The sequence below is a fragment of the Pelophylax lessonae genome (genome assembly GCF_965119305.1).
Source record: "Pelophylax lessonae genome assembly, chromosome: 1".
Lineage (NCBI taxonomy): Eukaryota > Metazoa > Chordata > Amphibia > Anura > Ranidae > Pelophylax > Pelophylax lessonae.
The window spans coordinates 136296266-136368354 of record NC_138768.1 but is presented as its reverse complement, the minus strand read 5'-3'; the positions used below and the strand labels follow the sequence as shown (position 1 = coordinate 136368354).

Here is a 72089-nt window from a genome sequence, read left to right as displayed (position 1 = left end):
TACCACGCAACTAACTTGGAGGCAAAGTCAAGGGGTGTATCCATCCTGATATCAGGGAGTCTGCCCTGGAAATGTAAACAAATCTTGAATGACCCAAATGGTCGTTATTTATTTATAAAAGGGACTATACGGGAGACCGTAGTCACATTAGTCAACATGTATGTCCCAAACACAAAACAGGATGGATTCCTTGGTAGAGGGATGGATATGCTCAATGAGTTTAGGGAAGGACAAGTAATAATAGGGGGAGATTTGAATATTCCCCTGATTCCAACAGAGGATACATCACGGGGAGTATCCTCAATCCCTGTTAGGGTACAAAAAAAGTTTGCCAAAATATTACAGGAAGGGCAATTAATAGACGCATGGCGTCTTAGACATCCAGGAGAAAGAGACTACTCATTTTATTCCTCCCTGCATCAACAATACTCCCGTATAGATTATTTTCTAATTCCACACAGTCAACTACACGCTATAAAAGATATAAAGATAGGTTCAGTGACTTGGTCCGACCATGCCCCAATTATATTAACTTATGAGCTACCAAACAAAAGAGAAAGGAGAGAAACAACTTGGAGATTGAACGAAAGTCTTCTACAGGACCGTGAGACCATGGCAGAGGTAGAATCAGAAATAGAATTTTTTTTTCTGACTAATACCACGGAAGACTCAGATCCAGGTATAATATGGGAAACCCACAAAGCAGTTATACGTGGGATATTAATTAAACATGGGTCTAGGATCAAAAAACAACGAAATAAACAATTAAACCATTTACTCCAATCCTTACATAAAGCAGAAGCAAAACACAAGCACGCACCGACAACAGAGGGAAAGGCAGAACTTTTAAAAATAAGAAGGGATATTAATGAACTCCTATCTTTCAGAGCCAAAGCTGCAATTCAGAAAACTAAAAAAAATATCTATGAATCAGGGGACAAATGTGGAAGGCTTTTGGCAAGATCGCTTAGAGACCAAAACCTGACATCTTATATACCACATATAGTAAATGATGCAGGACAGAGATTCACCTATCCTAAACAGATAACCCAAGAATTCAAAAAGTATTATGAAACCCTATATAACTTGAAAACCCCGATAGTTCCACATACGCAGTTGGAGGAATATGTACAAACTTCACAAATGTCCCAATTGTCAGAAGAGGAGAGCAAGATTCTTGAATCTCCAATTACAGCAGCGGAGATAATGGAAACTATTAAAAATATCAAAGTAGGGAAGGCACCTGGTCCCGACGGATTTACTATACACTATTATAAAAAGTTAATCCCATACCTGAAAGAATTCATGAGAGATATGTTTAACTCATGGGGGGCAGGGAATAGTATCCCCAAAGAAACCATACATGCTCATATAACGGTAATCCCCAAAGAAGGGAAAGACCCTTCCTCCTGTAAAAGCTACAGACCAATTTCATTGTTGAATACTGATTTCAAAATTTTTACAAAGATTATAGCAGTAAGATTACAGAAATACCTGACAAAATTTATCCATTTAGATCAGGTTGGATTTGTCCCAACCCGAGAGGCAAGGGACAACACGACCAAGTTACTGAACCTAATACACATAATACATCAGAATAAGATACCAACGGTCCTGTTAAACACTGACGCAGAGAAAGCGTTCGACAGGGTTAGGTGGGAGTATATGTTTGTTGTCCTACGCTACATAGGAATAGGAGAGAAAATGTTAAAATGGATAAAACAGAGTTACTCAATTCCATCGGCTAGAGTAAAGGTAAATGGAGTTCTCTCCTCAGAATTCTTAATCACAAATGGTACAAGACAGGGCTGTCCCCTGTCTCCACTCCTGTTCGTATTGTCACTGGAGCCCTTTCTCTGTAAAATTCGTATGAATCCTGATATCTCGGGTATCAAAGCGGGGAAGGACCAATATAAAATATCAGCGTACGCGGATGACGTCTTATTCTCGATTACAAATCCAACTATATCACTTCCCAATTTGTTATATGAATTGGAGAGATACGGTATTCAATCGAATATGAAGATAAACTTTATTAAGTCCGAAACAATGGGAATAGAACTGTCAGAGGCACTTCAACAACAATTACATGTAAATTTTAAGTTGAATTGGACAAAGAAGGCCCTAAAATATCTTGGGACACGGATTACACCAAAAATAACGCAACTATTTAGCTTAAATTTCAACCCGTTACTAAAATCAATAAATCTATTATTGCAAAAATGGAAAGGGGGAATGCATTCATGGATCGGCAGGTGCAATATAGTCAAAATGAGTGTACTACCAAAATTTCTATACATGTTCCAGGCACTTCCCATCCATATCCCATCTCGATTCCTGTCACAGATCGAAACCATGATAATGAATTTCATCTGGAAATCAAAACGTCCGAGAATAGGGAAAAAATATCTATTTAAATCAAAATCAGAGGGGGGTCTGGCAGTTCCGAACATGAGGAAATACTACCAAGCTATTCAACTGGGAAGAGTGATTGACTGGTGCCGTCATGGGAAATATAAGACATGGCCAAACTTAGAGCAGGCACAATGTGAGATCTTACTGAAAAGAGCTCCATGGTGCTATAAAACTATACCAGCATCCATGAAGAACCATCCTATTATAGGAAACACAATTAAAATATGCGCGAAAACATTCAAACAGGAAAAACTTATACGGGAGAATTCCATCCTGTATCCAGTCTTGGGTAATCCCCACTTCGAGACGGGATATCGGGATAAGAAATTTAAGATATTATCAGAGAGAGGAATATTCCAGATATCAGATTTTATTTCAGAGACAGGATGGGTAACCATGGAAGAACTAACAAGTGTCTCAGGCCATTTTGGCCTAGATTTATGGAGAGCATTTCAATTACGCCATTTTCTAGGGACGTTGCAGATGCCATCTCAGGGAGACAAAACTGTATTACCTTTTGAAAAAATATGTATCCAGAATGGGATTTTGGAACATACTATATCAAAATTGTATTCCCTGATAATGACATCAGCAGAACGACGAAAACTTCCGTTCCTGAGGGAATGGGAAAGGGAAATGGGTACCATATTTTCAATAGAACAAGAAAATCAAATAATTAAGTCAGTATTTTCAACTTCAACGTGTGTGAGAATTCAAGAACTGAATTATAAGATCTTTACCAGATGGTATTATACCCCAGTTAAGTTGAACAAAATTTCTGTAGCAAACACCGACCGTTGCTGGAGATGTGGAACGGGGAGAGGGACAATGCTTCATGTATTCTGGACATGTCCTGAACTAGAGGTGTTTTGGGAACAGATCTGGAGGACAATACAGAAGATTACGAAATGTAACTTCCCTAAAGAACCATCTCTCTTTCTGCTCCACGCCCCCAGTAAACCGGTGCAAAATTATAGAAAATCTATTATGCCCCATTTAGTAAACGCAGCAAAGATATGCATACCCCTTAGATGGAGAGAGACTGAGCCACCTAATATAAACATGTGGATGAGGAAAGTGGAGGAGATAAGCAGCTTGGAGAAACTGGTTCTATCAGCCCGCCAACAAACGGATAAATATGAGAAGAAATGGAAACAGTGGATAGATTATACTAACTCAGAGGAAGGCCAATCTGTAATCATAGAGCAAGAATCAGCCCATTAGCATACAGAAAATAGATAAATTAGAATAACAGAGTATTAACTATCCTTTTTCTTTTTTTTTTTTTTTTTTTTCTTTCTTTGTTACTTGTCTGTTGTTAGGACCTCGGAGGTGAGGGGGGAAGGGGAAAGAGGGAAAAGATAAGGAAAAATGGGAGATTTGGGTTCAGTTATAGAATATTATGAAAGATATTTGCCCCGAATGTGGGACATAGATGTTTTGTATATTATAATTTTGGAAGTCAAAATGTATTAAATGTTTATGTAACTGAATTTAAAGAAATAAAGATATAATTTGAAAAAAAAGAACTGCAAATTGTTATTCGGGCCGATCCTAGATTCAGTCCTAGATAGGAACGCAGACAGGAAAAAAAGGCTTTCTCTTACGTCCTCCGACAGTCGCCGCCCACTCACACAGTCTTCACTTATGGGGCATTGACTTCATCTCCACAGGAGTTTCTAGGCATAAGACTTGTAAAAGAACAATAAATCTACATAGTCACACCCATGGGGGCTGTCCTTCTAGTCCAATACCCCCCTGCAATAACCATCCCACTTCAGTTTGTCTTATGCCTAGCTTCAGGAGTGGATAGGCTTCCCTGTGCTGAGGCTACAGTCTCAGCCTTTTCTCTTTTTCTCTTATGATTTATTTTCAAAAGATGTCATTTTTTCTTTACATTGCTAGCTGTTTATTTTACCAGCACTAGTTAGTGGATCTTCGGATGAAGACAGCGTCTGCGGAGCTGGGAATCGGACTGACCGTCCTGGTTCTCCAGGACAGAAGGTCAGATGGAACCACAGCCCGCCATCGAGCGTTTCGCAGGCTATGTGTTCACCCTGGCCTCACGAACGACCCATCCCTGTCCATCTGGGATGCAGCCGAGTGAGGTGGCTACCACACTGGACACAGCATAGGTTCGTCCGTGCACTGATAGTGTCCTGCGTTTTTGGCTGGCGGCACTCCCCTGCCATCTGAAGGTGGGCAGTTTCCCACTTGATATGAGGCACCCAGGTACAGGTAAGTACATTCTATGTGGGGCCTCTGTCTGGGGTTGGCAGTCCTGTGTGTCTGTGGTGTCCCCCTGTGTCTGTGCGTTTTGGGCTCCCTGGTCCCTGCGGGGGCTTTTGGTTCTCTCACAGCAGCGCTGTGTGGGGGTTTTGGGGGTCCCTCTCCCAATGTCACTTTATGGTGCTTGAGGATGCAGACACATGCGGCGACCGCTGCGGGGTTACACACCGCCGGTCCGCCATTTTGGGTGTGAGCAGCATGTCTGGCTTCACTGTGGGCGCTCATACAGCATGTTATGTAGTGTAGTGTATTTTCACGCCTTACGGCGCCATCTTGTGTGTGGCAAACGATCGTTTCGAGCACATGTCAGCGGCCATCTTGCCGAAGCCTCCCATTCGTTTACATAGGCATCCATTTTCCCTTGGCCTGCAGCTTAGTTCAGCCTCTGGCGGTGACATCACTTCCTCCCTTCTCACAGAGACGACCGAAGGAGCTGGTAACACTTTGTGGGGTTCTGTCCTGCTGTTTCTTTTCCTGTCCTTCCTGGTCAGTTTTGTCCCTGCGGGGGGTCTGTGTCTCACAGCTTTTATAGCGGTGTGCTGTGGGGGTACAGCGGCGCACTTAAAGGGCCAGTTTCAGAAAAAAAAAACTTTTCTTTTCTTTTATGGAATCCCAGGACAGAAAATTCCCGCCAGCTTTGGTGGGGGATTCAGGGTCCTCTGAGTCCTCCGCAGTCACTAATTTGGCTGCTGTTGTGGCAACTTTGGTGTCAAAAATGGATGTGCTGATGTCTGAACGTGCTGCTAGGAAAAGGCCTAGAATCTCCCTTTCTTCTGATTCTGAGTTTGATATGGTTGCTGTAGGTAGCGTGGCCCTGTCGGGGTCTCGCTCTTCTCAGGACCCACAAGAATCTGAGGGGGAGGCGGAGGTTGCAGGGGTGGATGATTCCCCCACTGGGTCACCCGAGGAACGCGCAGCTATGGATGAGGTGATCCCAGTAGTAAAGGAAACACTACATCTGGAGAATGAGCCCACTCCTCCGGGCGTGGTGTCCTCTTTTGGTACACACAGGACCCGCAAAATGGCGCAGGTTTTTCATTGCCCCGCAGAGTTTCACCATATGGTGAACGAGCTATGGCGTAATTTAAAACACACCTTCGTGGTGCCTAAGAAGTTTCAACTTCTCTACCCTTTTAGGGCTACTACTATGGCGCGCTGGTGTGTGCCTCCTCAAGTGGATTACACGGTGGCCAGATTGAACAAAGCTACCCTGCTCCCTGCCGAGGACTCTCCGGTGTTTAGGGACCCTACGGATAGGAGGCTGGAATCTCTTGCCCGCCACTCATACATGGTGGCGGGTTCCATGCTCAAGCCTATTTTTGCCTCTGTAATGGTGGCTCAGGATGTGGCGGATTGGACCAAGGTGCTCAAACGCACCCTCGTGACCGACTCTGCCCCTCCCACTACGGTGGAGATGGTGGCTCAGATCTATCGTGGGGTCATGTATTTGTGCGATGCGGCTCTGCATGAGGCCCCTTTGGTGATTCGCTTGTCCAGTGTCGCTGTGATTAACCGTCGCTTAATATGGTTGAAATGTTGGTCAGCTGACCAAGAAAATCAAGGAAAACGACTGGCTGATATTCCCTATGCGGGGTCTTGCCTTTTTGGGGAATCCCTGGATGAATTGGTTAAAGGAGTCACTGGGGGTAAGAGCACTTTACTGCCCCAGAACCCTAAGGGTAAATCCTTCCGCGGTAAGCGGGCCCCCTCCTTTAAACCTACTCAGGGGTCCTTTCGTGCCTTCAAGGCACAGAGCAAGGGAAAACCCTTCAAGGGCCAAGGTGGCCAGAAGAAGCCCTGGTTTGGCAAAAAAAAAATCTGGCCAGGCTGGGTCGGCGGCTCTGTCCGCCTCTGCCTGAAGGGGCGCCCTCACCCGTTTCAGGGGTGGGGGGACATTTGTGCGGTTTCCTCCAACCTTGGCTGCTCCGATTCACGGACAGGTGGGTTCAGGAAATCATTCGGTCAGGGTACAAGATCGAATTTCATTCACGGCTGGCGAATAGATTCTTTCCCTCAAATCTTCATTTGACCCCAGGGTGGTTGCAGGATCTGCATCAGGCGAAACAGGACCTCCTCGCCCACGGGGTGATCGTCCCGGTGCCTTCTGTGGGTTTTTATTCAAATCTGTTCACTGTGCCCAGAAAGGAGGGCAAAGTGCGTCCGATCCTGGACTTGAAAGCGCTGCAACGCTTCGTGCGCGTTCGAAAATTCCGTATGGAATCACTCCGATCGGTGGTGGCCTCCCTGAATCCCGGGGAGTTCCTGGCCTCTATAGACCTAAAGGATGCGTATCTGCACATCCCCATTTTCGAGGGTCATCAGAGGTATCTCCGATTCGCCATTGCGGAAGATCATTACCAGTTTGTGGCGTTACCTTTCGGTCTCGCTTCGGCTCCAAGGGTCTTTACCAAAGTGTTGGCACCTGTTCTGGGCCTGTTGCGGGCACAGGGCATTGCGGTCTTGGGTTATCTGGACGATCTCCTGTTAAGGTCGAGTGCCAGTCAGAGCCTGTTGCGCGATCTGTCCACTACGGTCCAGACGCTCCAAGAGTTCGGTTGGACGATCAACTTTCAGAAGTCGACCTTGTCGCCTTCGGTTCGTTTCCAGTATCTGGGCATGGTGCTGGACTCTGCTCAAGTAAAGGTGTTCTTGCCGGAGGACAAGCTCCGGACCCTATATAACAAGGTCAGGTCCTTCAGGGACTACGAATCCTCGTCACTCAGGACCTGTATGCGGTCCCTGGGGTTGATGGTGTCAGCCTTCGAGGCGATACCGTTTGCACAGTTTCACACGCGATCTCTTCAAGCGGAGATCCTCGCCAGGTGGGACAGACTGCCTCAGTCCTTGGACCTGAGAGTGTCTCTGAGTCACCAGAATGGACCTCTTGTGGTGGCTTCAGTCCCCGGCGGTGTCAGACGGAAAATCTTTCCGGCCGATTCTGTGAACGGTGATAACCACGGATGCCAGCCCGTTGGGCTGGGGTGGCGTTCTGGGCAACCTGTCTGCCCTAGGCGCTTGGTCGAGAGAGGAATCTTCCCTCCCGATCAACATTCTAGAGTTGAGAGCGATCAGACTGTGCTTGATCCATTGGTCGGATCATCTTCAGGGCCGCCCTGTACGGGTGCAGACGGACAATGCCACTGCTGTGGCGTACATCAATCCCCAAGGGGGCACCAGGAGTGCCCGGGCGGCCCAGGAAGTGACCAGCATTTTGTCTTGGGCCGAGACTCATGTCCCGGCAATCTCGGCAGTTCACATTCCGGGTGTGGAGAATTGGCAGGCAGATTATCTGAGCCGCCAGACCCTGGACCAGGGGGAATGGTCCTTACACCCGGAGGTATTTCAACTGTTGTGCGCGAAGTGGGGATCCCCGGATATGGATCTGTTCGCGTCTCGGCTAAACCACAAGGTGGAAAGGTTCGTGGCAAGAACGCGCGATTCCTCGGACGCGCTGGTGGTGCCTTGGCCTCAGTATCATCTGATATATGCCTTTCCTCCGATTCAGTTGTTGTCCTGACACTGGTGATTCTGGTAGAGCCGGACTGGCCTCGCCGGTTCTGGTACGCGGACATCGTTCACCTGGCCGTAGAGTCTCCGTGGCGGCTGCCAATGTGGGAAGATCTGCTGTCTCAGGGACCGATCTTCCATCCTGCTTTACAGTGGCTGGCTTTAACGGCATGGCTGTTGAAAGCCAGGTCCTGAGAGACAGGGGTCTCTCCTCAGAGGTCATTTCTACTTTGATCAAGGCTAGAAAAGCCTCGTCTGGTAAGGTTTATTACCGTACATGGAAAGCTTATTTTGCCTGGTGTCCAGGGGTTTTTCTCCTCGTTCCTACTCGGTGGCGAGGGTGTTAGCTTTCCTCCAAACTGGTGTGGACCAGCGCCTGGAGTTCGCCACGATTAAGGGCCAGGTCTCTGCCTTGGCTGTTCTTTTTCAGCGCCCTGTGGCGTCTAATTCCTTGATTCGCACCTTTATTCAAGGTGTGTGTCACTTGGTCCCTCCCAGAAGGGAGCCCTTACCTCCATGGGACTTGAACTTGGTTCTGTCCGTGTTGCAGTGTTCCCCTTTTGAAAACATCAGGGAACTTTCGTTACCCATGCTATCTAAGAAGGTTGCGTTCCTGGTGGCGATCACTTCTGCTCGCAGGGTGTCAGAGTTGGCGGCGTTGTCTTGCCGCTCCCCTTACCTGGTGGTTCATAGGGTTAAGGTGGTCTTGCGACCCAATCCGTCCTTTTTGCCAAAGGTGGTTTCGGAATTCCACCTGAATGAGGACATTGTTTTGCCTTCACTTTGTGCGAATCCTAAACATCCAAAAGAGGTTGCCTTGCATTCCTTGGATGTTGTCGGGGCAATCAGGGTGTACCTGTCGTCGACTGAATCCTTTCGAAAATTGGATTCTCTCTTTTTCCTTCCTGAGGGACCTTGGAAGGGTATGGCTGCGTCTGCAGCAACCATTGCCAAATGGATCAGACAGACCATTGTACAGGCCTATTCGTTGCGGGAACGGGCTCACCCCTTCCCTGTCAAGGCGCACTCTACCAGGGCGGTGAGTACGTCCTGGGCCTATCGGTATCAGGCTTCGGTGGCCCAGGTGTGCAAGGCTGCGACTTGGTCGTCGGTGCACACTTTCCCAAAATTCTACAAAATTGATGTTCTGGCATCAGCTGATGCATCCTTTGGCCGCAAAGTTCTTTGTGCGGCTGTTTTATAGGGAACCCTGGTTTGTACGGGTCCCTGGCTGTTGGGGTTATTTATCCCCTTGGTTTTTTGTTTTCCTGGGTTGTTGCTCATGTTGAGCCCTGTTTCGTTACCCAGAAGGTTACCTTCTTGTACATGTAAAGTTCCTTTCTCTGATGTGGGTACTGCGTTGCTTTTCTGGCGGTTGCGTTGCCCACCCCTCATGTCAACACTGCTTTGGGACGTCCCCATAAGAGAAGACTGTGTGAGTGGGCGGCGACTGTCGGAGGACGTAAGAGAAAACTGAATTTTTGTAAAATCTTACCGTAAAATTCCTTTCTCTGAGTCCTCCGACAGTCCCCGCCCCTCTTTTTGGGGTCTTTTGTTATACACTTTCACTGCTTGTGACCAAACTGAAGTGGGATGGTTATTGCAGGGGGGTATTGGACTAGAAGGACAGCCCCCATGGGTGTGACTATGTAGATTTTTTGTTCTTTTACAAGTCTTATACCTAGAAACTCCTGTGGAGATGAAGTCAATACCCCATGTGTGAGTGGGCAGCGACTGTCGGAGGACTCAGAGAAAGGAATTTTACGGTAAGATTTAACAAAAATTCAGTTTTCCACAAGGTAGGAAGAAGCCAGGGAAGGTGCCTTTTCGTCAGCCCAGGAGATTTAATAAAAGAGGAGCTAAAAAGCGCTGGGCATATCAAAAGAGGAAGGGCAAGGAAGACTTCATACTCAAGCCTTCTTACTCCAGAAACAAGAAACAATGAAGGTGTCCAGGTGGGGGGTAGACTGGCATCCTTCACACTACAGTGGCGAAATACAGCGGAAAACAGATTTGTCCTCCGCACTATAGAAGCAGGATACTCAATAGAGTTTTCTAGCAACCTCCAACCAGATATCTAGTGACCACACTTCTGAGGAACAAAGACCATGCGGAGTGTCTTCTATCCTCTATGGAAAATTTATTGACTCAAAAGGTAATCTGTCAAGTCCCGCCGGGAGAAGAAGGAACAGGCTTCTGCTCACACATATTTACAACCCTACAGATGGGGCAACAGTAGACTTACAAGACGCCTACCTTCATGTGCCAATAAAAAGAAGCCATCAAAGATACCTGAGACTTGTGGTCCAGGGCCCAAAAGCCACCTTACACCTGTAATACACGTCCTTACCCTTTAATATTTATTTTGCACCCAGGTTTTTTCCCGAAAATTGTGGCAGAAACCCTGAAAATTTTAAGACAACTGGACATAGAAATGATTCTGTATTTTGACGACCTTCTAATTTTTGCAGACTCACCAGAGAGCCTGACAGTCAATCTGCAGACTCAATGACCATCAGGCGGGGCATGACAGTTCTGGGACTAATGACGTCCTTGGTTCCGGCCATCACGTGGGCTCAGCTACATGCACGATCTCTGCAGAATTGTCTTCTAGCCCAGTGGGATGGGAGCAACAACTCTGGATACAACCACATCCGTCCTGTATTTAGTCAAGAAAACTCTTCGTTTATGGCTCAACCCACTTCACTACATCACAGGACGCAGATGGACACAGGCCAACCCGGTGCGTATCACCACAGAGGCCAGCACCTTGGGGCGGGGAGCGCACATGATAGATCTCTGCACGCAAGGCAAATGGAATCCCCACTGGTCACGATCTTCCTTGAAAATGAGGGGATTAAAAGCAGTAGAGCATGCCCTAAGGTCATTTCAAGCATCAATTCAGGGCAAGGATGTCTAAATCCAGTCAGACAACACCACAACTGTGGCATAACAGACAAGGAGGAATGAAATCGCTTCACCTAATGGGCCTGACCAACACAATATTGTCATGGGCAGCACCTTTGCAGACTTTCTGAGCCAAAAGCCAGTAAAACAGACAGAGTGGTCTCTAAATAAATCGACCTTCTCCTGGATCACTCAAACCTGGGGAATGCCTGAGGTGGACCTATATGCATCAAGAATCAAAGCGAAAGTCCCAAAAAAAATTTCACTGCACCCTACAGACAGCAATCTAGGATTAAAAGCATTCAATCAAAACTGGTCACACTATCTATGTTATGCCTTCCCACTCGACTGCCCTATTACCAAAAGGAATTCAAAAGATCAAGGAAAAGAAAACGACAGTGATCCTCAATCGCACCTTACTGGCCTCAAAAAGCGTAGTTCGGCCATCTGGAAAACATGAGTGTTCAGTCATACTTAAGATTGTCAGATATATACCAAATCTCATGTAACAGAGACCGATCAACCAACCGAACATCAAGGTGATGAAACTTTCAGCCTGGTTACTGAGAGGGTGATGTTGTAGAGGAAGGGATTGTCGGAAAAAGTAATCAATACCATTCTGGCCAGCACAAAAAAAAATGTTACCAGGGCCATTTATGAAAAAGTTTGGAAAAAAGTCCTGGAACAAAAATAAAGGAGCTTCGAACAAAAGAATCATTCCTACAGTGTTGGAATTCCTTTAGAAAGGGGCAGACAAAAAACTCTCGCACAACACTCATAAGGTCGAAGTGGTGGCTCTATCTTCCTTCCTGGACATCAGACTGGCAGAAGACCCACTCATCAAAAGATTCCTTCTCTCGTTAAGAAGGTCTATTCCTATGAAGCTCAGTAAAGCCCCAATATTTGACCTCTCAACAGATCTTACAGGGTTTCTCCCCCCCCCCCCCCCCCATTTAAACCATTGGAAGAATGTTCGGTTAAATACCTTATTTTGAAGACAGTACTCCTAGTGGCTTTAGTATCAGCCAGGAGGGCAAGCGAAATACAGGCACTATCCATGATAGAGCTCTACTGTTCAATCCAGCTGGATTAAATAATTCTTTATCCAGACCCGGCTTTCCTACCTAGAATCTTTTCAACTTTCCACAGAATGCTGATTATCATTATCCCCTCCCTTCCAGCTTCAATGCACAACAGGAAAAAGGAAACATATGCCAAATAGGATTTCAGGAATATACTCATAGCTTACCTCGAAAGAACAAAGGACGGGTGAAAATCTATTGCTCATTCTCCATTTAGGGGCCAACAAGGGGAAACAAGCTTTGAAAATACGATAGCCAGATGAATCAAGCTTGCTACATAGTTGGCCTATCAAGCACAAAACCTTGCTACCCCAAGCGGGATCAAAGCTCACTTGACCAGGTCTTGGGCTTCCTCCTTGCAGAAAGAGCAGGGGCAACACCGGAGCAGATCTGTAGGGCAGCGACATGGTCGAGCTTCAAAACCTTCATTAGGCATTGCCGTATTACTGCCTGTCCAACCAGGATCAGACTTTTGGTCACAAAGTGCTGCTGGCCTTATCCCCATCCTAGCAAATATTGTTTGCTACATCCTCTCAGGTGCTGACCTGGAAGACGATTGGAGAAAACAGAGTTAGGTACCTGGTAACTCTTTTTCTAAGAAGTCTTCCAGGGCAGCACTCGTTCCCACCCTAAATGCTAGTACAAATCATCAGTCAAAGCATAAAGGGTTATTGGAAGTTCCTTCAGTGCTTTATTACTACTGAGACACACAGGTATGAGTAACACATTTCAAATGGTGGACATTTATGTTTCCTGTTACAGGTGGGAGGAGCCTATCTCTCAGATGCTGCCCTAGAAGACTTCTTAGAAAAAGAGGTACCAGGTACCTTAATTTGTTTTCAGGTCTCGGGTACCCCCTAGTAAATTATTATATCTCTAGCTCATGGCACCTATGTGTGGTCAGTAAGTTGTAAATATAATAATAAATACAAGAATAAAGAATGTTGTTTGTTTGACACCCAGTGAAGATATATATTTTTTTTTTATACATTCCCCTGCTCTAAAAAAAAAAAAAAATGTTTCAGTAGCACTCGTGAAACAAATAATGGCCAGAAAAGAATCACCAAGGCTGAAAATTGTAGTGCGCCTTACATTGGTAGTCCATCGAAAAGTGCCTTCTTATATTGGCAGTTGGTGTAGTGGTCCCATGCATTGGTGGCCAGTGGTAGAAGAACCCTTTATATTAATGGTGAGTGGGAAAGGGACACTCTCACATTGTCAACTAGTGGGAAATCTGCACCCCCCCCCCCCAACAACCAGCTAAAAAAAAATGATTGATTTTAGTGGTTACTGGGAGTCAGAAGCTCTTCATTACTCAGGGAACCCCAAGCAACCTGATTGAAAAACCATGCCTTAGATCTGTTGGAATGTACTTCCTGAAATTATATTATGTAAACTTCTCTTTACTTTCTGTATCGCCAAGTAGTTTAACTGGTGGCTAAGAAATAACACTACATTTATTGCATCAGGCTTTCTGTATGAGACAGCAAGGAGCCTGCAAATAGGTACATTGGGAAACATCTTTCTAGAGCTTTGCAAATCGGTGGATTGTTGACAATAGGTAAATTGTGTTTATGTATGCATCTTGACACTCAATTTCTAATTTTCACATTGTAATAGAGTACTTGGAGTAATGGAGTCCAAAATCCCACTGCCCTAGTACAAAACTGTTCTTAGTACTGGGCTATGTTTGGAGAAGCAACCATTGACCTCGTCTTCTCCCCATTGATTGGGGGTTGCAGATACCTTCTGCAGATTCTACTTAGGTTCGATATCATCTGCAGGATATTTCATCACTCCAGTCTATGCAGTCCTGGACAGTGTCATTGCAACGTGTTTTTGTAATACAGTCGCAGTCAGCAAAGAATACAGTAGCACATCTCCATCCTGGACAAGCAGGGCAGCGAAGAGCTGAAAATACATTTATAATTATATATAAGATAAAATGATTAGTAACAGAAAAAATTGGTTAATTATTTTTAAAAAGACTATTACGCCAGTAAACAATAGTGACCCAATTATTACACGTTGGCGTATGAGAGTCTTATTTAAAAGAGTTCCAGGGTATATAAGGAAGAAAAACACAAAAGTGTGAATTGGGGGATATGTATGTATGGAAATAAAACTTTAAATGTGAGCACATACTGTATAAAATTATTTATTACAGTCCATTAGTATTGAACATACTACACTATATTGTGTCCTTTTTTTCCCATCACGGGTGGGGAGGAGGACTAACCCGTCACCAAATGTATATTGAATTTCTTTTATGGTTTATTATTCAAGAGAATAAGACATATTAATGATTGGGGCACTTGCGTTTTACCTAATACATTGGATGAATTGTTTTTGGGGCTACTGCCTCTACTAAGCACTGTTTTTTGTTCAATTTTATTCTTCATTGCAAATAGATAAAGGCTTGCTGGATGTTTTTTTTTTAGCTCCATGCCTACCAAACATATCTGATAAAATATTGCATGATTGCTGACCATCTGAAATTAAAAGTGGTCCAGTGCTTCACAAGTATATAAGTACACAGACACATACAGTATATGTAAAATGCAAATCCATCAAGTGTGTAACAAATTAAATATACAATCCCGCTTTGTCTGGGGGACAAAATTATTAGCCCAGCAATAAAGTGAAAAAAAAAACTGTAAAATAACAAAAAAACATGTGAATGTGCTGTTCAATTAACAATTGTAATCTGCTAAACCTTGCCTATCCTTAAGAGATCTTGACACCATGTGTAACCACCACCATTGCCTGCTCACCTATATTGACCCATGGTTAGTAGGTCTTAAGCGCTTGTCCCTTTGTGGGCAATATCTGGATAGCATCTGATCCTCCTCTTGTCTCCTCCTGGTCTATTTTCTCCCAATGACGCTCAGCAGATATCACAATTGGAAGCTCAGAAATAAAATATATATAGACCATCATAGCGTTGACCAAAAAAAAAACAACCGCATTTAATTAAAAACTTCATACAATAAACTAAAATTTTGGTGCTAGTGCACAACAGACAAGTAACATAGAAAACCTCCCCGCGGTACTACTGCTGGAGGCTGCAGCTTGTGGATGGATAGTCGGAACCTGTCACCATAAGGCTGTAGGCTACTTCTCCGTGTGATGTCAAGTTCTTTCCTTGTTCTATTGCTGTGACGTAGTGGAACATCCTACATCGCTGGCTCTGCCCCTTACGCATCGTACCATGAGTGTGGCTTCTTCAGAGGGAAAATACTTTTCCATTTTTTCACTTCATTTCTGGACTAATAATTTTTTCCCCCCGACTTAGGGGGATTGCATATTACATTTTTTACACACTTGATGGATTTGCATTTTAAATAAACTATATTGCCAAAAGTATTGGGACGCCTGCCTTTACACGCACATGAACTTTAATGGCATTCCCAGTCTTAGTCCATAGGGTTCAATATTGAGCTGGCCCACCCTTTGCAGCTATAACAGCTTCAACTCTACTGGGAAGGCTGTCCATAAAGTTTAGGAGTGTGTCTATGGGAATGTTTGACCATTCTTCCAGAAGAGCATTTGTGAGGTCAGGCACTGATGTTGAACGTGAAAACCTGGCTCCCAGTCTCTGCTCTAATTCATGCCAAAGGTGTTCTATCAGGTCGAGGTCAGGACTCTGTGCAGGCCAGTCAATTTCCACCATCCCAAACTCGTTCATCCATGTCTTTATGGACCTTGCTTTGTGCGCTGGTCCAAATCATTTGGTGGAGGGGGGATTATGATGTGTTTTTTTTTTTTTTTTTTCCAGGGGTTGGGCTTGGCCCCTTAGTTTCAGTGAAGGGAACTCTTAAGATGTAAGCATACCAAGACATTTTGGACAATTTCATGCTCCCAACTGTGTAGGAACAGTTTGGGGATGGCCCCTTCCTGTTCCATAATGACTGTGCACCATTGCACAAAGCAAGGTCCATAAAGACATGAATGAGCGAGTTTGGGGTGGGGGAATTTGACTGGCCTGCACGTAGTCCTGACCACAACCCGACAGGACACCTTTGGAAATAATTAGAGTGGAGACTGCGAGCCAGGCCTTCTTGTCCAACATCAGTGCCTGACCTCACAAATGCGATTCTGGAAGAATGGTCACATATTCCCATAGGCACACTCCTAAACCTTGTGGACAGCCTTCCCAGAGAAGTTGAAGCTGTTATAGCTGCAAAGGGTGGGCCAACTTAATACTGAACCCAACGAACTAAGACTGGGATGCCATTAAACTTTGTGTGCATGTAAAGGCAGGTGTCCCAAAACTTTTGGTAATAGTATATATAAGTGTCAGTGTACAGGTGTAGCACTGGAGTACTTTTAATTTTATAACAATTTAGCATGTGGGAGTAAGTGGCCTGCTCCTCGATTTCAGCAGCAGCACTTTATTTGGTTTATTACACTGGCGGGTGCAGGAGTATTTGTTTTCTATTGCTGACCTTTTTATGCTTATTCTTGGAATCCTGCTTATTCTCGGGAAACTAGGATTTTTGTGAAGGAGGCTATTAATGGCAGTTATTATTATTATTATTATTATTGTGACACCAGCATCACCCAGTATTAAATGTTTATTAAAAAAAAAAAGAAAAAGTTTTTATTTAAAAAGTAAAATAAATGTAACATTTTCTATGTGTATTTTTTTATGATGAATTAAGGAAGTAGATGTCAGCTCAGCATATATTTTTATGTGATCTCTTCCATCAAATGAGCACCAGGAATCCAATTTAGGCTAATATACCCATGAACATTATAATATAACTAAAGGCAAAACCTTTTTTTTTTATTTTTTTTTTTATTTTTTTTAGCTTTGAAGACCACAGGAAATGCTGATGAACAGTACTTTGTCCTCTACATGCCTTTTTTTAGGCACATCTTTCCGAGTTCAGCACCTCGTTAAGGTGTCCAGTCTAGTCTAAACACTCTATTTAACCTTACTCAGCACAAAAAATATAATTTAAGTTTAATTTACTTTGCTCTACTTTGTCAATGAGTGATTTACTCAGTGTATGCTGTACCTGATTCATCGGAACAATCCCCACAGTCATTTTTGTTGTCACACAGTTTGTCAGTATATGTCCACATTTTACGGTTTGCACATCTGAATACCAATCCTTCTGGAAGGTTGTTAGGTAAATTGCCTGTGAGGTTTAGAAAACTAGATTAAATAATAAAGGAAGTAATCATTTGATATTAATAAAGAAGGTGTTTAAGTATAATAATATTGATAACAAGTATACAAATTTACATTGTCTATATTTTTCTTAGTCATGTAAATATAACATATAGCATGTTAGTATTGCATAGTCTTCTATCCTGCCAGTAGATAGAGCTCTAGTCTGTTTTTTACATATTCAGCTATTTCAGTAGTTTACAGAACTCAGCTGTAACTCGTCCCGTTTCAGAGAGCTCAGTGAAAGGGTCAAAACAGACAAAGTGAGATGCAAAGCAAGCTTCCTGATTGTGGGATTCCTACTGGTCTGTGATCATGGGCTTCAGTTTGCTTCAAATGGGTTTTGCATTCCCATACAAGTCTATGAAAATGCAAAATGCACTTAACCAATTGCCTACAGTGCACTCTCACCCCCTTCCTGCCCAGGCCAATTTTCAGCTTTCAGCACTCTCACAATGCACAATGTATGACAATTGCACAATCATGCTACACTGTACCCATATGAAATTTTTATCATTTTTTTCACACAAATAGAGCTTTCTTTTGGTAGTATTTAATCACCTCTGGGTTTTTTATTTCTTACCAAAAAAAAAAGAGAAAAAAGACAGAAAATTTTAAATTTTGAAAATAAATAAAATTTTCCCCTTAACTGATGTGCGCTGATGAGGCGGCACTGATAGGCAGGAACTGATGAGGTGGCACTTATGGGCACTGATGAGGGGGTACTAATATGCCGCACTGATAGGCGGCACTGATGAGCACTGATAGGCGGCACTGAGAGGTGGCACTGATGGGCACTGAGAGGCAGCACTGACAGATGGCACTGATGGGCACTGACAGGTGGCACTGATGGACACTGATGGCTGGCACTCATGGGCACTGACGGGTGGCACTGATGAGCACTGATGGGCGGCACTGATGGGCAGCACCATCAGTGCCCACAATCAATGCCCATAGTGCTGCCAGTCAGTGCCAAGAGGAGCAGGCACTGATGGGCACTGACTAGCAGTACTATGGGCACTGATTGCGGGCACTGATGGTAGGCAGTAATTGCCACTTTATTTACATTTTGTGTAATCAGGGCACTGATGATCAGTGCCCTGATTACTTGTATTTGTCTCCCCTATGAGGAGGAGCCACTGATCGGCTCTCCTCGCCTCACACTCTGACAGTGTGAGGTGAGGAGAGCCCAATAATGGCACTTCCTCATTTACATGTGACCGTCTGTGATTGGAGACAGTCAATCACATGGGTAAAGAGTCATGTCATTGACTTTTTACAGAGATCGGGATTGCGTCATGTCCTAGTAACACGGCTCGGTCACGATCACCGCTCCGCGCGCCCCTGAGGGTGCGCGAGAGAGGCTGTTTTGGTGCGCCGTCAACCGTTCTGGTACGCCCTGGAAGAGGTCAACCTATGACGAAACTAGTCGGGTGGTTCCAGACACAAAGTAGTCACGCCCCCAATGCCGGCCAGAAACCTTTCCTGATACATGCGGGACGCCACAGCTTTTGAATGTAATGGGATACAGTGTTTTGTCTGCTCTTTGTCTACTTAACTGAGTAAGTGCAGTATTTTTTAAATAAATACATTTTTATTGCGGTATTGCGCTATGTGCCCTCTTTCCTTCTTGGAATAATCTCCATGGGCTCCACCCATCTTTATGTGAGGATTACTTCTTGATCTCTGCTCAAGCCACCTCTGGATTTGCCACTCTGGAAAATATCCTGTGTGACCCCTGTGATTGGCTTCCATTGCTAAGCGAATTGTGGTCTATCTATTAAATTAGATGACCATATGAGTCTGGTAAGCAGCCATATTTACATCTCCTTTGATCATGGGGGCCCTCTAGTAGATGCTCCATTGGACAGCTTATCATTTGTTGGGAGATGTGGTTCCTCTCCACTGGGATTCACTATTTCCTCCTTTTTTTTTCCATTTAAGGACGTTTATATATATATATTTTATTTTTGTGGGAATGTTTTTTTTTCACTGAAGGACACTTCTTATGCACATTATTTCACATGCTGTTTGGTTTATTAGTGCTTACATTTATAGGGTGCTCATATCACCCGCATATTAATTTTAGTATATGAATCTTCAATATTAGATGTTTCTTTTCACATGGTTATTATGCACTCTTTAGCGCAACACATAGTGGTTTTTGTATTGTTTTGGACTTTGTTCTTTGAGTCTGTGTATGCTGCTTGGTATTACTTTTCACTGGTTTTTGACTTAATCAATTAATCACTTATTCTATCAATTGACTTGATTTTTTTTCAGATTTATATGTGTCTTATGGACAAGCAGAGTCTCAGGAGTAGGCTCACAAGAATGCCCCCATAGCAAGTGACTTGCTATGGGGGCGCTCAACAAAGTGGAGGAGGAGGGGCCAGGAGCACCGGCAGGGGACCCGAGTAGAGGAGGATCAGGGGTGCTCTGTGCAAAACCACTGCACAGAGCAGGTAAGTATAACATGTATATTATATCTCGTTGTATATATGAAGAAAGAAGCTGGTGCACTTTGGTGGGGCCATTGATAGTTTCTCAATAACGGCCATCTATATCAATGTGGGCACTGTGCCTTCTTTTATAAAGTTTTAAATTGCTCATGTGAAAAGCACTGTGGTACATCTATACAAAAATATTATCAATGCCATAGTTTCCCTTCTGTATTCTACACACAGTTTTTAACAGTATTTATTAGAAATGATCGTTCATCATCAAAGTTTCTTTGACAGGCTTTCTAGCTTGACTTGAATCCAATTCCTTCCAACGTATCAGCGCACATAATATTGCATTTTATTACATGCCCTAGATCTGCTTTCTTCACTCAATCACACAAGATTAGTACATAGATCAGTACATAGTCAGCATGTCATTATTGAAAATGGAATCTCTAAAACATACTACAATATGTTCTAGATTCATCTTCTCCATTGGCGCAGTCCACCTGCCCATCACAAAGTGCTGATGGTCCTATACAAGTTCTCCGGTCATCACACAGGAAGCCAGCCTTACTAAGGGAGGTTCTGCACTCTCGAGTATATACATCTGAAAAAAGATGAAATGTGATTGTCATAAACCAGTAATCATATACACACATATCTATTATTATTATAATTATTATCAATACTACTGTTACATAATGCTATACCACCGAAACATCGGTTTGCAGAATTTAGTACAGCTAGATATCAGGTTCGACCTGCATTTGGTCAATCCATTATCACATGAATATCTAAGCTTATATTATTTTTATCTTTCTATTTGCCTTCCTTCATTTTAATGTTTTTTTCGCAACAGAATAATGTTTCTCCTTGAAGCACTAAAGGCCTGTACTATAAGCTCTTACTTTGCCTTGGGCCTCTAGTCTCTCTTATTCTATCTCTAACCTTCTCCTCCTCACATCTGAGCTTCCTGTCACAAAATTTTTGGATTTCTCACTCTGAACAAGAATTACAGCATACCTATGAGAATCAACAATAAGCTAATTAGCTAATGATAGTGTAAAAATGATGTCTACCACCTGTATGAAGGGAAAGCTTCCTGCTCTTTTATAGTATGAACCCTGGTGTGGGACTGTTATGGTACTGATTGGATCTTATATCATCTTTCTTGAAATACTTAGACGAAGTTTGAGAATTCAGCTTTTAGTTTCAATAGATTTTTATTGAGTTTGACAAGTAAACAAGGGTAAACAGCCAAGTGAACAAAATAAAGCAGTACATATGGGTCACAGTGTAACTGGCATGGCAGAAAGATAAATCAACTACACATAACATCATAACATAGCAGACTAATACAGGTGAGTGAACGTCCACAAGAAGTCTGCCATCGCTCCCCGGGCACCCCAAGGGGAACAAACTGTGCCCCGGGAGGATGACATAAGACAGATCAATACAGGTTCACAGACCTCCGATGCGTACAATCGTACAACCAATGAATTAACCAACATGCTCAGATTGCATAACCAGGATCATAAAGGCAACCCAAACGCTTGATTAGAACCCTTGGGTGAGATATAGGCTGGAAAGGCAAACTGGTGGGAAAGATAGAGAAAGGGGAGCAGGAATGAGGGTGAGGGAGAGCAGGGTAGGAAGAGAAGGGCTAAGGAACAGGACAGGGAAAGGTCCAGCTAGATCCTTATAATAAATGCATAGTATCACATCAGTCTAAAACCGTACACTTGGGGTGAGATAGCCAAACTTCCCACCTCCTTCGGAACGAGGAAGTGGCAAGGTTGACAACCGCAAGCGTTCTTTCCATCAGACAATGGTGGTTAAGTGCTAGGATGACTTCACTACAGGAAGGGGGTACAGGAGATTTCCAGTGCGTGGCTACAGCTGTTTTTGCTGCAAGAAGCAAGTGTATAATAACCGCTCTGTGGCAAGGCTTAAACTCATGAATATTGAGATGCAGGATAGCTAACTCTGGAGATGGGGAGACTCTATCGTGTGTTATATCCGAAATTAATACAAATAATTTATTCAATACAAATAATTTATTCCAGAAGGACCGTAGTGAAACACAAGACCACATGGTGTGGTCCCAGAGTGGGATGGGTAAAACTTTGACAGCTTGAATGGGGTGAGGTACCAGGAGTGGAGCACCTTCTGGTACTGTTCCCAATGTGTAACACATTTCGTGGCCGCATAGGTGTAGGCAAAAGCTTTCAGCCAAGTGTTATCAGGGAATGAGGATACCAGGGTGCTTTCCCATTTGGAGACTGACGGGGGCTTAGAGAAAAAATTATGATTATTATAGATGGCGTAGAACAGCGTGATACCTTTCATATGAGGAGCTGTGTTCTGAAGGAAAATGTGTACCAAATTAGGGATTTCTACGCAAGTTGGAATTGGGTGTTTGTGGAGGAAGGATTTGATCTGGAGGTAAGAGAAGACTTAAACTATCAAACTAGCTCAGGTGGGGTCCGTGACATAGGTCGCTAAGGAGCAATATTCCCTTGCGCATCCACAATTTTATATCTAGGTGTGGGAGAAAGTGGCACAACACCTCCAATGGGACCTGTATTTTGTACATGGAAGATGCAGGTGGTTGTAAACGAAAAAATTCCCTCCACACAGAGAGGGAGGCTTGAACAATCGGGTTCTTGGAAGTCCCAGGTCGGTCTCCTAGTATAGTAGCTATGAGATTCAACTTTAAATCATGCCCAGGGACCTCAAAGGACTCAATGGAAGTCCACGTCTTGTGCGCAGACGGCGCCCACCAAAACCTAAGTTGGTCTAGAATACATGCCTTGTAGTAGGCGGTCAAATTAGGGAGACCCATACCTCCATGTCTTCTGTGTAAGACCATGGTTTTAAGGGGGCACCTCGGAGGCCTGGCATTCCATACAAAACGGGTCAACTGTTTTTAGAGAGCAGAGAAGAAAGACACCGGCAAGGGTAAGGCTAGAGTTTGAAATAGGTAAAGTAGCTTCGGGAGGATAAGCATTTTAAAGGAAGCTATCTGACCCATAGTGGACAATTCTTGCGTATGTAATTGTTGTAAAAGTGAGGGCAGGGAGTCCAAAAAGGGTTTAAAATTGTGGGCATACAGTTGTGACGTATGGGGTGTGAGGTGAGTTCCGAGAAAGGGGATAGAATGTGAGTTCCAGATAAAAGGAAACCTCCCGGCTAGGGAACGCTGTAATGTGGGCGGTATATTAAGGCTCAGTATTTGTGATTTATTGGCATTTAGTTTATAGTAAGACACCCTACTGAACTCAGTCAAGAGGGCATACGATTCTGGCAGGGAGGTGGCAGGGTCCGTTAGTATAAGCATAACATCATCGGCAAAAAGGCTTATCTTGTGTTCCAATTCGGCCACTGACATACCTTTGATGCGGGGGTGAGAACGAAACCTTTCTGCCAGGGGCTCCATGAGGAGGGCAAATATGATGGGGGACAAGGGGCAGCCCTGCCTAGTGCCATTCGTGATCTGGATAGGCTTCGATTTCATCCCTTATGTGAGGACAGTCGCAGACGGGTTGGAATACAGAGACAGGACTGCTGACTGTATCCATCCTCCAATCCCGAAGGCATCGAGGACTGCCCATAGATAGCCCCAGTGGACCCGGTCGAACGCCTTCTCCGCATCCAGAGAGAGAAGCAGAGAAGGCGTCCGAGCGGCCCCCACTCTGGAGATCAAGCCGACAAGCCGTCTCGTCCCGTCCGGAGCTTGACGGCCCGGGACAAAGCCAACCTGATCCAGATGAACCAGAATAGGTAGAATTTTTTGAATCCTAAGGGCCAGCAGTTTAGCAAATACTTTAACATCGTTATTTAGAAGCGATATCGGCCTATAATTGGCCGTAGCCACAGGGTCCTTGCCTGGCTTAGGAAGGGTCACTATCACAGCCCTCAACATTTCCGGGGGGAACGTCGATGAGGAGGAAGCAAGTTCAAAAACAGGTTGCAAGTGTGGAGTGATAATATCAACCAAAGCCTTATAATACTCATTGGGGAGACCATCTTCCCCCGGGGATTTATGGTTGGGGAGCCTGCGGATGGCTGAGCTTATTTCGAGGGAGGTAAAGGGTTGAGAAATAGACTGGAGTTGTTTGGTCGTGAAAACAGGGAGCTTGACCTTGTTAAGAAAATCCGCAATCAGTTCAGGACAGGGCTGAGGAGTGGCAGGGTCCGATCGCAGATCATAAAGTGATTGATAATAATCCGCAAATGCGTCGGCTATATCTTTTGGATTAGTCATAGAGACTTTAGTATTAGGATGCATTACGGAAGCAATTTTACGTCTAGCTTGTAGCGTTTTGACCCGCCTGGCTAGCCACGCCCCGGCCCTGTCCCGGAGACCATAGAATTTGGCCTTAGTGTATTTCAGGTGATTCTCATATTTATAAAGAAGTAGGGATCTCAATTTTTGCCTGCCAGCTAACAATTCCTGGGTAAGAGTAGGACTCGGGTTCGACTTATTGGTCGCCTCCTTGGTTTCTATAGTAGCCAGAAGTTCTTCAACTTGCTTTCTCCTACGGTTTTTAAGACCTGAAGCCATTTGGATTAAAATACCCCTCATATACACCTTATACGTGAGCCACAGGGTGAATCGTGAAACATCAGCCTTATCATTGAACTCAAAAAAATCATTGTGAGCCTGCACGATCTTTTGGTAGAGACCGTTTATCAGTCAGAAAATAGTCTATACGGGAGTAGGATGAGTGAGCAGCTGATAAAAAGGTGAAGTCTCTCTCGTTCCCATGGAAGCACCTCCATACGTCGTATAGATTGTTTTTCTGCAGTAGGGAGGAGAGAGAGCAGGATGGTCTCCTAGCCTGGGCAGTAGAGTCCATAGCCGGTTGTGCGACAGTATTAAAGTCCCCTCCAATAATAAGCGTGCCCTGCACATTACCTTCCAGTAATTTAAAGAGGTGGGTGAGAAATTTCCTCTGCCTGGTATTGGGGGCATATAGATTCACCAGGGTGAAAAGTGAACCGTTGATTTCACATACAAGAACAATATACCTTCCCATTGGATCTGCAATGGTGCATTTATGCAGGAAGGAAACAGAGGCGTTAACTGCGATAAAGACCCCACAGGACTTTTTGGGAGAGTTAGCCATATACAGATGAGGGAAGTTAGAGAAGGAAAATTTCAGGCACCTATCCTTGGCAAAATGGGATTCCTGCACATATAGAACATCAGCTCGCAGAGACTTTGCTTCTCTTAATAACGAGGCCCTTTTAGCGGGACAGTTCAGGCCCTTGGTGTTCAGTGACATGAACTTCAGTGGCATGGCAGCATGGGGGGATTACTGGGCAGAGTGGCAATGAGATAGAGCAATAAAAGATGCAATGCAGCAACCGGCCGGTAGAAGCGCCTGTACCAGAGCGGGTTACATGTCAGGAAGTCTAAACATCCAGGAGAACAGCCGTCACTATGGATGCGGAGCAGCAGTGCACGTTGGTAGCAGAGCAGGAAGGTGATGACGAGCATAACAAACCACTGTGGGTGCTGGACCAAAAGGAAGAGAGCATAGAAGGGGGTATGCAGGGAGAAAAAAAGTAGACCAAAATAAAACATCAGTACATATAAAAAAAAGCCTGAACATGCAGGCACAATGGGCGGCCGTGGCCGCTAAGGCACATCGGGGGAGATGGTGGAGAAGCATCACTGAGATCCAAGCGCCCGGTCAAAACACATGACCGGCGGGCATCCGAAGATAAAAAAAAGGAGCAAGAGAAGAAAAGGATGCAGTAGAGGGTTCCCTGTCTCATCCATCCCATGGTAGCTTAAGGGAACGAAGGAGCGGAGCATTTCAGGTGTCCATTCCAGATCCGGCTTGGCTCGGGCGCTCGGGGGTAGACCTCCCGGGAGGCACAGGGTCCTCTGGCAGCAGGCGCCATTGTTTAAACAGTTGAATGCCCTTGTCCACACTATGAACAGGATACATTTTACCATTCCATGTGACAAGCAATTTGGTGGGGAATCCCCATTTGTAGACCACGCTGTTACGAAGAATTTTCGTGAGCGGGGACAACTTCTTCCTGTTGAGAGCCGTTTGTTGGGATATATCGGTATAGAGGGATATACCCGCAAATTCATCCGGCACCACCGGGTCGTGCTTGGCCGCCGCCATAACCCTCTCCTTAACGTGATAGTAGTGAATACGGGCTAAGGTGCAGTATCAGGCAGAAAGTTAGGCTTGGGGATGCGGTGAGCCCTATCCACACATAGCTCTATGTCAGTGAGAGTTGGTATAAGGGATTTCATAAGGCGCTGAACGAAGTTAGTCAAGTCCTTGTGTGGTACCGAGTCAGGGATGCCCCGAAACTTGATGTTATTGCGCCTAGTGCGGTCTTCCAAGTCCGCAAGCTTGTACTGGAGGCGCCGCATCTCGCTTTCTTGGTCAGCATAGGCGTCAACAAGATCATTATGAGCAGTGTACAGATCCGCCATTTTAGTCTCCAGATGCTGTATCCTGTCATCATGTATTTGCACAGTATCATGAAGTGGAGAAAACATGGTGGCGAGCTCATTAAACAGTGTGCTTTTCATAGACAGGAGCATTTTTTTCATACTGGCCTCTGAAAGAGCCTGGTCTGTGACTGGGAAAGCCTCTATTGACACTCCTGGCTTAGTCTGGAGTAAGGCTTGATAGGCCGCATTATAAGCTCCAGAAGGGGCTACCCCCTCATGTCTGCGGTATTTGGTTTTGGTGGGGCTACTAGTAGTAGGTGACAGAGGGGGAGAAGTCTCATCCAGGGCTCTCCGGGGGGGTCCCAGGTCACTGGTAGTCAGGGCATTGTCAGAGGTGGTACCTGCAGAGGAGCGCGGTAAGCCGATCCCGGGGCCGGCGCCATCTTGTCTTCCCCTGTGAGGAGCCGCCGGGAAGAAGTCCGTGAGCCGCTGCGGCGGCTTGTTACTCTTCCGCCGCTTGGACATGTTCGGAGGTGAACGGCGGGAGTCCCTGGAGGCAGCGGGTAAGCTGTGAAGGGAAAGTCTCACTCCGGTCCGTCGCTGAGAGCCGCTATGGGGATGGATGGCAGGGAGCTCTCACACTAAGCGGCCATCAGCATCGCCGCTTGGACACGCCCCCTCAGCTTTTAAATGTTTTAATTACATCACTACATTACATGCAGACAGTTAAACTGTGGCAAGGCATTGTAACGACTCGATCACACGGGCGTATTTAAGTGTACACCTGTGGGGGGGCCGTATTTGTCCACATGGAGATGCACAGGTGGTTTGAGCATCTCCCTGTAGGCAGTCCCATCCATATCAATTGTAGAAACAATACAATTAGGTGGGTGTCATGGGCTATTGGAGGAACGATACCACATCCCAAAATAATTTTAAGGGATAGGAGAAAATAGGAGTCCCATAGGGTTTTTTTTTTTAATTTCATTAAATTTTTATTGAGAAAACAAGATTGCAAAACAGAGTAAGTCATTCGAAATCAACAGTGTAATAACAAACAATGAATCTGAACAATTGGTAACATTCATAAGACATTTGTCCCCTAGTGCAAGAAATGAGTGGGATACCATGTTAGAACATAGCTTAGTATACCCAACCACTACCAATGTAGAAGCAAACATTCAACCTCCACCAAGGTGAGGCCCACCCACGCACCCCTATCGGGAACCAGCTGTGCGCAGGGAGGGAAGCCGGAGCGAGGATGAGGTTAGGCAGGGCCCATATGGCTTCCCACTACCCGATGAAGGTGACGAGCATATCTATAACCACCCCACGGTCAAGAAGCTCCAATCAGTATCAGGCAGCTATAGGATGGGGCGTGAGAAGAGAATGCCAACTAAGACCTATTAAGGTCCAACCATGAAGTTACCGAAAACCCCATAGGGGTTTTTAAGGTATAGACCAACCAAATAAGTAAGCAAAGGAGTAGCAAGGTAAAAAAATCAACAATTTTATTTAAGAAAATATCTTTCATCAAGCACAAAATGTGAAAAGATTCACCAAAAGTATTATAAAAACATCAAATAATTGTCAAAAGATCCAAAGCAAGTACAGTGTAGAACATCCAAGTACTCAAATATGCTCTAAATCTAGAACATAGGATTGGTCTCTAGCAGTAAAGAGCCAATCTCGTATGTAGTGTACAAACATCCCAACATGTTTCGAAATTTACAGTAATTTCTTCTTCAGCGGAGAGAGGAAAGGAGAGCATAATCTCTTTTCTATAAATGTGACATACAGTATCTCACAAAAGTGAGTACACCCCTCACATTTTTGTAAATATTTTATTTTATCTTTTCATGTGACAATACTGAAGAAATTACACTTTGCAACAATGTAAAGTAGTGAGTGTACAGCTTGTATAACAGTGTAAATTTGCTGTTCCCTCAAAATAACTCAACACACAGCCATTAATGTCTAATCTGCTGGCAACAAAAGTGAGTACATCCCTAAGTCAAAATGTCCAAATTGGGCCTAAAAGTGTCAATATTTTGTGTGGCCACCATTTTTTTCCAGCACTGCCTTAACCCTAAAAGATAATTGATATAATCCTATGAGCAGCCAAAATGAAACGAATTGCTGCAAGCCCTCCACTATCTCATAAGTGTAATCACAATTCATCCAAAAAATGCTGCGCAATTAATAGTTGATACGCCAATATAAAATATATATATAAAAATCACATGTATATGTGACAAATTGTGAATAACTGATCAAATATGTTGTATAAAAATAACCGTGCTCAAAAGTCTATAATGTGCAATAAAGAGAGTCCAAATAAATATGAAGTGCTGCCACAATAAATAAACTCTTCAAAGGTTCCGGTAGTGCTGTAAACATGCAGAAATAAAGCCACAAATGGATGATCAAATGTGACGATGTGCTTCAACAGGTGCCTCAGTGAAAATTGCTCCCCAAATGTGCACCCCCTTGTGGTTGGGTCCTCACCTTAATACATGCGACCTTGCGATTAAGCTCAGTCATAAAGCGCTTAATGCCTTCCTAGGCTGGGATAAATCTGTTCAACCCCCCCAGGTGGGGATCCTCTATAGGGTATCGCTCTTTCTGGACTGGTATACAATGGTGGTAACATACATAAATGGAAGATACATCCAATACCTAACATAGGTACAGTATATAGCATCCAAAAAGCATAGAGATAGTCTGCCATACTCACACTGTGTCGATGTCTCAGATACCAAACTGTACATAGTGGCTTGCAGTTCCGGGATATGCCTTCATTCAGAGGGGGTAAGAGGCGCCCTAACTTTTGATTTATGGCACGTGACAATTCAGGTATATTGTATAAGATGTAGATGTATAGTATGGTCCCAAGGTTGCACCAACTAGAGAGGGGGAGGGGGAGGGGGAAGGCTGCGCACAAGGATCATCACAGAAAAGGTAGCCACCCTGGGAAAAACCTCTAAAGTAACTTTTTTTTCCCAGGATGGCTCCCTTTTCTGTGATGATCCTTGTACACTACATACGGGGTTGGCTCTTTGCTGCTAGAGACCAATCCTATGTTCTAGATTTAAAGCATATTTGAGTACTTGGATGTTCTACACTATACTTGCATTGACATTTTTGACAATTCTTTGATGTTTTTATAATACTTCTGGTGAATCTTTTCACCTTTTGTGCTTGTTGAAAGACATTTTCCTGAAAATAATTGTTGATTTTATACCTTGCTACTCCTTTGCTTACTCAATTTGGTTGGTCTATACCTTAAAGATCCCTATGGGGCTCATATCTCCTCCTATTCTCATCCATATCAATTGGGACACAGTGGCTGTATGGACACAACCACTGCTCCCAATGTGATAGCTGTGTGGGTGCCTGACTCCATACGCACACTGTCTGCATTTCAGGCCACACACCCGAACAGCTGTCAAATTTGGAGCAGCAAAAATGCATGGAACACCTGTGCATCCTTGGCCAGGCGTACGCTTCAGTACTCGCTTCTGAACGAGGCCTAACACTTTACAATAGCTAATAAATTACAGATTGACCCCAGATCCCCCTGTTATCTGGAGTTAAACTGATATAAATAGCATAAGGCACAAAGTTAAAATAGTGCTTTCTTACAATCATAGCTTTATATGTTAGGTGCAATGGCCTAACTACCTTTTCAAAAAGACAAATAATACACTTTGCTTACTTTCATTCTTTGGAATTCCAAAGATGACTCCTAAAGTAATAAAGGCGGATATTGCTCCAAGGGTGAGCAGCACCATTCCACTGATACAGAAACATTTCCTCTTGAAGCAACAGCTGCAGTCTGTAAAATATGCCATTCATTTCATTAGACTTCAGTTACAAAGAATACCATTTTACATAGTCCTGTTATCTGAGATGCTGTTGGTTAACACAGATAATGGAAAATAGGAAATTGTTTTAGTGTAGATCATATGATAAGCAAATGCTGGCCATATACAGTACCTGCCATTTTTATTTTTGTGTATGCAGGCTCAACAAATTACCTACATTGCCTTAAAAAAGTTTTCATACCCCTTGACATTTTCCACATTTTGTCATGTTACAACCAAAAATGTAAATGTATTTTATTGGGATTTTACGTGATACACCAACACAAAGTGGCACATAATTGTGAAGTGGAAGGAAAATAATAAATGGTTTTCAAATTTTTTTTTACAAATAAATATCTGAAAAGTGTGTTGTGCATTTGTATTTAGCCCCCTTTACACTAACACTCCTAACTAAGTGGAACCAATTGCCTTCAGAAGTCACTTAATTAGTAAACAGATCCCATCTGTGTGTCATTTAATCTCAGTATAAATACAGCTGTTCTGTGAAGCCCTCAGAGGTTTGTTAGAGAACCTTACTGAACAAACAGCATCATGAAGGCCAAGGAACCCACCAGACAGGTCAGGGATAAAGTTGGGGGAGAAGCCTAAATCGGGGTTAGGTTATAAATAAATATCCTAAGCTTTGAACATCTCACGGAGCACTGCTCAATCCATTATCTGAAAATAGAAAGAGTATGGCACAACTGCAAAAGACATGGCCTTCCACCTAAACTGATAGGCCGGGCAAGCAGAGCATTAACCACAGAAGCAGCCAAGAGTAACTCTGGAGGAGCTGCAGAGATCCACAGCTCAGGTGTGCAAAGCTGGTAGAGACATACCCAAAAAGACTTGCAGCTGTAATTGCAGTGAAAGGTGGTTCTACAAAGTATTGACTCTACAAAGTATTTATTTGCAAAAAAATGTAAAAACAATTTATCATTTTCCTTCCACTAAACAAATGTGTCACTTTGTGTTGGTCTATCACATAAAATCCCAATAAAATACATTTACGTTTTTTTGTTGTAACATGACAAAATATGGAACATGTCAAGGGGAAGGGGTATGAATATTTTTTCAAGGCACTGTAAACACAAGTGAAACATCAAGGTACAAAAATTAATGTTAATCAAATTGAATTAGGAGATATCCATCAAAATGAATAATATGCAAACACTGATCTTTAAAATATATTACCGAACAATCATTAAATGTGCTCAAAGACGGATGACGTCTTCTGATCTGTCCAATCTCAACTGGTTTAGGTGACAAGCTATTGTTTGGTGTGTCATCAAAACTTTCTATAGGTGGTTGGATTGTGTCTGCACTATAGTGTCTATGGATAGTTTTAAGCTGGCCACATAACTTTCAACTAATTGCAAAATCTTATTTAGAACTGAAAATCAAAGAATAAAAGGGAGCACACATAATACCAATGTGTAAAAATTAAATCAGGCAAAATAAAATGTGAAACAATGGTTTGTATCTCTCTGTGCAGTCTTCAAAAGTAAATAAATCCATCAATGTGGCTCACTCAGTTCTCCAAGTGCAATCCAAACACCTACTAGATTGGAGCCACCCGGGAAATGTGCCATTCACACTTGAGCATTTTGTAGCTTGAAGTTCAAAGCTCCCAAATCCCATGTATTTCAATTGACACTGTTCACATATGAGAGCTCAGACACCTGTAGCTGGATGCCGAAAGCTACACAAGCTTCTTTGTAAGCAGATTTGAGCATTTTTGGCCCCATAGATTTCAATGGGAATGCCTGAATTGAGCATTTTCAAGTATTTTTTCCAGGCATATTTTAGGCATTTTGAGCCTGTAAGAACTGATCTTCTCCCCCTAGTGTTTTCCATCGGCTAAAGCAAGAATGCCTGAAGCTTGAATACCCATGTAAAGTGCTTGTAATATAATTCTAAAACACTTGTTTTAGCCATAAAGCACTCAGTAATCTCCTCTCCATGGAATCCAGCTTTCTTCTCTCTATGGTCCTAAACTCTGAATAAATGGAGATCCCACTGACAAATTAGTACATATTGTATCTGCAAAGAGGAAAGAGGCCTCAGAGCTTATGTGAACTAGTAACAGATCACAGCCACAACCCAAATCTCCAAAGTCTCATATAGTATTGGGCTTGTAGCAGTGTGTCCCCAAAAGCGTATTTCGTCCCTTGGATTAAGTGATACTAATCAAGGATTTATTTGTTATTTAAGATTGCACATAGTGATACAGACTATTGTTTCAGGTTTGATTTAGTTTGATTTGCACATTTTATTTTTTGCATGTTATTATGTGCGCTTTGTTTTTTTTTTTTTTTTTTTTTTTTTTTTTTTTTTAAGGCGTGCAGTACATACTGAAGGTATTTATGTACACTAAATAGTTACATAGTAGCACGGTGTTACTAAATATTTGTAAAAATAAATTCTCTTTTTTATATCTGACTGGATATAAATTGACCGCTTGAGTAGGCCATTGTTTATAAATCCTAAAGACATTTATATAAAAATTGTACAATCAGGATGTAAAATGTGGCATCTTTAAAAATATAGCCAATTAAAAACCTAAAAAATATCTTTTTTAGAGTGCAAACTTAAATTTAAAGTGCAAACCTAATTATAAGAGATGTCCCATTACCCGTGTAACGGAGTCCCTTAAAGCTGTCATAAAATATGATTTTTGTTTATTTCCTTATAGTCATTAAAATTAGGAATCTTTCTAAGTTTGCAAATACATAGACAGAAATTGCCTTGGTTAGGGTAGCTGGATGTAAAAGATCAACCAATACTTCATACTGACTTTTTAAAACTAAAATTCCTGCCAGAAGGGGTCTATAGATATTAAAGAGGAAGTAAACCCTCCTCTACAACTTGTACCTATAGGTAAGCCTATGATAAGGCTTACCTATAGGTAGTGTAAATATCTCCTAAACATGTGACGTCACTGGCGCATGCGCTCTGAAGGAACGGCCGCTCGTGCCGTTCCTTCAGAGCCCCGTGACGTCACCGCGGCTCTGGCCAATCAGATTGCCGGATGTCGCGATCCCGGAAGACAGGCGACTGGACATGTCACCCATCATAGAGGTAAGCGGGCGGCACGGCGGGGGCTCGTTCTAAGGTAAGTATTTTATAATAAGCTAGTATGCGATGCATACTAGCTCATTATGTTTTTCTCTTGCAGGGTGAAAAAAAAAATGTGAGTTTACAACCTCTTTAAAGCACTTACATTTAGATCAAGACTGTTTATACAGTGGAGAAAATATTTAGATCACCTGCAGATTTTGTAATTTGCCCCTGATAAAGAAATTAAGGGTCTATCATTTTTACCATAGGCGTATTTTATGTGATAAAGACAGAATATAAACCAAAAAACACATGATACAAATGTTATAAAAATAAGTATTTGATCCCCAAGCAAAACATGATTTAGTACTTGGTGGAAAAACCCTAGTTGGCAAGCACAGAGGTAAGACGTTTCTTGTAGTTGGTTACCAGGTTTGCACACATCTCAGGAGGGATTTTGGTCCATTCTTCCTTACAGATCTTCTCTAAATTTTAAGGTTTCTTGTCTGTTGCTTGGTAACTCGAAGTTTTAGCTTCTTCCATAAATTTTCAATAGGATTAAGGCCTGAAGTCTGCTTAGGTCACTTTATGACATTAATGTGCTTCTTTTTTGAGCCACTCCATTGTTGCCTTGGTGGTATGTTTTGGGTCATTGTCATGCTGGAAGACCCATCTTCAGTGTTCTGGCTGAGGGAAGAAGGTTCTCATCCAAGATTTTACATTACATGACCCCGTCCATTGGCCCCCTCAATGCGGCAAAGTCAGCCTGTACCTTTAGCAGAGAAACAGCCCCAATACATGTTTCCACCTCCATGCATGACTGTAGGGATGGTTCTTAGGGTCATAGTCAGCATTTTTCTTCCTCCAAAAATAGCGAATCGAGTTCATTGGCAAACTTCAGATGGGCCTGCACATATGACTTCTTAAGGAGGGGGACCTTGCGGGTGCTGCAGGATTTTAATCCATGGCAGTGTATTGAGATACCAATGGTTTTTTTGTTGGTAACTGTGGTTCCAACTGCCTTGAGATCATTTGCAAGCTCCTCCCGTGTAGTTCTGGGCTGATCCCTCACTTTTCTCTTGATCATCCTTACCCCATGAGCCAAATTTTGCATGGAGCTCCAGAACGAGGGCAATTGATGATTATTTTGTATTTCTTCCATTTGTGAATAATCCCTCTAACAGTTGTCACCTTCTCACCAAGCTTCTTGCTGAGGGTCTTTTAGCCCATTCCAGCCTTGTGCAGGTCTACAATCTTGTCCCTGATGTCCTTTGGCAGCTCTTTGGTCTTGCCCATGATGATGAAATTTGAAAGAGATTCTGTGGACAGGTGTCTTTTATACACATAACTAGTTGTCGTTAGGAGCACCATCTTAAATTGACAGGACTAATCTGTGTACCATATGAGCATGCAATGTAACCAGTCTGTGGGAGTCAGAATTATTGTTAGTTCGTAGGGGATTAAATGCTTATTTTACTCACTGAACTCAATTTATAACATTTGTATTGTGTTTTTACCGTTTTTTTGGTTTATGTTATGTCTCTATCATATAAAATATGCCTATGATAACAATTATAGATCCTTCATTTCTTTGTAGGTGGGAAAACTTGCAAATCTGCAGGGGATCAAATAATTATTTTCCCCACTATATGTTTGTAAGTCTCCCAGTGCCCAAGCCTACTTGGAAGAATTGATTCACCAGAATATTTTTCCCAGCTAAAAATTATTTTTCTCTGTAGCAGCTATGCCTATAGTGCTCATCCTCTGCTCTCCATAGGCAGAATTAAGTTCACCCAGTGCAAACCGGCATGTCAATACAACAATTCCTTGTACTAGTGATTGTTGGTGGTATAGATTGTGTTTGAACAGCTAGCGTAATTCTAGTATATAGGCACCATAAAGAGTAGGCATTGTCAGATACACCAAATGCACTAACTCTATAAAATATGACCATGCAGGAAGCACTATTTACTATGCCTAGAGGTTTTGTCTCCTCTTTGTCTCCTCTCTTCTGCTGCAAACTGATTGTGCAAGTCTGCTCAGACTATAATAACATATGATAACATATTATCATGTAAATGGTCCCATCTCTGTAGATGTTGAGCAAGGATGCTAATTGCAGATATCTGAAATACAGATTATTTTAGACAGCCTTCTACTGTTCATTGTTTATCACACAAAGATAGGCAAGCCAGACTTTGGACGTCAGCATTATTCAATCATCTGTTAATAATATATCCAAATAGATAAGAGAACATCATTAGGTGACAGTATTTCAGCATTATAGCTTTTCCAGGATTAGAAAGATGCGGCTACATGCAGGTGTACTGCCATGCTTCCTTTGTTAGGCCTGCATTTTAGCATACGTGTGTCGCTTTCTGTGCTGCATGCAAATAGAAATTCTGGAATATTTTACCTCTGTCATGCTGAAATGTCACAGACCTTCTGGAATCAATTGTTGACACTGAAAATGTATCATAATCCTGTTAGGGATGCAACAAGTAAAAGTTTGGTGAATAAATTTACCTTGGAAACCAATGCTGGTTTATAATCCTGTCTCTTAGGTTTGAAAGTTACAGCACAACATTTAATGTATTCAGGAAAGTAATTTAAAGCCATCAGGTACTTGTAGCAACTGGGAAGCAGCAAAGAAACGGGCTACCAGATAGGTATGTACATAACCTCTTCTATTACAGGTATTTAGGTATACATGTGCTGGCATGGTCACTGTTATATTTGTAGCACCCTCCTAGGTAGGTGCTAGTGAGAAAGTTTAGTCCTGATGATTGGCAGAGGGAAAGTGCCTCAAGGCATGCTGGGATACTGTATAAAACCCAGGAGCACATGTGCTCGAGGTCTTTTGTCTGGATAGCAGAGTCCCGGAGGGAGGGGGGCAGCTGCCTCCTCCTCTGTAGAGGTGCCATGCGGCCTCAGGGTGTCGTCCTGAGGGCCTGGAGAGTAGCAGGGAGGAACTGAACCCGGAGGTCCAGAGGAGCTGACTGAGAGGGGAGACACTGGGGGATCTGTCTCTGCAGTACAGTGAGTACAGAATCTCGAGTCAAGGGGCCTGACCTGAGGGGGCCATCCCTGCTCCTAGTATAGTCAGTGGACAGGTGTCGGTTGAAAAGGGATGCTAGTGAAAGTGTCCTGAAGATAAGTTATCATCCACTAAGTCATCTTGTTAGGAAGAAAAGAGCAAGAGACTTAACCCTTTCTACACTTGTGGCAGTGTGGATTAAGCAGCCTAGCTGTTTTCAATCAACCTAGAAGGCTTAGAGATAGAAGTCCTCAACTAATGTGAATAGTTCAAACTGGAGTATCCCACTCAGGGGTGGCCCGTTCCATTGGGGCGCAGGGGTACCGCCCCCCCCTTCAATGCGTCCAGCCCCCTAATCTACATGCAGGGTGCCGGGCGCATGGATTCCAATGGGGTTTTTTTTTAAGCACTTGATTAGAGCCAGAGGCTCTAATAGGCTTCAAAAAAGGGTGGGCTCGGGGCACAGAGCACTGCGCCCTGAGCCCACCCAGTTGTGTGACAATAGCGAATGAATATGCACTGTTACTGTATAAATGACACTGGTAGGGAAGGGGTTATTACTGGGGGGTGATCAAGGGGTTAAATGTATGCCTACTTGTGCTTGCTTACTGTGGGGGGGAGGGCTCTGTGTCAGACACACAGAGATCGGTGTTTCAGCTTACCTGAGACACACAATCTAACTGTGCCTGTCTGACAGGAGAGCCGCCTGCTTTATTTACATAGGTAAGCGGCTCTTCTGTCAGTGTCTCTGAAGATCGCGGGAGGCTGGTGGGGATTGAGCCCGCTCTTCCCACGGTCTGACTCCTGCTGTGTGTAATCACCGCCGAGACTGGGTGCATGTAATCACGTAGATCTACGTGAGTATGTGCAGCCGAGCCGCCCTGCCACAGTAAATCTGCGTGGGGCGGTCGGCAAATGGTTAACTAGCGAAATGCATCAGGGCCTGCAAAGCTAGATGGATCACTGTTGCACTGTCGGCTACCTCCTGTTTCAATTTAGGCCAGGGGTGCCAAACCAGTGGCCCACGGAGCGCTCTGATGTGGCCTGCGACCTACTGCTTTGGGAAGGCTGGTTAGCAAGCCCAGATCGCGGGTTGCCGACCCACCACCCCAGAGCATCAGGGCTGTGAATGAAGCCGGCAAAGGAAGCAAGTGGCTATGGAGCAGAGCCACATAAGCCGATGCTTCCTGTATAGCGCCGCCTCCTGTCACAGGCGGAGTGATACCAAATGCACTCTGCCTGGGACAGCAACAGCTGGCGATACCCGAATGGAAGATTGTTATTAAAGGTAAGTTTATTACTAAAATCACAGTGTATATATGGGCATATCTGTTCTGCAGTGGTTACTAGGCTGCTTTCAAACTTTCAGAAAGTGCACTACACCTGCAGGATTTGATAGAAGTCTATAGCAAAGTGCAGCTAACCCGCAGGAAAGCCACAGGTGCACTGCGCTGCACCCGCAGTATGAGTAAACCGCAGCGCATCAGTGTGAATGCAGCCTTAGGCCTCTTTCACAGAATCGGTCCGACCCATTTAGACCTCTATGAAGCGGCAGATGTAAACTGACTTTACATGGAGGGCCCGTAGAGTAGAGTAGGCTGTGTCCATGTCTGCTCTGAAAATGCAGAGTGGACATGGATCTGTCATCTGACCGCTGCGCTCATTGTGGCCCAGCGGCCAGTTACCAAGTCACTTAAGTGGCCCTAGCTCTTCAAAAGGTTGGGCACCCCTGCTGTAGGCCTTTAGAATTCTCTGTTCAATATTCCTTAGGCTCCATGCACACAGAGAGTTTGAGGAATATGCTTTAGCATACAATCCCAGCTTCTTTTCCTGGGAAACCACAGGTGGTGAGTACAACCAGCCATAGGAGCGAATGGCTGTACATGCCCGTACTGGGGTATACACCATTGCTTGCTGTAAAAAAACGCATAATTGTATGACTCATTCCCCAAACATTAGGTGAATAAAACATATGTGTATGTGTATGTTTTTGCCAGTGCACTACAGCATTGGCGTATACCCAACTATGGCTGCATACAACTATTTACTTCTATGGCTGGGTATACATGCCACCTACACCTCCCAGGGCAAGGAAAAGTGCTCAGACTTTACACTAGAGCATAGTTCAAGGCTCAAATCATCGGTGTGTGTGAGGCCCTACTGGTACATAGGAGCAGGAGTGCGATTAGAAATCATGGGGCACCGGAAAGCCTTGGTTTTTGTCAGGACTTACTGAGTCTAATTTCATATCACTCCACCAGGGAAAGCCTGTGGGTGGCCAGAACTTTAATTTTAGTGTCAGATCCAAGATGCGGGTTTATCTGCCTGTGCGCCATGCTCTTTGTGGACCAAAATGCAACATTATGTTACCCTGGCGCTCCTGTTGAACTGATGTGGCCTGGGCCCCATACAGGAGGGTCAGTTCTATTGCCTTATCAGCGCCCTGCATAGGAGTATACTAAGAAGATGTTGAACAGCTGTAGTGATGACAATATCTTAAAGCATGTGTTAAGATGTCATCTCACTATGACCATGATTAATTATTAATTTATAATAATCTGATATTATACTCATTTTTGACAAGCTTTTGAAAGAAACCTTTTTTGCAGGCATCATGTAGGCTCCCATTGCTGAGCTCCTTCTGAAAATGCTAATTCCCTGGCCATCCCTGACTTCAATACTTTTTGAGTCAATGATGGAATAAGCATGCAGGTAGTGAAGGCAGAAGAAAGTCAGGACTCCTAGAACATGTAAACATAACAGAAACCGCGCTGGTAGATCCAATGATAGCAGTTGGCAAAAAACAACTAGATAAAGTACCGTGCTTCAGGGGTGATTGTTGTGATAAAATGTCTGGTAGTAAAATAAATCAATAATATACCGAAGAGTGTATTAATCTAAAAAAAATATAGTATGAAGTGTATATATTTGTTGTTTAAAAATTATAATGCACGTGTATACAAATATATCTGTGCCATATAAAAAATCATAAGGTATCTTCAAAAATAAATATGTATGTTCATAAATTCTTAAATCAATATTAAAGTGCTTATGGTGGATGTGTATTAATATAAAATTAATTCACGGTGACAATAGTGATACAATACAGTGCACTGTGCAAATCATTAAAGTGTCATGATTCTTCTTGCAAATATTCTATTAATGGGTTAAGTAAAATCTACATAAATAAATTAATAATATATTGTGCTCAAGTGTCCAAATCAATAAGATAACAATGTCCAATCTTTCTCTTCTGTGAATTAGGATTGGCTTCCTTCCACCTTTACACCTTGTGAATTAGAGTGCTCTTCAGTGCTCATCACCTCTAGGTGTGCTACCTGCTTACCTTAATGCTGTAGGCAATGCGCTTTTAGATCTATTAAAGATCAGATCCTCTATCCTCTCTTCTCATAGATCTGCTAGATCAAGTATGGGGGGTTTTGTTGTATTTCCTCCTCGAGGTTTAACTTTGCCTTGTACTCCGGTACCTACTCGTATCCAAAGTAATGGGGCCAACATAGTGTAGTAGTTCCACATATTTATTAGAAAAATAAATATAACAACTCACAGTTTAAAATAACTGTTGTCCGCTTGTATACCGCGGGACTTTACCTTCGTGTCCCGTAACGTCACTTCCGGTGCTGTGTCTGCCCTACGCGTTCCGTCACGCTATCACGTGACTTCTTCAGGGAAGTGACGTTACGGGACACGGAGGTAAAGTCCCGCGGCATACAAGCGGACAACAGTGATTTTAAACTGTGAGTTGTTATATTTATTTTTTCAAATAAATATGTGGAACTACTACACTATGTTGGTCCCATTACTTTGAGATACGAGGAGGTACCGGAGTACAAGGCAAAGTTAAACCTTGAGGAGGAAATACACCAACACACCCCATACTTGATCTAGCAGATCTATGAGAAGAGAGGATAGAGGATCTGATCTTTAATAGATCTAAAAGCGCATTGCCTACAGCATTAAGGTGAGCAGGTAGCACACCTAGAGGTGATGAGCACTGAAGAGCACTCTAATTCACAAGGTGTAAAGGTGGAAGGAAGCCAATCCTAATTCACAGAAGAGAAAGATTGGAAGTTGTTATCTTATTGATTTTGACACTTCAGCACAATATATTATTCATTTATTTATGTATATTTCACTTAACCCATTAATAGAATATTTGCAAGAAGAATTATGACACTTTAATGATTTGCACAGTGCACTGTATTGTATCACTATTGTCACCGTGAATTCATTTTATATTAATACACATCCACCATAAGCACTTTAATATTGATCTAAGAATCTATGAACATACGTATTTATTTTTGAAGATACCTTATGATTTTTTATATGGCACAGATATATTTGTATACACGTGTTTTATAATTTTTAAACAACAAAAACATTTTAAACAACAAAAAATCAATTTTCCTTTAACTGAGTGGTCATCAGTAATAGTACAAGCAGCATTAAGGGTAGAATTATTCAAGAATCTCCCAAGACAGCGCAAGAGTCACACCCATATAAACTAGATAAAGTGTATACAGATATAAATTCACATTGCTGCACTTATAGTGACAACCAAAAATTTAAATACTGTAAGTGAGCCATTATATCCAATACAGTGTAAATAACAGTCCCAAATAAATCTAGTCCAAATCAACTACTGGGATAATAATAGTGAAAAAATCTTCTGTGATCCAATGCTTGCAAGTTGCAACACCCACATGCACCCTAACCTCCAATTAAGGGGACTCTTACCAGAATCTTTGGACCCTTTGTATATAAAGAGTCAAATTGGCATGTAAATTAAATCTAATTGGCAGGGGATCTCATTTGAACGCCCCCTCCAGGAGGTCTAATGCTACCTCCAAGTCTCCAGACAAGATCCACCTGCTATCCCATCCAGTGGCCCAGACTAATTCATCATGCCATTAAAGTAAATCAGGGAAACTCACATAGTGTGAAACACCCCAATGGCCTCTTTCTTGGGGCACCCTTCGATCCCTTCAGAACTTTCTAGTCCAGTGGCATTTTCCTTTCCTGCAGCCAGCTTTTGGATGCCTGTCTTCCTTAGCCCAGTATCAGCATGGAAAGTCCTTGTCTGAGGCTGCACTCTGGGGAGTCTGCTGTGTTGACAGCTTTCAGACCTCTCTGCCCCACATTTGGGACTGTCATTTACACTTTATTTCTTGTCCATTTGAATATGAGGACTCCTGGAAAGCATTCTTGTTCAGGTTCAGTGGCTTAGTAAGTAGTGAAGCTTTTGAAACAACATAGCCAAGCAGCTAGTTGTTTTAAAATTAAAGCTCACAAATGGCAGCCTATTCATTTCACAGCTATGTAGAACATCAGGAGTCTGAGAACTACATCCTCAGCTATCCAGGACAGTCTTAGATCCTCCATCGTGGTGGGTTCAGTACAAATTGGGTTTGGAATGCTCCAGATGTTTCTTTTGTCATACATATATATCTTACCTGGTGTTCCGGGTACACTCTGTTTGATGGCATTATACAGCTGGCTCCTGGCTGGTAATCTAGGACACCAATTGAAATAAATACACATTGAATTACTATTTGTAGTCATATTCTTTCTCTGGTTTACATAACAGACTTGTTCTCTATGACTAAGAAAAACCACAATGGAAAGACAAACAACACATTGTCCCTGAACAATACAAATGTGACTTGGAGATATTGTTTTCATTGTAAATGCCATTGTGAAATGGTTGTGGTCAGGTATACATATATCATCATTGACAGAAATCAGATCATTTGGCACAGCACAGGCAGTAACAATATTGAGGGCAATACAGGGAACTTCTGAAAAGTATACGTAGTGGAAAGTACCCATGTAAAATTAATTGGTTCTTGTTTAATCAGCGAATATTTACCCCAGTTTGTGTTAACACATTAATACATATGTAATTGCTTCACTAACCTAGAATTTTCTACAATTGCCAACTTCTAATTTCTTGTTTATGCATGGTTCATTTCCTAACTGACGCATTGCTTCCAAAAGTCTACAGAAACCTAAAAGGGTAAGGAAACATTCCCACAAAGTGGGGCCAATCTGAGCCCTGTGACTGGCTTCTTGATCCAACATTTATGCCTGTGCAGTTCTGCTCTATAGACTTCCAAGGGGCTGGTAGACATAAGGAGCCAATACTTATACCATTCCTATAGAAGTCTCTGGGGCCAAACTGTAATCACATCAGATAAAGAAGTTGGTGGAAGAATGTAAGCAATAATGCAAAGCTTAGAGTGAAATTTTGTTAAGTATAAAGATTTTAAGAGAAAGGGTGATCTAGACCTACTTGGATACTGGCAAAAGGGCAAGGAGTCTTTATGGGAAGTTTTCTTACTCTTTCAAGAAGAGCTCCAAATACACTATTGAAAGACTTACACAGCACCATCAATCAGCACAGCCACGCTGGAGATCTGATTTTTCTCTACTGCAGTTTAGCAACATAGCAAGGTTACCTCACTGCCCCTAGACTGTGACTGGACAGTGAATGAGGAACAATAGACTCATGAGGTTATCTCTCTGGTGTCTGCTGCTACCAGGATGTTCCTTGTATACACATGTGCATGCAGCACTCCTGATTGGCCCTAAACATTGCCCCTTCCTTTTCCAGTCCACAGGGCTGCTGTGCAGGAGATTCCAATTCCAGATCAAGTACATTTACTTACATTTTTATGCAAATTTTTTCATTCAATTAAAAATACATAACTTATTTTTTCTTTAAAAAAAAAAAAAAATGTTTACGGTTCAACTTCAAAACCTATCTTTACATAAAGAAATAAAAAAACAGTACAAGGGACATTCATTGAGATATGTCCCTTGTGCTGGTGTGTCCTCTTTTCACTGAAATCTTCCTCCTTAGATGCCACTTCACCCCCCAACCCAGCCGTTGTAATCTTCTGGTGTGGCGGAGTTTAATAGAACTAGGAGGCTATGACAGGCACTTATCAAGAGTGTCTGACTATGCCTTCCCTTTCCACCCACCCTCCTCCTAAATACAACGTCTATGAACGAAACAGGATGTATGAATGGAGGGGGGCAGACCCCCTCTTTTTAATTATCCACCCATCCTCTCTTCATAGATCCTGTTTCATTCAGAAAAGCTGTGAAACGGTTTCTATGAATTGAGGAAATGGATGGAAAGGATAGGCATGGTCAGACACCCTTCATGAGAGCCTGTCACACACCCTTAGGGTTATTAACCTCTAAGGGTGTGACCATATCAGTAGTGGTGGGGGGGGGGGGGCATTGGAGGAGAAAATTTTGCAAAAGGAGGAGACAGTGGCACAAGGGACACATCTTACTGAAGGTGAGTAATGTTCCTTTTTTTCTTTTTTATGCAAATTTTGGCTTTAAAGTGTTCCTTTTATACCGCCAATTTGGGATAACACCTACTTTATATTTGTTACATGTCCACATTCACATAGCACATTTTTTAAAATGAAAAGGCCTTCTTGTTCACAATGAGATGGGTCATGCGATATTAACAATGCACTGGAAGGGCAATAATATTTACAGAAGAGAAGCACATTAAGATGAACAAAACACTATCATGGCTTACTTGAAGGAGATTTTTTTTTTCTTTATCAAGAAATAATGTTTACTGTACTGCTACCTAAATACTGTAATGCATAAAGTAGTTATACATCATATTAACACAAACTTGATAATTAATCAATATCTTATTATTTACCTAACCATTGTTATGTTTTTAGCATACATTAGAATAGGATTTACATTCCCTATATTGCAGTACTTATACAATGCAATCTACATTTCTTTTTTTTCTCTGTTACTAGAGGCTGGAATAGCTCATGTTCAAGATTTAAAAGTTTCTCAGCAATATTTGGGGACGAAGGCAAATATGAAATACTGTGCATAGATGGGACATTGCTTACATGTTAAGTCTCTTGCTACTAGTGTCACTAAGAAATATAATGCTAAACTCTTGCATCAGTACATGTATATTTTCTTCACCTGCTCTGTGTAATACATGTAGCCGCAATGGACTCAGAAACTGGTGGCTGGATGCTGGTGTCCTATAGAATGTATAGCATCCTAGCAGTCTTTTAGCCATTTCAGGTATAATATTTTGATTTTTAAGACTGCTGCCTGTATGTTCCCTTGTGTGATTGTTACCTTTCTGTAATGTGATTACTCACATAAAAATGAATAAATAAATACAGTAACACCACAATGTTGTGTAACTATTCAGTGTAAAATAAATACCTCTATATGTTCTAAAAATTCTAACAAAAAAATACACCACAAACAATAACCATATACAAATAATAGGCAGCGTGCATAACAGCATGTAAAAAATAAAACTAGTAAATGAAGCAAAATAAAACATGAAACAAAAGTCTGTATCTCTATGTTCAATCTTCAGTATTAAATAAATCCACCCATGTGTATCACACAGTACTCCTGATGCAATCCCACCATCTACTTGTAGGCAGGTAGTGGGTACTACTGCCCCAGCGGGTAGTTAAGGGTTAACTGTACATTCAGGTTTTTCTTGGGTCTAATCCTCCCATGCTGTGTGATATAAAAAGGACGAGGGCACGGATCCTGAGAGCCCTGGAGGAGAATCCACACACACTCAGAGAGGGATACTCTGCTTGGTTCCGTTGCCGGAGTCTGAATGGCCCGTATCTCAACTAAGCCGGAGTTACAACCCAGACATTATCTCATCCAACATTAAATTTTGCTGAAACAGGTATGCTGGGGCAGCCACAAGCCTGTAGTTAGAGACTAGGAATGTTAGGGAATGTCTGCACTTTATCTTGGACTGTCCACTGTTGTTGGCATCTTATTCATTTATTCTTCAAGTAAATCTTTTGAAACTTTGCCTCTGCCTGGTCTGAAGTTATTAAAGGGGTGCAATGAAGGTAACTGGTAGTCTACAGGATGGGTCACTAGACACACTAGGGTGTGAAGACATCAGTAAAAGAGTTAATACCATTTAAAGATACGATGGTTACCAAGGGTAATGAAAGTTTCTGTATCAGCCTATAGTAAGTGTCTACTTGTGGCAGGAGAGTTAGCCTCTTGCAGCGAGGAAGATGTTGTCGCACTCTTTCGGCCGTGATCCATCTCCCATTGCAATGGGAGCAGATCGGCCCTCAACCTGTACACATGTACGGAAGGGTAAGAATGAAGTGAAGTGCATGCATGGAGTGCACACTAGGTGCATGGTGGGACTCCTTACAGTTACTGGGAGTGAGGTAGCGGTAATACGCTGGACAGGTGGAGAGTGCATTGGCTCTGTGTGTCCCTCCTAAATACTTAAGTGATCATGTTGGTATCTATGACATCAAGAGAGTTTACTTCAGTTCATTCATGTTTGTCATCTACCAGGTAATGAGCATTGCTCAAAGTAAAGGTTCCCCATGTGTAAGGCAGTGACCCTATACAAAGTGCCTAGCGTAGCCCAGAAGAACCCACCCACAGGGTTGACCTCTCATGGGACCCTTGCTTGGCGTACAACGGGAGGGAAATATGGAGTATGTGTCAACCATGCCATCACCCTATCCTTACATACTGGACTGGAACCCACCACATCAGAATGACCACATGCTTAAAAATAAGTGAAATTGCACTTCATAATCTCCTCTCTATCAAAAACAACTCACTTTCCTCTACGATCTGAAACTCAGTATTAATAGATATCCAACTGACATTCAGCATGTTTTTGTACCAGCATGTAGTGTAGATGTACAATACTCAGGAAAGAGGACTCTAACTGTTTAATAGGTAGCACTAGAATGAACTGTTAGGCCTTGTTCCCACTTGCATCCCTATGCATGCAGTCCCATTCATTCCAGTAGGAATGCAGGAGCTGCACGGACAAAACTGCTGCTCTCAGTTTGACAGCCATGACCATGTGAACGAGGCCTAACAGAGATTTTCAACTGTACTGACCACCAAAGAAGAGAACACAAACAACAAAAACTGGAGCTCTGTAGTAAACAAGGTGCACATTTGTGCTATTTCGTATTGGGATTGTGATCACATTGTGAAGAATGAGTTCTAAATCTTCTATTTTTACTAGTTCCAACAAGCTTTAATTAACTCCTTTAGATGCAAACTTAGTGGGCACAATGAATCTAAAGCCTCGTACACACGTAACGAATTTCCGCCGACCAGTCGTCCGTCTTTTGTCCAGAGTGGTGTCTGTTGGTTGGAATGTGCTCTAGACTGCACACGAATTTTCCCGCACGACAGAATTCTACTTCAGAAGTGATGTCATGTGTTGGATTGCTTTGTATGTGTTCTTTCATCTCTGAGCATGCCTAGTCTTGCTCATAAGATTTTTCCCCATCAAAATCTGTACTGACTGCACGAAAATCGGCCGTGTTTTGACGGAGGACAAAAATTTTATAGCCTGCACACCAGGGTTTTTTCGGCCGAAAAGTCGGAGTCGGTTGTCGGAAGCATCATACTAACAAGCCGAAAATCGGCAGATCGGTTGTCAGACGAAAATTCCCAGCCAAATTTCGACTCGTGTGTACGGGGCTTTAAGCTGGCTACACATTATACAATTTTCCTTTAGATTTACCAAAACCATAAAATATGAGGTCAAACCTAAACACATTCAAATTGTAGGCAAGCAGGCAGAACCTTGCACTACATAGTTGAAGGTAAATCCAAAGCAACTTGAACAAGAAAATTGTATATTGTGTAGTCAGCTTTAGGCTTGGTACCTTTTTTCTTAATTCCAAACTTCCTTCATGAGTGCATACATGTGGGTTGATTTACTAAAGGATAAGAGGCTGTTTGCTTTGCAAGGGAAGTTGCACTTTGCAAGGGAATTCACCCATGGGGCTTAGTGAATGAAGTGAAGCTCTTTTTAATTTCAAAGTTTCTTTATTGAAGTATAAAGTGTAAACATTACTAAGTGAAAAAGGACATTTGAGATGCTATTAATCATACATAGATGGCATACAATGGTGTTTACATGGATTTAGCATTCAGTAACTTTATGCCATGAGGTGAAGCTCTTCTGACTGCTCTGCTGTCTTCCATCATCCAATCATGCTGAAGCAAAAATGCTGTTTTTTTATTGTCCTTGCTATAATAATAATTGGGTAATCTTTGAAAAGAGAAACATTACCGCATTCACTAAACTTTGGAGCAAATGTCCTTGCAAAGTGCAACTTCCCTTGCAAAGTGAACAGCCTATTTGCCTTTAGTAAATCAACCCAATGGAGAGAAAAATAAATATACATACCTCCAGACTTTGGGTATGTTTCTGATACATTGAATTTTATTATCGACATATAACAGTCTTTTGGAAGCAGGTGTTACCACACCTTAATCCTTCGCTGATTATAGAGCAACAGTTAACTTGACACTGATGATTACAACACCTTTTAGGCCATTGCCCAAGCCCGATGTCAATGCTGTAGGTTAGTCTTTGACAAAATATAAAGCAGCTTTAAACTTAGGTTAAAAGCTTAGAGAGATGTTGTTACCATTATTTCTAAGTGCTTGAGAATATTTACTGATTGTGTAATGACATATCACTTATGACTCCTAAATACTTTTACTACAACCGGGGCTGGTGTACACATACATTAGTGTTTTTCCTCTGACCCAAGTTTGGCAAGCATTTATTACAGATTTGTAATAAGGAGCCTGAACTGTATCTTATAGCAGTGTACACTTACGGTTATTGTTCCCCATCTATGGCTTGCATCACATTGCTTTGATTTTATTCTTCCACGCACACTGATCTGAAACCAACTTCAAAATTATCTTATACTGAAAATAAACATAAGCCATTTTTCTGCATCTGACTTGTTTCTTTGTTTCTGAATCAGAAGTGTGTGTACATTAGGTCTTACATGGGTTTTCTGGTAATATTTATTGTTTAAGCACACCAACACCACACTTATCCACCAACTAATAGCTTTATTGTCTAAGGTGCTACGTGTTAGGGAGGAATCTGGCAGGGACTGGTGGAACATCTTGGGAAATAAAGTTATTGGTTAGTAAGTGTGGGGTGCAGCCTTCATTCTTTGGTTTGGATTTGAGGCAGATGGACAGGCTCTGGAACACCCACCACGTCTGGTACCTGAAAGAAGGAGGGAGCTTTGAACCTTGCTTTTATATCGTAATACATTTAATATTTTTTTTTGTAAACAGGTAAAGTACAGCCAAAACAAAAATGGTAGACCCTTTCCCCCTCCATTGAGCCTCCTATGCAATCAACCTATACAGGAGTTGCATTCAACATTAATGTAGCTTTGGATACCTGCATCATTATTCAGAAAACAGACCATGGTACTGTTCATTAGGAAGAAAGGTAATCTTAAAAATGAACCCTCACAATCAAGGTGAAGAGCAGAACTATTTAAAACCTTTATGTGCTGTCTTGTTTTGGCTAATAACAGTAATGAGACATATTATTTACCAATAAATATATGAAGAATTAAACTTTTAATTCTGGGCGTCCCAGGGACAGTCAAAGTTTTCTCTACCAATTTTGCTACTTGGGCTAAAATCCATACTAATGTAATAAATGCAATCAGTGCTACTCGCTATCTATTAAGATGTGATCCTTATTACCAAACATGTGATCAAAAAATAAATAAATGAATAGATATACAAAATTGTGACAAATTATTATTATTGTTTTTGTAAAATTCTACTGAAACTCCTCAGTTGCTGCTGTACACTCTTAGTGATTCCACCACACTAAAATGTAACATACAAGTTGACTTTTATAGAGAAATATACACCTCTTTAAACTCTCTTAATTCTGTGTAGTTCATAAAGTCCTTTACATCCAGATAATCAAGAATAAAACTCTATTACACAGTCCATCTATTTCTATAATTCACCGCTGTGCTCTTGAATCGCCAGTCTTACTAAATAAAAAGTGCACGCCAACACCAGGTGAAAAACCTGCTCACCTCACAGCTGAATATTGTAGATTTTTCATTACAAATCCTGGATGATTACCATACTTACTCCCTGGGATTAGGCATTCCTTTAAACGACTTTTTCTTAAAGGAACCACATGCAATAAAAAGGCAACTACATAGTGCTCTCCTCCCCTACCAGGAGGGAGGAGCCGAGCTCGTGACATCACGCTGCAACCGCAATCAGAGTGGAGAGCCAGCTGAAAGGGTATACATATGAGCGCTTTTATTTTGTACTTTTTGTAAGTATATTTTATTGGGGGCTTTTTAATAAATGATGGAAATGGAGAGCACCATGTAGTTGCCTTTCTTTTGCATGTGGTTAGTTTGAGAAAGAGTCATTAAAAGGAGTGCCTAACCCCAGGAAGTAAGGAAGGTGACCATCCCAGGGGGATCGCAGGAGGCGAGCAGGTTTTTCACCTAGTGTTGCGTGCACTTTTTTTAGTAAGAATACTGGTGATTGAAGAGCACAGCGGTGAATTATATGCATAAATGGACTGTGTTTATGGTCTTTATTCTTGATTATCTGGATGTAAAGGCTTTTTTAACTACCCAGAATTAGGAGAGTATAAAGAGGTGTATATTACTCAGTAGTGCTACACTATAGGAGTCACTTTGTAAATTTCATACTAGTAAAAGAGAAAAGCCAAACAAGTGCTCTATTGCTGTGTAAACTATTCTGTGCACAACACAAGGAAATTCCCTCCTTGTGAAAGTGACCTGCTGAATACAAATTAGAAAAGATCTGGGTGTTCTGGATAAATAGATTTTCAATTCATATACACTTGTAAAGAAAAAAATAAAAGCTCAACTTCAGGTTGGGTAGAACCCCCTTCCCTATTCACACTGCAGCAATGCAACATGATGACATGATAAGGTAGGCCATAGGTTATATAATTTTCTTTCCTGCAACCATCGGTGTCACAGAGAATCCCTCCCATGGAGCTATTGTGTTCTCCCAGTGGGGAAGGGGTAGGCACAGGGAGCTGTCCCTGCCAGGGAACAAAAAGACTATTGCTAGAAGCTACAGCACCTTGCAATAATTGCATGCTAGAAATCCGACATGCTGGTTATACCCAGGTCAATTGATGGATCAATTGGGTAAAAACAGCCCATAGATGGATCAAATTGCTGCTGGTTTCTGCTGAACACGCTGAGATTTAAACCATCTATGCCTGGTTGAACATAGCCGCTGTTCTCTGTGTCATTCTCCTGTGAGCTCAAGACAGTTTAATGACATGCCTCTGGTGGGGTTGTCCTTGAAGTATGTTGAATGTCACTATCCCGTCTCATTCAACCAGGAAGAGGAGCAGAAGTCAAAACAGGAGCAGGATGGGGAAGGTCAGTACTGCTTACCGAATTTTGGGGGAGGACAATATTGCAGATTTATGATGTCCTGATTTTATAAAGTAAATTCAACAACAATAATCCGGCTTGTAATTACTCAGGTAAACGTGAAGTGTATACCATTACTTAAAATAAAAAGGGAGAAAGTGAATCTTCCAGGGCACATCAAACACATCTTCAAAAACTTTATTGTAACCTAGAAGCTCCACCCACAATTAAAGAGTAATTAAAGAGTATCATGCTCTGGATGGTTTATGTACATTACAAAAATGTTACCAAACTTTGTTGCAGATTCCTACTTTTTGTTATTCTGAAGAAACAGCTGTCTGTTTGTCTGTGTCCATGAGCAAAGTGAATATGATTGACTTTTCCATTATTGAGCAGCTGCTGCACTTGAAGGGTTAGGGAGTATCTCATCAAAGCTGAAATGTTTGTTGCAGAGGATGTGAGGATGCCCAAAACTGATTTTACAGACTTCTGGGAAAATCAGTAAGCCAATTACACAAGCAGGAAATTAATAATGTTAAATTACCTTATGGCTTGTGTTGAAATTCTATATGCTATATAATTTTTTTCTTTATTTGCAATATTGTTTTCCCACAAAAGCAGAGTTACCCTTTAAGTAACCTTTCAGCCAACCTAACCTTAGCTATCCAGGAGTCATGTGAGATAATCCACTAGATAAAATGTAATATACAGACTAGACAATAAAACTTAAAAAAAACAACTCACAAGTCACTTCATAAATTAAATGGCATAAAAAATATCCTACACTATTAGAAAAATGTAAACATTGTTACATGTATTTTTACAGATCTGTGACATTCACAGTAGAATGGTATTTTGACAAAAGTCACAAGGAGAAACAATTAATTGTCTAGGCCAGATATAAAATAAAGACAAAGCTAGTTCCTCGTAGTGTGTGGTGTTAAATCAAAACTCAAAAGCTGCTGCCCCCCCAAAAACAAAAGGGGAACGTCTTGGTAATGAAAATGGTGTATAATGGCTAGGGCACTGCTTTATAATGTAAAAATGTCTCTGGAGGGATTGTATTTGTATACCATAAAGTGCTTGTTGCTCAAATTAATACCGTATTTGTGATAATGGTAATGCCTAACAAGTGTTTGGTAGAAATAAGTGCAAGTAAACACAAATTTAAGCAACAAAATAGTAACATAAAATATTCCTGTGACCAAAAAAGTGACTAGTGCTCTTTAAAGTGCTTCGCAATTGTACTTATACATCAAAAACTGCTGGTTGTAATGTTCCGGTACCTTTGGTACCCTAAATTACTCTTTTCACAAGTGTATGCGCCCCACCATTCTCTTTTGGAAAGGTGCGCATACACCTTTAAGACTGAAGCTGTCATCACTCAGCGCCGGACTAGATGGCTATTTAAATCGCCGGTTCTCACTCACATGTGTTCGTTCAAACACCCTTACCTGGATGCTAACTTGGCTTGAAGCTTTCGTGCTTGCAAGCATACCTCGCTGACGGAACCTCGCTGCGCTGATCCCTGCATCCCGCTTCCGGATCATCCGCTCCTCCTGAACCAACCTTCGGCTGTATTGCTATTAGTGCTAAGTACCCCGCAGGGGAACCCTCTATAAACTTATACTAAGCTTACACTATCTAGCTCTGCATAGTAAAGACTATTTATCACATCTGCATATCTAGATTGCTAGCTCTTAAGACTACTGCTACTTATTCCTGCACTGGGTTGATCTCTCTTGTATGTCCACCTGCTACTCTGTCATCTGCTACCATACATGATTGCTAAACCTACCTGCATCCATCTGCTACTGTCTTACCTTCAAGTGTCTGTCACCTACCACCTCCACTCAACCTGTCTCTTAAATCTTCATCACTGTGTTACTACATACATAAAGTCACTCTAGGAACCAGCTTGTTGAGTGTGTGTATTTACTAGCTGAATTAAGACCTTCCACACATGATGAGTCATTGAGGTTGGGAATGGTATCTCAGCATCTCTCTTACATGACTACTGAAGTGGAATATTTCTGCAGCTGAAAATCCACACCATACATGAAACGCAGGAGCGTTACAGATTGAACGAACCTACAAATGGATTCAGCAGAAATAACCACTCAGGTGACACAATTAAAACAGCAAGTAACTGCGTTAATACACGCACTTGCTGAATTAAAAGAAGACAATCAGGCTCTGTCGCAGCAGGTAATTTGACTGACACAACTTACCTCTGCTCAGTCCCCTGAACCCAAGATAAATCCCCCTTTGGTATTTACAGGCGATTGCAAAAAATTTCGCGAATTTAAAAACGCATGTGAGTTACTTTTTTTGCTAAAACCTCGTACCTACCTTACCGATCACATTAAGGTTTGTACTATTATTTCTTACCTAACAGGAGATCCTCGAGCCTGGGCAGACTCTCTTTTTGAGAAAAACGACCAGCTTCTCAACTCCTATGCCTTGTTCCTAGCAGAACTCACTAGCCTATATGATGACCCCAATAGGCAGAGTACTGCCGATCTTCAATTAAAATCCTTGAAAAAAGGAAGGAGGCCTGTAGAAGACTTTGTCGCGGAATTCAAGAGATGGACCCTTGATTCAGAATGGAATGATGCATCTCTGAAAACCCAATTTAGGCTTGGCCTATCAGAAGCCGTTAAGGACGAGCTCGCCCGAGCGGATCTACCAAAAACCCTGGATGCATTAATACAACTCAGTATTACCATAGATAGAAGACTACGAGAAAGAAAGGCTGAGAAAATGGGAATGCCATTATCCGTTTCCTCTCGGATTCCGGCCGTTAACCCCGTTCCTATGGAGGTAGGAACCATACGCCCACCGCTATCAACTATGGAAAAAGCCAAAAGACGATATGAAAATCTCTGCTTGTACTGTGCATCCCCGGATCACAAGATAAATGTCTGTCCCCTAGTCAACAAAAAGAAGGGTGAGTGTTCACATGTCCTCCTAGGGGGATTGACAACTTCATTCACTAACCCTTACATTTTTGTTTGTTTGACATTACAGTGGGACCAGAACAGGATTACTACTAAGGCCATGATTGACACAGGATCTTGTGGAAATTATATTGATATATGTTTTGCTGCTTCAAATAAAATTCCTATTATTTCTAAACTTAAACCTGTCTCAGTAAGTCTTATTACCGGTGTTCCGTTATCCTCTGGTCCGATCACCGATCAGACACAAGCACTTCTAGTCACTATTAACGAGTCTCATAGGGAGACTACTACCTTCAATTTAATACCTTCACCCCACTTTCCCATTGTGTTGGGACTTCCCTGGTTACACACACACCAACCAACCATAGATTGGAAGGAACGGTCCTTGGCCTTCCTCTCTTGCTATTGCGAGGATACGTGTAACCTCCCGTCTTCCGGGAAGATTCTGTCTATGGTGACAGATGAGATTGCACCACTATGTTATCAGGATCTTTCTGAGGTTTTTCTTGAGAAAAATGCTCAAGCATTACCTCCTCATCGAGACTATGATTGTAGCATTGATCTACTCCCAAATAGCAAATTGCCGTTCGGTCATGTTTATCCTCTTTCACAGGATGAACTTTCCCATCTCAAAACCTATTTGGATGAGAATTTGGAAAAAGGTTTTATTAGACCTTCCACTTCTTCCACAGCAGCAGGACTCTTTTTTGTTCGCAATAAGGACTCAAGTCTCAGACCTATCATCGACTACAGGAAATTGAATGCTATCACAATAAAAGATCGCTATCCTCTACCGCTTATCACTGAGCTCATTGAGCAGGTGCGTGGAGCTACCTATTTTTCAAAATTGGACCTGAAAGGAGCATACAATCTCATTCGAATCCGTGATGGACACGAGTGGAAGACTGCATTCAGAACCAGATACGGATTGTTCGAATATCTTGTGATGCCATTCGGGCTATGCAACGCCCCTGCAGTTTTCCAACGATTTATAAACAATATTTTTAAAGACTTACTAGATGTCTGTGTTGTGGTATATCTGGACGATATACTTATATATTCACGATCCCTGTCTGAACACATAAGACATGTAAGACTTGTACTATCGAGATTGCTTGCACATAACCTTTATGTGAAACTGAAGAAATGCTTGATTCATAAAGACGAGGTACTCTTTCTAGGCTACATCATATCCAAAACAGGAATCGAGATGGACATGAGTAAAATATCCTGCATTCAGGATTGGCCTACACCAACCACACGCAAGGCGCTACAGCGATTCCTGGGATTTTCAAATTTCTACAGGAAGTTCATTAAAAACTTTTCTGCTATTGTGAGACCCCTCACACAGCTCACTAGCATAAAAAAAACATTCAAATGGTCAGAAGAAGCCAATAAAGCTTTTCACTTGTTAAAGACAAGGTTTACTTCCGCTCCCATATTACGCCATCCAGACCCATCCCTCCAATACATTCTGGAGGTAGATGCGTCAAACATGGCAGTAGGAGCAATACTCTCCCAACGACCAACCCACACTTCACCACTTCATCCAGTCGCCTTTTTTTCTAAATCCCTAAGCAGTCCCGAGATAAATTACCCCGTGGGTGAAAAGGAATTGCTTGCTATAAAATTGGCTCTGGAGAATTGGCGACATTTACTCGAAGGCACCCAATTACCAATAATTATATACACGGACCATAAAAACCTCCAATATCTTCAGACTAGCGAAACTCTCTTGCACCGACAGGTACGATGGTCACTATTCTTTCTAAGGTTTAACTTCCTAGTGACTTACACACCTGCAGATAAGAACAAAAAGGCGGATGCACTATCACGACTAACTGAAGAAAACTACTTTGAAATCCCTTCCGTTCCTATAATACCTCACAAACGCATTATTGGAGTTGTCCGTTCCTTGAAGGAAGAGGTTTTGCATGGTATAAGTTTGGATTCACCCCCACCACAACTAAATACTGATGCAGAAGGCTTCCTCTACTACAACGACAAACTTTACATACCACCTACCCTACGCACCAAGATCTTGGAATTATCTCATGATGTGCCTATGGCAGGACATATGGGTATGACAAAGACTCTTAATTTGATTTCCCGGCAATTCTGGTGGCCTGACATGAAAACATCTATACAAAAATTCGTCTCTTCATGCAATGTCTGTGCCAGGTCCAAAATTGACACTACGAGACCATCCGGTCTACTATGCAGTCTACCAATACCCCAAACTCCATGGGAAGTTTTGTCCTTGGACTTCATCGTAGAATTGCCTCTTTCCAAAGGATTTAATACCATCTTGGTGTCAGTGGACCATCTGACAAAGATGGCACATTTCATTGCTATTCGCAGACTACCTTCGTCCAAACAAACGGCAGAACTCCTGATGAAACATGTCTTTAGATTACATGGTATCCCAAAAACTCTTCTGTCTGACCGTGGATCCCAATTTATTTCTAAGTTCTGGCAAGAACTATGTCACATACTACGGATCGAGCGGAAGCTCACTTCTCCTTACCATCCGCAGACCAACGGACAGACTGAAAGAGTCAACCAATGCATCGAGCAGTATTTACGTTGTTACACTTCTTACCAACAGGATGATTGGGTGGATCTTCTCCCTCTGGCAGAATTTGCCTACAACAACGCAACCCACAGTACAACCAAGCAGAGTCCGTTCTACTTGAACTATGGGTTTTATCCCTCTATTCTTCCACCACGCATCCTTCCTTCAAACAACCCAGTAGCCTCAGACTATCTTACCCAAATAAAGGATTCTCTGGGTTTATTAAATACTACCATTGCACACGCTCACAGTCAACAAAAGAAGTACTATGATCTTCGCAGAAGACCTTCTCCACAGTACACTATCGGGGACCTCGTTTGGCTCTCAACAAAAAATTTAAGACTGAAGATCCCTAGCAAAAAGCTTGGACCTCTGTTCTTGGGACCTTTCCCAATCAAAAAACTTATTGGAAAAGCTGCAGTACAGCTTACATTGCCAATAGACCTAAAAATCCATCCCATTTTCCATGTGTCGCTACTGAAGCCCCATGTTCCGGACCAAGGAATAAGGCCTAATATTCCACCTCCGCCTCCTGTACAAGTTGAAGGTGGAGAAGAATACGAGATAAAAGAGATTCTGGATTCTCGTATCTACAGAAGAAGACTTCAGTACTTGGTTAGATGGAAGAACTATGGGCCCCAAGACGACACCTGGCTAAACACCTCTGAAATACATGCCCCTAGATTAATCCGCAATTTTCATGCGAGATACCCAGACAAACCAGCTCCAGAGGCCTTCAGGAGCCGGCCTTAAGGGGGGGGTATTGTAATGTTCCGGTACCTTTGGTACCCTAAATTACTCTTTTCACAAGTGTATGCGCCCCACCATTCTCTTTTGGAAAGGTGCGCATACACCTTTAAGACTGAAGCTGTCATCACTCAGCGCCGGACTAGATGGCTATTTAAATCGCCGGTTCTCACTCACATGTGTTCGTTCAAACACCCTTACCTGGATGCTAACTTGGCTTGAAGCTTTCGTGCTTGCAAGCATACCTCGCTGACGGAACCTCGCTGCGCTGATCCCTGCATCCCGCTTCCGGCTACAAGCCAAGAAAAAGGCCAAGTGTATCCCATGATGAAAAGATTTTACATCCTCGGGCACGTTTCATCGTTATGGTCTCAGGGGTCTCATATGGTCAACCAGCCCCATTAACAACAAAGCATGTTGCACTAATTCAAATGGAAGGGGAGTATATACTTTCCATAAAATACATACTATAATAAATGCTCAAAGCTAGCAGAAAAAAAAAAAAATATATATATATATATATACAGACCACATTAAAATTAAAAAAATACCAATAAATAATAGAAATGATTAATAAAATAATAACAAAAATATTAAAAACCAAAAACTGTTTTATATTAACTACCTATAAGGAGGAATCTAGATATGTATTAGACCTATATAGGGTACACATAATAGTGATTATGTCCTGAAAAGCGGTGTGAAGGGGGGAGTATATTAAGAGAGGATAGTATTAAAAAGGAGATTATGTTAAAAAGGGGGAGGGGTTATAGTACCAAACTAGGGGTATAGGAAATTCTACTCGTGACACCCCAAAACTGATCTCCAGATAAGTGTGCAGAGATTTTGGTACTGGCGAGTCATTATCTAATAAGGGGAAAAAATCCTACTTGTACATCGTTACATCACATAAGGGGGTAGTAGATGTTATTTGAGAAATGGAAAGTTGGTAAGGAAACAATTGCGATCTATATCTATGTTTACTCCATCTGGTTGGAGGATATTCAGCAAAAAAATCGATTTGGTTTCATTCTGTGAGATTTGTATTCTCTTATTTTCCCCTCTCCAGTGTCCCTATACTCTGTCTATTCCATAGAAAGTCGTGGCTGAAGGATTATGTTGATGCACTTCCCTAAAATGCCTGGATACACTATGTTTCATAAATCCTTTTTTGATATTATTGATGTGCTCTTGTATTCTGACATGTAGTGATCTTGTTCTTCCTACATACTAGAACTTGCATTCTAAGATGTCAAAAAAGATGACAAAAGTCACAAGGAAAAACAACAGCAGCTTCATTGTCTAGGCCAGATAGAAAATAGTTCATAATGTTCTTGCTGTCATTTATTGCATTGAACATGTCATATAGAACCGAATATGGATTGCTACATCTACAACTCATGATCCATTAGTGTAATGGCCAGTGCGAAGAATGCTCCTTACACTTGTGATTGTTGGGAAGAATTACCCCTTATAGATGGCTAAAAAGATCAATGATATCAGTGGGAACTTATCTGAGAGGATAAGAGTTTAAAGAACCCCTAACAATCTCTGGAGGAATCCTAGGGTTCAACAGAATCCTGGCTGCTACAGACACTAGATGAAAGTTGGATGTGCAACCACGATCTGACCAATGAAAGATCTTTCACATTTTGGCATATCTGTGCCTGTGGACAAGGAAGAAGGAGCATACAGCAGAAATCCCTGACTTCAGCTTATTTTAGGTGCCTGGCCAGGAAAATCAAACCTGATTGAATGCAAAGATACAAACACTCCCCAAACAACGGGTCTGTAGGCACCATAATATACAATTCTGAGAGACTGTTAAGAAAGTGACAATATTGGCCATCTTTCATTGGCTTTGAGAATATTTAATTTTCTTCCTCCAGCATAATGACATGATGTCTTGGCATGACACCATGCCTGAGAACATAGTAACACCAGAGCTTATCCAATCAAGTGGTTTCTCCTGCACCTCCCCTTTCCTGCTACTATCTATGGCTAACAAAATAGATCAGTAAAAATCTGCAATTGCATATATTGTTAAATTTCTGTGCTTTTCTTTGTGGGTAGCAAGAACATTTTGTAAATTTACGACACAGTTGAGCATTGTACGTAATCCTTTTTTTATTTACTCTTATTTTTCAATGCAGGCTTTTTGGGGTCTCCACCCTTCAGTACTGTTTGGTCCTAGAAAAAGGAGATAGACCCCCTGAAAGCTTGTTCTTAAAAAGTATGTGTTGCACTAATACAGCTACAATCACTTTACATGTGAATATGAAGGAAAATGTGAAGAGACCCGTTCTGAACTAAGTTACAGTAATTCACAATGTGTGAGTGGCTGCTTAAGATTGAATTACCGCCATACAGTTTTTTTTATCAAGTCTCTCTGGTTATAGGATCTAAACAAATCAGCCTATGGATATGTAGACATCCGAGAGCAATTCAACCCACAATGCCTACACATATGTGAATCAGGTAAAAGGTGGACTTCTGAGCATTTAGTTCATGTCCCTTTTTAGATAATATAGGAAATAGTTTATCAACTGAATCATAATGGATCAAAATCTAACAGCTCTTAATTTATTGTCTGGAAGCTGTCAGAAGACCAGGTTTTAAAGCATAGGAAGTGTGCTCCTATAAATGTGTAAAATTTGTGTATTCCCATGAATGTTTTTGTGATTATTGATCACCAGAAGTCTTTATATTGCTAACTTAAAAAAATGCGAAGAGAGAAACTTAGGGCTTCGAAGCTCATGAACTCTTACTGACTGTGAGTAGCAGTAGAACATAAAATAAATAAAATACAGAAAACACAATTGAAAAAAAGAAAAAGTAAAAGCTTGTAATGAAAAACATAATTTTCCCAGTTCTACAGGGTTCCAAAATAGTGAAATACGATAAAAAGGCCGTATAGTAAAAGCCAGTTTTTCTCCCAATTGTCTCCTAATTGGTTGGGAAATGACAGTCGAAGACCAATAAACATGACGGACTGATGAATATCTGGCAGTCTTCACAAGGTATTTATTAAATATTATAGTAACAGCAATAATATAATTAAATACATTAATAATACACTAATAACAATAAAATATGTTTTAAAAAGGTTCCAGCAACAACTAAAATAAAACTTACACCTGACAAACACATGCCAGACAATTTCCATATTATACTGAAATCAATACGATGCACATAATTATTATTTAATAAAAGTGTGTTGGAAGTAAATACTGTTGAATAAGATTACAATTATTAAAAAGAAGGTTCACAAATTAGCTGTAACACAAGCGTATCGCACAGTTTACAGTCACTTTAGTAAAGTACATAACAATATTTACTGTACTTACAGACAAAGCGCTTCTGGCTCTATTCTTTGCAGCATATGCTGGGAGCTGGCATGTCAGTGATATTAATGTGAACTGAACCTGAATACAGTGTTTTATCTGCACTCTATTCTACAATGGTGCCAAGCTCCACCTTTTTTCTTTATTCACAACCTGTACCTGATCTAAAAAAAAAAAAAAACACATTCATAATTCTGTTTAATTGGCTGCCCCAGCAACCAGGCCATGTATTCAGTTCCAGTAAACTCTGTCTTTTAAAGTTATGCTATTTCCAGACTGGAATTTAGCACGGTAAATGCACATAAACAAAACATATGTATCCTCTCCGACAGAAAAAAAAACAACTGCACCTAGAATCCTCATAGTTGGCAGGAAACTTGGATTTGATAACGAAGTTTGAAGAAGAATTTTTTTTAAAACCACAACAGAGGGACAATTTATGAATGTCGAGGAGAACCCCATAGAAAGGGCACTGGTAGGCTATATGTCATATTAAAAACCTATATTAAAAAACTACCTATAGCAGTTTTAGTAAATAATGTTTCATCAACTGGATGACACACAAGGACATAGGGCCACGAAAACCATAAAAGCCACTAAAGCAGGTTTCCTCAATGGAATGGGATAACGGGTTCACCTACTGTATATTACTGTTCAAATCATGTCAAAGGAATATCTAAACAGTTTGATTTTGAACAAAACTGTTATTTAGAGCCCAAAAGAAGGTCTAAATACCACACTGGTATTCTTCTATTATTTATTTATAAGTCTAAGTTTTATAAGTCTTTTTTATTGAAGTTTTGTAAAAGGTTAATACAGACTCCAACCCAGGCTTTGGAGGTCACTAGTTAAACAATTAGAATGTAGCACTGGTAGCTAATAAACCACTATTGCAGTTGGCTCTGGTACTATATAGAAGAGGTCAAATAGGAGGAAAAATAAATACTGTGTCCTCTCCCCTCTCTTAAAGGGGAGAGATTTACTGAGCACACTACTACTCAATGGCCTTAAAGGATGGGTTTGGGAATTGAATCTGTTGCAGTGGAGTTTTCAAACCACATTTCCTCGACAGTTATACATTTCTTTAACACAAGCTCTGTTCTCATAGGTGTCCTGGTATAATATGGCAAATTGGAATTTACCATTTTTTTTTCCAGAATACAATGGAACAGGGATCTGATTTTTCCAACGTCTTAATAGTATAGAAACGTTGCCACCTTTAAGCTTCATCATTTAAATTATTATTATTATTATACAGGATTTATATAGCGCCAACAGTTTGCGCAGCGCTTTACAATTTGAGGGAAGACAATACAGTTACAATACAATTCAATACAGGAGGAAGGAGGAATTAGAGGGCCCTGCTCGTTAGAGCTTACAATCTAGAATGCATCCTGGCCTGCTTTTCTGGGCCCCGCCCCATTCCGCCCCTCGTCCACTCAACAGGGTATTTATTCCCTGCCCAAAGATGGCCCCTGCACAGCCTGACGAAGGAGCATGGATGCTCCGAAGGCGCGCACGTCCTGTCTTTCCTCCTAACCGGATGTGACATCATCGGGCCAGGAGCTGGAAAGCCGGATCACGGCCACGAGTCCTCCACCGCCGCCGACCTGCGGGACACAACTGCCCACAACCAGCCTCCCCACAGGACTTCTCCCACTCTGCGCTGCAACCACCAGGAAGGAAACAGATTAACTCTATCCGTACCACGCGGTTTTACCCTTACCCTAAAGTGAGTCTCTATGTTACTTGTAATCTATTAAATCAATTGCTACACTAAGCCGGCGCCACTCTCTCCTGTTTCTAGTATAGAAACGTAACAGACTAGTTCCTGTGTTTTTTTTTTTTTTTTTTAAAGCTTGGGTTAATCAATGGCTCAATAAGAAGCAAAGCAAGGATCATGATTAAAGCCTAAAACACACACCCAAACTTTGATGTTTAAAATTTCTTTATCTTTTTTTTTTTTTTCTTTATCGGGTATGATTTTTTTTCTTAATTGATTTAGAAAATGCTTTAAGTTTATGGTCTTTCTTTATCTTCTCTTTTGCTGTGTAATTGTAGCACCGGGCCAATAGGGATTTTACTCAGCTCATTAACCTTGATCAAAGAGGGGAATTTACTTGTTTTTCTAATGGAGAATTTTTTTAGGGGATGGACTCATTGGGGAAAATATTATTGTTTGTCCCTTTAATTCAGAAGAAATTGACGCTGTTCATTTTTCCTTTAATCCTTGTTGCGCTTTATTGATTTATTTATTGATTGGTTTTATTGACTTTTTATTAATTTTGTTACTTTTTACATTTTACCTAATAATTACATTCTGATTAAGTCACGTGACTGTGATGTAATGCATAGGGCATGGACCGAGGCAGTTGCAGACGAAAAGTGATGTAGGAGGGCGCGAGTCCTGGTATCTATTTGTTATATTGTGGTGTTTTTAAAGATTTTATATTGTAAGTGCATATTCAATTCCATAAATGAGCACATTTTAAAATACTGCACTATGGGAGGCTTTCTGTATGTTCTTTTCTAACATGAACATCACCGCATGAGTGACCCAGAGCTTTAATGGGGCCATAGCCCAGCTATACCGATGGTATTGTATACAGCATCAGGAGAGTCCCTAGTGGACAGGAGGCTTGGGATCACCTATGAATCTACATTGCAGATGGATGATCACAGCTAGGTGCATTTTCTGTTGAACGAAGGTGAGAGTTTGGAGAGCACAGCATTGGCACATGTGTCTCAATTTTTGGAGCACCTATATACAAAGTGGTGTGGGACTTTATGAGCACTGAAGAAACAACGTGATGATAAAGAGTGGTTTCATACTACAAAATAATTTGTTTGTGTATTCCATGAAACAAATGTACTGATATTATGTTGACATACCACATATGATGGAGCAAGCATTAAGTGGTTAATGCTTTAGCAGACTGTCAAATGTGCTTAGATTGCACAGTAGAATGAAGAAGGAACCTTTTATGATTTACAGGTCCATCCCATAAATTAGAATATCATCAAAAAGTTAATTTTTTTCAGTAATTCAATTTAAAAAGTGAAACTCATATATTTTATATAGATGCGTTACATACAGAGTGATATATTTAAAGCATTTCTTTCTTTTCATTTTGATGATTATGGCTTACAGCTAGTGACACCCCAAAATTCAGTATCTCAGAAAATGTGAACATTACATAAGAATAAGCATTTTTTTTACAGAAAGGTTGGCTTACTGAAAAGTATGTCCATATACAGTTTAGTATGCACTCAATACTTGGTCGGGGCTCCTTTTGCATCAATTACTGCATTGATGTGACGTGACATGGAGGCGATCAGCCTGTGGCACTGCTGGGGTGTTATGGAAGCCAAGGTTTCTTTGATAGTGGCTTTCAACTCATCTGAATTGTTGGGCCTGGTGTCTCTCTCATCATCCTCTTGACAATACTCCACAGAATTCTCTATGGGATTTAGGTCAGACGAGATTGCTGGCCAATCAAGCACAGTGATACCATGATCAATAAACTAGGTATTGGTACTTTTGGCAATGTGAGCAGGTGCCAAGTCCTGCTGGAAAATGAAATCAGCATCTCCATAAAGCTGGTCAGCAGAGGAAAGCATGAAGTGCTCTGGAATTTCCTGGTAGAAGGCTGCGCTGACTGTGGACTTGATAAAACACAGTGGACCAACACCACCAGATGACATGTCTCCCAAAATCACGGACTGTGGAAACTTCACACTGGACCTTATGCAACTTGAATTCTGTGCCTCTCCACTGTTCCTCCAGACTCTGGGACCATGACTTCCAGATTAACTGCAACATTATCCACAGTCCGTGATGATTTGGGTAGCCATGTTTTCTGCTGGTGTTGGTTCACTGTGTTTTCAAGAGGAAGATGAGAGACACCAGACCCAACAATGCAGATGAGCTTAAGGCCGCTATGAAAGAAACCTGGGCTTCCATAATACCTCAGCAGTGCCACAGGCTGATCGTCTCCATGCCATGCCGCATTGATGCAGTAATTCATGACAAAGTAGTCCTGATCAAGTATTGAGTGCATACTATACTGTACATGGAGATACTTTTCAGTAAGCCAACATTTCTGTATTAAAAATCTTTTTTTTATTGGTCTTATGTAATATTCTAATTTTCTGAGATACTGAATTTTGGGTTTTCACTAGCTGTAAGCCATTATCATCAAAATTAAAAGAAAGACATGTTAAAATATATCACTCTGTGTGTAATACGTCTATATAAAATATGAGTTTCACTTTTTGAATTGAATTACTGAAATAAATTAACTTTTTGATGATATTTAAATTTTATGAGATTCACCTGTATATGTTCACTTTCAGGTAGCTTTTGTATTGGTTAGCAGCACAGCACCTTTTGCTATTATTTATATAATTATATATATTAGGTGTGGAATCACATTCTATGTGTTTTCAGCAGCTTCTTCCCCCAACCGCTATTTATTTTTTACAGATTCACTGGTAGTGTAGGAGTTAACACTGTTTTAGTTTTCTGACAATATGAGATACTGTGATGCTGTGTACATTTTATGAACTTATGTTGCTCTGTTGTTAACATGAGATAATTACACAATGTTTTAATTTTTAATATTTTTTTGTGCATTAGCCCTGAAGAAGGAGACTTTTTCCCACGAAACCTGTTGGATGTAGTTCATGCTCTTAACCAATAAATGTTTGAAAAAAGGGTGGAAGGAAATTTTGCACCAGACGCTCCTCAGTACATACCTAAGAACGTATCATCTGCATTTGGCATTTATACAACTGAGGATCTCCTTAAGGACTAAATGTCTAGGTAAAGAATACATGGATTTAACATTGCACAAATACTGTATATTTTGCTGATTGTCAGAATAAGGAATCAGCTGACAATCAGAAAAGGGAATTTGTGAGAAGTGAATATAGGTGGCTGATCAAAACTCCCAGAATTTTATGTTTCCTATTATTAAGGAAGATAAAGTGCTTTGCCAATTAACCGGTGAAATTTCAGCCTTTAAAGTGGTTCTAAAGACAAAATGTTTTTTACCTTAATGCATTCCCTGCATCTAGGTAAAAAACATTCCACTAGCTGTTCCCCCCTTCCGCTCCTAAACACTTAATGCCTCTATCGATCCAGCAATGTCGCCGTTTGCAGTGTTGCTCCACTGATTTCCATCTTCTCACATGAGATACAGGCAGCAGCTGTCAGTCAAATCCTGTGGGGAGGATGCAGGGGCGTGGCCGAACTGTGTGTGTCTATGAATGCACACAGCCCGCCTTGGGATCGCACACACATGGGTTCCCCATAGCACACAGCTTGCTATTGGGACACCTGCTGTAAGAATGAGCAGACAGCATACATGGGAAACAGCCAAAGAAGAAGTAAGGTACCAGCTCTGTAAGATATTGTTGCACAGAGCCGGTAATTTTAACCCCTTTTTTATTTAGAAATGCCTTTTGCTTCACTTTGTAAAATCAACAATAATATCATTTCCGAGAGAAAAGTTAAACAAAACTCACCTTCCGATTTGCTCACTGAAAATACAGTCAGGTCCATAAGTATTGGGACATCGACACAATTCTAATCTTTATGGCTCTATACACCACCACAATGGATTTGAAATGAAACAAACAAGATGTGCTATAACTGCAGACTTTCAGCTTCAATTTGAGGGTATTTACATCCAAATCAGGTGAACGGTGTAGGAATTACATCAGTTTGTATATGTGCCTCCCACCTTTTAAGGCAGTGTTCCCCAACCCCCGGGCCGCGGACCGGTCCGTGGATCAAACGGTACCGGTTCGTCCAAAGAACATTACATTATTTACATTTTAGGAAAAAAAAAAATTCAGAAAAGGGTGGACCCGTTTCCTGATTGGCCGAAAGACGAACCCATGCCATTGGCCAAGGAGGAGGAGGGAAGACTCGAGGAGACGCAGGGAGACTGAGGAGAAGCCGCCGCTGCAAATCAGGTAAGTACACTGGTGCATTGATGGGGGGCACGCTGGTCACTGTGCATTGATGGGGGCACGCTGGTCACTGTGCATTGTTGGGGGCATGCTGGTCACTGTGCATTGATTATGGGCACACTGTGGTCACTGTGCATTGATTGGGGGCACGCTGGTCACTGTGCATTGATTGGGGGCATGCTGTGGTCACTGTGCATTGATTGGGGGCACGCTGGTCACTGTGCATGGATTGGGGGCACGCTGTGGTCACTGTGCATTGATGGGGGGCATGCTGTGGTCACTGTGCATTGATTGGGGGCACGCTGGTCACTGTGCATTGATTGGGGGCACGCTGTGGTCACTGTGCATTGATGGGGGCATGCTGGTCACTGTGCATTGATGGGGGGCATGCTGTGGTTACTGTGCATTGATGGGGGGCACGCTGGTCACTGTGCATTGATGGAGACACGCTGGTCACTGTGCATGGATTGGGGGCACGCTGTGGTCACTGTGCAGTGATGGGGGGCATGCTGTGGTCACTGTGCATTGATTGGGGGCACGCTGGTCACTGTGCATTGATTGGGGGCATGCTGTGGTCACTGTGCATTGATGGGGGGCATGCTGGTCACTGTGCATTGATGGGGGGCATGCTGTGGTTACTGTGCATTGATGGGGGGCACGCTGGTCACTGTGCATTGATGGAGACACGCTGGTCACTGTGCATTAATTGGGGGCACGCTGTGGTCACTGTGCATTGATTGGGGGCATGCTGTGGTTACTGTGCATTGATGGGGGCACGCTGGTCACTGTGCATTGATTGGGGGCATGCTGTGGTCACTGTGCATTGATTGGGGGCACGCTGTGGTCACTGTGCATTGATTGGGGGCATGCTGTGGTCACTGTGTATTGATGGGGGCACACTGTGGCACTCTGCATTGATGGAGGCATACTGTGGCACTCTGCATTGATTGGGGGCACGCTGGTCACTCTGCATTGACGTCCCCCCCCCCCACGGAAAAATTACCAAATGTTGACCGGTCCGCAGCGATAAAAAGGTTGGGGAGCACTGTTTTAAGGGACCAAAAGTAATGGGACAGATTAACAATCATAAATCAAACTTTCACTTTTTAATACTTGGTTGCAAATCCTTTGCAGTCAATTACAGCCTGAAGTCTGGAACGCATAGACATCACCAGACTCTGGGTTTCATCCCTGGTGATGCTCTGCCAGGCCTCTACTGCAACTGTCTTCAGTTCCTGCTTGTTCTTGGGGCATTTTCCCTTCAGTTTTGTCTTCAGCAAGTGAAATGCATGCTCAATCGGATTCACGTCAGGTGATTGACTTGGCCATTGCATAATGTTCCACTTCTTTCCCTTAAAAAACTCTTTGGTTGCTTTCGCAGTATGCTTCCGGTCATTGTCCATCTGCACTGTGAAGCCCCGTCCAATGAGTTCTGAAGCATTTGGCTGAATATGAGCAGATAATATTGCCCGAAACACTTCAGAATTCATCCTGCTGCTTTTGTCAGCAGTCACTTCATCAATAAATACAAGAGAACCAGTTCCATTGGCAGCCATACATGCCCACGCCATGACACTACCACCACCATGCTTCACTGATGAGGTGGTATGCTTTGGATCATGAGCAGTTCCTTTCCTTCTCCATACTCTTCTCTTCCCATCACTCTGGTACAAGTTGATCTTGGTCTCATCTGTCCATAGGATGTTGTTCCAGAACTGTGAAGGCTTTTTTAGATGTTGTTTGGCAAACTCTTATCTGGTCTTCCTGTTTTTGAGGCTCACCAATGGTTTACATCTTGTGGTGAACCCTCTGTATTCACTCTGGTGAAGTCTTCTCTTGATAGTTGACTTTGACACACATACACCTACCTCCTGGAGAGAGAAACAAGCAAGTGTCCCTGGGGAATTTGACTGGACAAGGCTAAGTAGTATAAAAGTATGAAAGATAAGAAAGTTGAGTAAAAGGTAACATTTATTGTTCAATATTAAAATGTAAACGTACAATAACAAAAACACATAATTCAATAAAAACTGAAGAACATAATCACAAGAGTATGTTCAAATGGTATTGCATGTGGCCCAATGTAAGAATGTGGATCACTGGTTCTTCATACAGTTGTAAACATCCAACATGTTTCGGAATCTGAGTTGCGATTCCTTCTTCAAGTAAGTATGTAGAGAACATGTAATCACCACATCAACATCTACAGAGATATAGAAGACATGCATGGGATTTTTTTTAGGGTGTGTAGAAATGTTAGGCTGTTTTTCCATCAAAGCAGAAAAAAAGGAAATAATAATAAATTAACAAATTATTACACCGATGCATCCACTTACCGCAATGGCAGGATGCATTCATATAAACCGTTCAGCCAGTGGGTGGAAGAAGAATGATTATAGATACACCCAGTTGCTAGAAATAGGCAGGTAAATCCCACACAGTTTTCAGAAGAAAGACTATTGAGAATAATTGCTTTTAACTTACCCAGTAGGGATGGTGATACAATATGTGGACACTTACTTACTATCCTGTGACTGTGGATGTTTTTATGTCGGTAAGATGATCCAAAAATTTGGGAAACGCATAAATCGACATATTCTTAGTATCAAGCAAAAAAATCCCAATGTACATTTGGGCCGACACTCTGCCTTAGTTCATGGGGCAAATATTCCCTTTGTAACATTCCTGGCACTGGACAGAGTCCATCCGAGCTTACGTGGTGGAGACCTGAACAAGGTTCTTCTCCAGCGTGAGCTACGATGGATCTCGGACCTAAATGCGATTTTTCCCCCGGGTCTAAATGAAGCCTTTAATTTCAAGCCCTTTCTCCCTGGGTTTAGTTTGGGTGGTTTTGAATGGGACCTATAAAAAATAGGCCCATATCTATGCATTGTAGTTTAGATTGTTATATACTTATTTTGTTCTTTTTGTTTTCCTTCTTTCCGCCCTCTTCCTTCCATGCAATGTGTCATTGTTGTGTCTTAACTCATGTATTGACAATTTTGATATACGCTGCCTGTGACATATATTTCCGTTGTGGGATAATTAGATGCCTTCTGAGAAAATATTGATTGACTAATTATACAATTTATAATTTTGATGACATGTCTACTATGACTATATGCTATGAGGCATGAATACCTCTATTTGTATCATATGAATTTTTCAATATTTACTGAGTATTGTACTTCTTGTATAATTGATGTGTGAGTTGTTGTGCATATATGTTAGGCTAGAGGATTCCATCATTCCATTCTGTACCAAATTTATTTACCTTTCTTATATATTTCACATATACATTCTTTGTTACTATGCATGTTAGCCTTCTTCTTTATTATGAAGAATGCTCTCACCGCGGTCGTGATGTGGATGCACCGTCATCGACATACGTACAGCCAGATTAACAGATTTAGTGAACTATACCCTATGGTTCCCATCCCTCATATTTGTATATCCTTTTACTTCTTTATTTTTTGGGACATGGAGCTATCCGCTGCTGCTGTTTCTCCCTCCTGCCTGTCGTCCCCCGTGGCGTTCCCCGGCACACAAAGGCCCCCGCAGTGCATGCTGGGGCCTGTAGTTTGGGCGGCCCTCCCAGACGCTGGAGGGGTTCCGGACATCTCTCTTGACGTCATGGGTCCTTCGTTCGCGCCTGCTCGCGGGAATTTCGTCATCTTCCCACGTCGGCCGCCTGTCTTTGTGTCGGCGGTCATGTGACGTCGGACGCCGCGACATATGTACGTGGCAGGGCCGGACGCTGCACTGACCGGGGGAGCCATTCATGGATGTTTCCCCTTTCCCGCAATTATCTGCGATATGGGGCCATTCCTTTGATATTTGGGACAGGATGTGGCCAATGCTGAATACACGGGGACACTGGTGGGTGCAACCCCCGCAAACCCCACAGGTGCAGTTACTTCCCTAATTAAGGTAAGTATCCCTCTGAGAGGCATATATATGTACTCAGAGGAGAGTGTCCCATACTCCATAACATTCGGCCACCGCTGATGGGCTCACACCCTTGCTGTCCACATATTGTATCACCATCCCTACTGGGTAAGTTAAAGGCAGTTATTCTCAATAGTCTTTCTTCTGAAAACTGTGTGGGATTTACCTGACCCTATTTACTTATTACTCCTCCTGTACCATTTAACCATAGGTATTGATCCATCCTGTCCCTGTGCTCCTTGTGACCGCTATCGGGGTGCCGCTTTGGGGAGGTGAGCGGTGGACAGCGGGTGCTCCTAGGGCCACGTTTGGGCCCGTTCCCCACTTCTTGTCCTGAACCCTACTAGCCCCCCTTTTTTTATTAGTGTAACCAAAGGGAGTTACATCAACTATTTCTGGCAACTGGGTCTATCTATAATCATTCTTCTTCCACCCACTGGCTGAACGGTTTATATGAATGCATCCTGCCATTGCGGTAAGTGGATGCATTGGTGTAATAATTTGTTAATTTATTATTATTTCCTTTTTTCTGCTTTGATGGAAAAACAGCCTAACATTTCTGCACACCCTAAAAAAACCCCATGCATATCTTTTATATCTCTGTAGATGTTGATGTGGTGATTACATGTTCTCTACATACTTCCTTGAAGAAGGAATCGCAACTCAGATTCCAAAACATGTTGGATGTTTACAACTGTATGAAGAACTAGTGATCCACATTCTTACATTGGGCCACATGCAATACCATTTGAACATACTCTTGTGATTATGTTCTTCAGTTTTTATTGAATTATGTGTTTTTGTTATTGTACGTTTACATTTTAATATTGAACAATAAATGTTACCTTTTACTCAACTTTCTTATATTTCATACTTTTATACTACTTAGCCTTGTCCAGTCAAATTCCCCAGGGACACTTGCTTGTTTCTTTCACAAATTATTTTGGGGGAAGGGACAATAGGCTTTGTTTTGGGCACACCTATGTATCAACTCTTTGTTCTTACCTACCTCCTGGAGAGTGTTCTTGATCTGGCCAACTGTTGTGAAGGGTGTTTTCTTCACCAGGGAAAGAATTCTTTGGTCATTCACCACAGTTGTTTTCCGTGGTCTTCCGGGTCTTTTGGTGTTGCTGAGCTCATCGGTGCGTTCTTTCTTTTTAAGGATGTTCCAAACAGTTGATTTGGCCACACCTATTGTTTTTGCTATCTCTCTGATGGGTTTGTTTTGTTTTTTCAGCCTAATGATGGCTTGCTTCACTGATAGTGATAGCTCTTTGGATCTCATATTTAGAGTTGACAGCAACAGATTCCAAATGCAAATAGCACACTTGAAATTAACTCTGGACCTTTTATCTGCTCCTTGTAAATGGGATAATGAGGGAATAACACACACCTGGCCAGGGAAAAGCTGAGCAGCCAATTGTCCCATTACTTTGGCCCCTTAAAAAGTGGGAGGCACGTATACAAACTGTTGTAATTCCTATACTTTTCACCTGATTTGGATTTAAATTCCATCAAATTAAAGCTGAAAGTCTGCAGTTAACGCACATCTTGTTTGTTTCATTTCAAATCCATTGTGGGGGTGTATAGAGCCAAAAAGATTAGAATTGTGTCTATGTCCCAATATTTATGGACCTGACTGTATGTAATCAGATCACCTTATCAGGGCAGTCATTCTGCCCATGGGGCACACTAACCTTTTTTCAATTGCTGGAGCCTCTTTCCACGCAACACCTACAAACACATAAGATTCAGAAACGGCCGCTGTAGGCAGAAAAAGAATGGAAAATCTGAGGTCATCAAATAATGCAAATAAATTATACAAACTATTGTAGCACCCTCTAGTGTGTGCTAGAAGTAGTTGTTAGTCTAGGAATATTTGGCTTTGCTGAGAGCCAAGCCTGGGTTGTGAATCTGGGTCAGGGTTCAGTGACTCAGGTGTTGAATTACTTATCTGGTAGCTCTCTCTGACACTTCCCCTTGGTCTGGAAGTTAGTAGAAACTTCTAGAGCTGGAAGGGTGGGCA

The 72089-nt window shown here is 42.0% G+C and overlaps 1 protein-coding gene across 1 annotated transcript; it reads right to left on the bottom strand.

Annotated features, from left to right (window-relative positions):
• Nucleotides 1-13788: 13788 nt before the first annotated feature.
• On the bottom strand, nucleotides 13789-41767 carry LOC309543301 (low-density lipoprotein receptor class A domain-containing protein 1-like). The gene is made up of 6 exons (XM_082242759.1): nucleotides 41697-41767; nucleotides 35599-35665; nucleotides 29975-30094; nucleotides 20290-20433; nucleotides 17225-17347; nucleotides 13789-14111 (listed from the first exon to the last, which is right to left on the bottom strand). Exons 1-6 carry the CDS (start codon nucleotides 41727-41729, stop codon nucleotides 13975-13977), a joined length of 624 nt encoding a protein of 207 aa, XP_082098885.1. The 5' UTR covers nucleotides 41730-41767; the 3' UTR covers nucleotides 13789-13974.
• Between the last annotated feature and the right edge of the window lie 30322 nt (nucleotides 41768-72089).

Coding starts and splice junctions, on each gene's coding strand:
- LOC309543301 (XM_082242759.1), bottom strand. CDS start 41,729: ATGCCATCAAACAGAGTGTACCCGGAACACCAG. Junction 35,666..41,696: donor GAGTGTACCCGGAACACCAG/GTAAGATATATA, acceptor CATCCCTAACAG/GATTATGATACATTTTCAGT. Junction 14,112..17,224: donor GGATTGTTCCGATGAATCAG/GTACAGCATACA, acceptor ATGTATTTTCAG/CTCTTCGCTGCCCTGCTTGT.